The sequence below is a fragment of the Silurus aristotelis genome (assembly GCF_946808225.1).
Source record: "Silurus aristotelis genome assembly, chromosome: 1".
NCBI classification, from domain to species: Eukaryota; Metazoa; Chordata; class Actinopteri; order Siluriformes; family Siluridae; genus Silurus; species Silurus aristotelis.
In genome coordinates, this window is record NC_139574.1 from 15,705,589 (window position 1) to 15,759,780 (window position 54,192).

At 36.8% G+C, this 54,192-nt stretch overlaps 5 protein-coding genes across 5 annotated transcripts; 2 read left to right on the forward strand and 3 right to left on the reverse strand.

The window, feature by feature from the left end:
* The first annotated feature begins 4,524 nt into the window (after nucleotides 1-4,524).
* calb1 (calbindin 1) lies at nucleotides 4,525-16,570 on the forward strand. Its single transcript, XM_083547317.1, has 11 exons — nucleotides 4,525-4,678; nucleotides 4,987-5,063; nucleotides 10,028-10,102; nucleotides 10,714-10,794; nucleotides 11,255-11,311; nucleotides 12,091-12,168; nucleotides 12,249-12,304; nucleotides 12,402-12,441; nucleotides 12,531-12,584; nucleotides 13,571-13,642; nucleotides 15,701-16,570. Exons 1-11 carry the CDS (start codon nucleotides 4,600-4,602, stop codon nucleotides 15,812-15,814), a joined length of 783 nt encoding a protein of 260 aa, XP_083403443.1. The 5' UTR covers nucleotides 4,525-4,599; the 3' UTR covers nucleotides 15,815-16,570.
* Nucleotides 16,571-17,799: 1,229 nt separating this feature from the next.
* Nucleotides 17,800-28,180, reverse strand: decr1 (2,4-dienoyl CoA reductase 1, mitochondrial). Its single transcript, XM_083547424.1, has 10 exons — nucleotides 27,860-28,180; nucleotides 26,351-26,556; nucleotides 23,994-24,051; nucleotides 23,612-23,698; nucleotides 23,328-23,475; nucleotides 21,891-21,990; nucleotides 19,063-19,135; nucleotides 18,674-18,820; nucleotides 18,327-18,389; nucleotides 17,800-18,236 (listed from the first exon to the last, which is right to left on the reverse strand). The coding sequence occupies exons 1-10, from the start codon at nucleotides 27,923-27,925 to the stop codon at nucleotides 18,177-18,179; spliced, it is 1,008 nt and encodes a 335-aa protein (XP_083403550.1). The 5' UTR covers nucleotides 27,926-28,180; the 3' UTR covers nucleotides 17,800-18,176.
* A 2,368-nt stretch (nucleotides 28,181-30,548) lies between these two features.
* On the forward strand, nucleotides 30,549-34,041 carry clec3ba (C-type lectin domain family 3, member Ba). Its single transcript, XM_083549385.1, has 3 exons — nucleotides 30,549-30,780; nucleotides 30,947-31,063; nucleotides 32,619-34,041. Exons 1-3 carry the CDS (start codon nucleotides 30,687-30,689, stop codon nucleotides 33,017-33,019), a joined length of 612 nt encoding a protein of 203 aa, XP_083405511.1. The 5' UTR covers nucleotides 30,549-30,686; the 3' UTR covers nucleotides 33,020-34,041.
* Nucleotides 33,690-41,989, reverse strand: cdcp1a (CUB domain containing protein 1a). The gene is made up of 9 exons (XM_083545748.1): nucleotides 41,782-41,989; nucleotides 39,903-40,100; nucleotides 39,330-39,671; nucleotides 38,806-39,168; nucleotides 36,264-36,461; nucleotides 35,801-36,178; nucleotides 35,038-35,388; nucleotides 34,790-34,874; nucleotides 33,690-34,710 (listed from the first exon to the last, which is right to left on the reverse strand). Exons 1-9 carry the CDS (start codon nucleotides 41,852-41,854, stop codon nucleotides 34,242-34,244), a joined length of 2,457 nt encoding a protein of 818 aa, XP_083401874.1. The 5' UTR covers nucleotides 41,855-41,989; the 3' UTR covers nucleotides 33,690-34,241.
* A 142-nt stretch (nucleotides 41,990-42,131) lies between these two features.
* On the reverse strand, nucleotides 42,132-43,171 carry tmem158 (transmembrane protein 158; the record flags this gene model as incomplete). The annotated part of the gene is made up of 1 exon (XM_083549217.1): nucleotides 42,132-43,171. The coding sequence occupies one exon, from the start codon at nucleotides 43,169-43,171 to the stop codon at nucleotides 42,506-42,508; it is 666 nt and encodes a 221-aa protein (XP_083405343.1). The 3' UTR covers nucleotides 42,132-42,505.
* Nucleotides 43,172-54,192: the final 11,021 nt, after the last annotated feature.

Below are 54,192 nucleotides of genomic sequence, written 5' to 3' on the forward strand. Positions count from 1 at the left end.
AGCACAGGTGGAAATTATACCTTTTATACCCATCATCATTTTTTTGTGTGTTTTTATTTATCTCATGAAAGGCAGAATTCACATCACATGTTTTAAATATAAGAACTATAATATCTTTATAGGCCTTAAAAAATATAGTTAAGTAAATTTTGATGCACTCATTATGAAATTCAGAATAACATAGTCTATTTAATATAAGTAGATACACAGAATCCCCCACAAGACTGCCATGCCTAAACTCTATAAAAGATTGTTGTTCATGATGAGATTGAGATTGCTGAGTTGGCTTGCAATAATAAAAAATAAATACAAAATACAAAAATAAAAAAACAGAGGTAGTGAATTTAATGTATGTAAGGTTCTACAAAAACAATGACCCACATTAGTTTTAGTTAGCCTACTCTCTACTAAATAACTACAGTGAGGAAAATAAGTATTTGAACACCCTGCTATTTTGCAAGTTCTCCCACTTAGAAATCATGGAGGGGTCTGAAATTGTCATCGTAGGTGCATGTCCACTGTGAGAGACATAATCTAAAAAAAAAAATCCAGAAATCACAATGTATGATTTTTAAACTATTTATTTGTATGATACAGCTGCAAATAAGTATTTGAACACCTGAGAAAGTCAATGTTAATATTTGGTACAGTAGCCTTTGTTTGCAATTACAGAGGTCAAACGTTTCCTGTAGTTTTTCACCAGGTTTGCACACACTGCAGGAGGGATTTTAGCCCACTCCTCCACACAGATCTTCTGTAGATCAGTCAGGTTTCTGGCCTGTCGCTGAGAAACACGGAGTTTGAGCTCCCTCCAAAGATTCTCTATTGGGTTTTGGTCTGGAGACTGGCTAGGCCATGCCAGAACCTTGATATCCTGGCTGTGTGCTTCGGGTCATTGTCATGTTGGAAGACCCAGCCTCGACCCATCTTCAATGCTCTAACTGAGGGAAGGAGGCTGTTCCCCAAAATCTCGCAATACATGGCCCCGGTCATCCTCTCCTAAATACAGTGCAGTCGCCCTGTCCCATGTGCAGAAAAACACCCCCAAAGCATGATGCTACCACCCCCATGCTTCACAGTAGGGATGGTGTTCTTGGGATGGTACTCATCATTTTTCTTCCTCCAAACACGTTTAGTGGAATTATGACCCAAAAGTTCTATTTTGGTCTCATCTGACCACATGACTTTCTCCCAAGACTCCTCTGGATCATCCAAATGGTCATTGGCAAACTTAAGACGTGCCTGGACATGTGCTGGTTTAAGCAGGGGAACCTTCCGTGCCATGCATGATTTCAAACCATGACGTCTTAGTGTATTACAAACAGTAACCTTGGAAATGGTGGTCCCAGCTCTTTTCAGGTCATTGACCAGCTCCTTCTGTGTAGTTCTGGGCTGATTTCTCACCTTTCTTAGGATCATTGAGACCCCACGAGGTGAGATCTTGCATGGAGCCCCAGTCCGAGGGAGATTGACAGTCATGTTTAGCTTCTTCCATTTTCTAATGATTGCTCCAACAGTGGACCTTTTTTTACCAAGCTGCTTGGCAATTTAGCTGCTTGGCCCTTACCAGCCTTGTGGAGGTGTACAATTTTGTCTCTAGTGTCTTTGGACAGCTCTTTGGTCTTGGCCATGTTAGTAGTTGGATTCTTACTGATTGTATTGGGTGGACAGGTGTCTTTATGCAGCTAACGACCTCAAACAGGTGCATCTAATTTGGGATAATAAATGTAGTGGAGGTGGACATTTTAAAGGCAGACTAACAGGTCTTTGAGGGTCAGAATTCTAGCTGATAGACAGGTGTTCAAATACTTATTTGCAGCTGTATCATACAAATAAATAGTTTAAAAATCATATACTGTGATTTCTGGATTTTTTTTTTAGATTATGTCTCTCACGGTGGACATGCACCTACGATGACAATTTCAGCACGTATATATACACAGACACAGACACACACACACACACACACACACACACACACACACACACAGACACACACACACACACACACACACACACACACACACACACACACACACACACACGAGTGTAAGAAAAAAATACAATTGATAACTAGATGTATATGTCTAATATGTGGAATTCAAATATTGATAGCATCTGAATAGTAAATGGCATCCACTTTAATTCCTTCTCAAAAGAGGTCCTGCCTTTGTGTTTTAAACTATCATAACTAGTTGATTGTGTGAAACACTTGTTTCTTTGTGTAACTGACTTATTTGCCTAATATGATTCCTAGGAGGCAGCCTCAAGCTTTTTTTAATGATTGGTGATATCTGCTTAGCTTTCTTACCCAGTTGTTGCAAGTGACCCTAAAAAACAAGATCTAGATAAGATATTATTTAAACTGCTTAAGGTAAAATGACTGGAAAAGCAAGAGTTCTCAACATCTGTATATGGCCAAATGTTTGTGGACACCTGGATATAGGATGCTTTTTTAATTTTTACTGACATTAAGAGACCCAAACATGTGCAAGCATAAACGTGCTCTTGGGCACAATGTGAACACTCTGAAGACATTTTGGCAATGCCATTTTGCCAATTTTGGAATATAAAAATCGGGGCTGCACCTAAAACCCACTGAACTGCTGCAGGGTTAAAATCAACTGCTAGCTGCAACCCAGGCCCTCAGCCATGCTTAAAAATCAAATAGAAACCCTAGAAACTAAAATAAAGAAAAAACTATAACATCAAAGAGAGGATTGAATCTGGAATGGGGTGGGTGTGCTTTTCAGACAAACCTTATAGTGTATGTTGTTGTTTTCTTTTATATACTTTTTCTTAATTTCTTAATTGTATTGTATGATTATATACTGCATGCTTATAATCTAATGGTTACTATAATGCTACCCTCCTCCCCCAGGCTCTATTAATCAACCAACCAACCAAGCAAAAAAAAAAAAACAAACAAACAAAAGAACTTCTATCCAGCCATCCACCAATCAATCCATCCACTTAGAAAAACCAACCCTGCCAAATCTCTGTCCTTGAGCTAGCTGTATAGATAATCACTGGCAGAGCACCAGGTTTGGGCATCATTTTTAGACTGAAGCTCATTAGTATTGAAAACAAATTTGAAAGATATTGAAAGAGATTCTGCATTTAATGTTATAATCTGAATAAATGTTCCAATAATAAATGTAATAAGGTAATTCATAATACTCAACAGCCGTGAGGATTACCTTTACTCAAAATATATATCAAAATAAAGTATATTCATATTAAAGATGTATTAAAGATGTACAAAGCATAAAAAAAAAATTTTTAGAAGTCTTTATCAATAAATATATTCTGATGCTGGTTCACTGGGTCAGGGAGTAAATACAAATAAAAAAAAAATAATAATAAAAAAAAAAACTTATTTAGGGGAGCTTAGTGTAGTATGAAAAACAAAACAAGATATTTTTTATTATTATTAAAGATTTATCAGTGCCTAAAGATAGACATAGGGCCTAAATAAAATATTTTGCAGACTTTGGAGATTAAAGGAGAACAGAAGAAAGTGTTTTATGACTGCAAAGCCTGATGGGCCATATTCTGAATGACTAGGCACTTCCCTCACAGGCTTAACAGCTGTGCCTTAGGATGCATGTGAAATTGATGCACATCATTTTTAGATACCAGATGTTTGCTCATAAAAATTTTTCCTTGATAAATGGGATTGTCCTGTGCCTTCTTCTCCATCCACCGCATGAAGAGCAAATCCTAATTTAAATTCCACTCACATCTGTGCACACCAGTGTGTACGCCTCGTCGCTACCTGTGACCACAAGACTGCAGAAGCACAAAGGCATTTGGGCAGAAGCGCATTTAGGATCCTCTCAGCATACAGAGGGGAGGAGGACGGGACGGCACAGCACGGCAGCATGGAATGATGGGTCTTCTGGCACAAAATTTTTTCGCCCTCATCTATAAACGTGAGAATTTGATTCTCTTTGTCCGGTGCTGTAATCTGTATTAAACGAATTTGTATAATGTGCTGGATGGTTTTTAACACCACTGGGAATATGATACAACAATACTAATACTACTATGTAGTCAGATTTTTATCAATATATTATATGAAGTTTGCATGAAATATTAAATAATCAAATGTGGTTTAATTTTTAAATAGTATTAATATATTCAACTTTCCAAAGAAATATGCAGGCATTGAACTTTGTTCGAATTGTATAAAATCAGGGACAACCACCTCGGCACTGTTTGCTTAAATTTTGACAAATTTCTCATGATATCAGGTTGAGGCAAAAAAGAACAGGGGCAGATTATTCTTCAGACTCAGAAATTAGATGTAAAATGTGTGCCTAGACATATGCCATCCCTCTCTCAAATAATTCAGGATCAAGCTTTTTTATTTTATTTTATACAAGCAGGAATAAGCAGAACATTGATAAATGACCTATGGAAGAGCAGTATTCAGATGCTGAGCTGCAGGTGGACAGCAGGAGCAAGGGGAGGGTGAAATTTTGTCCCAGCTGATCCAGCATAGGGCTGTTAGTGTGCTTTATAAAGAGAGAGTGCAGTGATTAGAGTGGCGCTCTCTCGGTGTCAGAGCATCGCAACAGCATCAGTGAAGGAAACATGGCCAACTCTTACCTACAGGGAGTGGAGATTTCTGCCTCTCAGTTCCTGGATATCTTTCATCATTATGACAATGACGGTAATGTGGTCATCATTTCTTGGAAAGAAGACTGTATGAAGTTAAACAAATTTCTCTGGATTAACTGCTTGATTTTTTTTCTGGGCAAATTTATTTTTATTTTTTAAACATGAATTTTACCTTTACCTTAATGTGGCACCAAACAGATTGTAAGCCACATGTTTCAAATTAATTTGCATTCTTTTGTGCAAAAAGAATTGCCCAGTAATTATGTCAAAATATACAATGCGGTCTTTTGTGCACTACACAGCCTAAGTCTAAATTGAGACTCTTTTTAACTGATATTACTACCATCTGAATTCTCTCAGGTAATGGCTATATCGAGGGAAAAGAGTTACAGAACTTTATTAAGGAACTTCAGCAAGCTCGGAAACAAGCAGGCCTGGTAAGTATTCTCTTACTCATAAATTATGATCTTACTTCTGTAACTCCAATAAAAAAAAGTTATACAGGGTATAAATGGTTAAAAATGATTATAGTGTTTAGCAGTCATAATTGGGACTAGATTATATTGGGACTATAGACAATGCTAAATTAATGTGAGGTCAGACTGAATTCTAACATTTACTCCTTACATTTATCAGTTAAGGGTGAGGCTATGAATATAATAGATCAATTTGAATCTTTTAATCGATTGGAATTTTAAAAGTGCTGAATGGAAATTAATTCCTTGCACCACTGATGTGTTGTTTCAAATACTGATCTGTAATAATTGCAGTCTTTTTTAATTTCACTAAGATGTGCCTGCGTTTAATTTGCATCTAGGTTTGACTTTGCACCACTTTTGAAAGGAGAAAAGCCTGTAACATGTGCTTCAGTCTTATTTAGTTTGTTAGACTTCACATATTTGTCGATTGCAATTGTCATTTGCTGTGATGTTTGTTGAGCATGGCTATATTTTTTGCCTTTCTATATCTTTCAATATCAGCTGTGATTCTGTGGCAAATAATGGAATAATTAACTGGCTTTAATTTGTTATATTTCCCACACCGAACACAGAGTATATATCACTGCAATTACACCTCCAAAAGTGGAAATATTTTAAATATAGTCAGCAATCTAGCATTTCCTATTCTAAGATTATTAAACCTATTCTAAAAACTGTTGTTTTTAATATATTTTATGCTTAAATATTTTAGGCATTTATTTATAGATAAAAGCTAATTATCTGAAAAGATTACATACTTTAAGTTCTTTATTGAAATTTTATAATAATCATTTATTATTATAAATATTATAATAATTATTACTATTATCACATTCACCACACACATTTAGCAACTAGAAAGCAGGGCAAGTTTATTCATATAAGCACATGTCTTATATAATGGCAATTCAAACTGCTTTTCATAACACAACTCTAAACAGAACAATATTATAGATGTACAAAATAGTCAAGGTATGAATATGATAGAAGGTTGATCAGAATAGATTTTAAATATTGATTTTAAAATGGCTTCTTTTGGGTGGATCTTTAGTCTTCAGGGTGATGCCTTTACCCATTAAAAAATGTTGAGGTAGAGGTAAGTATTTAACTGAAGAAGAGAAAGAGGTATTTACTCTTTCAGAGGAGATTTTTTTTTACTCAAAACATGACATATTTAATCACAAGACAAGCATTTGACCCTATACTTCTATTAGTATTAGGCTATGCAGACTGGTAATGTTTTTTCCCCTCCAAATCCTTGTTCAGCACTTTAAAGCAGTTGTATATTTTAAATCTTTTTTTAACGAAGAATTAAATTTTGTAAAATGGGTTGTTTTGCATTCAGTAGATGTAAACCTCTAAAAACTCTAGCTACTGTAGCTAGTTAATTTTGTGGTGGAATTTGAGTCATTATTTACAACATAGCCTTGTATAAAATTAAATCGAAAGAATATCACACATGACTTGCTGTTGGCTACTATCAATTCATATTAGAATGACCACATAATAGACCTGACAACATGCAGTCAAGCATATTGTTGTGAGCATTTGTGCAGCTGAGGTAATTTCATTAACCATTTTCAGCTGCATTTCCAAACCAATTCCATCTCAAAATTCACATAAACCACCTGAAAAAAAAAAAAAAAACTAAAATACTGGGACATATTTTCTGGTTAAAATGCTGGTCTATGGATTAGAAAGTGGTGAATAAAAATCCCAGCACCACCACACTGCCAGTGCTGGCCCCTGAGCAAGGCCCTTTTCCCTCAACTGCTAAGTGACTAAAAATGAGATGACTGTAAGTAAATAAGATTAAGTGGATAAGGGAATTTGCCAAATGTCAAAAATGTAATCCACCCCATTATCCCCATTTCCCTCTCCCAATCAGTATAAGATATCTTACAGTAGAAATTGTCCTACAAAGTAGACACATTGTCTGCACTTTTCCCATTTTGTGAAAAGATATTAGATTTATTTCCACTGATTTGCCTTTAAAATTTTGGCATTTTTAAACAAACCAACTCCTTCCAAGCACGAGGCAGCATAACTCCTTCCCCAGTAGACAGCAGTTCCAATTTTGGAATAATATTCGATAATATAGAGGCTAAGTGACAGGGAGCAAACTTTTTCTAGATTTTCTTTTTCCAAATAATTGTGCAACATCTAATAAAGTAAGAAAACCGAAGGACAGTCAGCTCATATCTGTCAAATAGCAAAAAGAAATGTTCAACAATCACTACATGTTTTCATAATTTTCAGTATTTGAAAACAAAAAAATTAAATGTATGGAGTTGAGAAGAAGGACTTTATGAAGATTAATATTTGTAGATAAAACTTATTGTAGACAAGAAACTAGTATGTCTGGTTGCTTTTAGTGTGTATATTTTATTACATGGTTTGTGCTTTTTGTGTGTTTTATTTTCCAATCTGTGTATTTTGGTCTCCAGCCTGTAAAAATGTAATCAATACAAGACTAATCATGATTCGTCCCACTCTCATAATCTTAAGATCTCCATTGATTTAATGTCATTCCTTATCATGTTGTTAAACTTATGTTTATGCTTAAGGTATTATATTATTATGTTTGAGAGATCCAAGATAGCATGTGATGTATTTTCATTTCTTGTTTTTATTTTATTTTTTTTTACAAATTACCTGCCAATTTTTAGTTGACAAAATTGACTTTTAATTGCAAAATTGACTTGGTTATCTAGCTCATGAATACAACTGGAATATTGGAAATAACGGTAATTTATCTAGCATTTACTTTGTGGCAACATGAAAGGCAGAACTATAGAGAAAACAGTAGTTTAAATAAGTTACATTTTATCATTGATTTCTTTTACATTTTGGGAAAAAACAAGCTGACCATTTGAATTTTCTTTTCTCTTTATCTTTGTGAGCATGCCAAAGAAAATAATAGCTATTTCATTTGAAAGCTGGTGTCATTGTGTAGTGTAATGTCTATTAAATTAATTGTTGTGTAAACTGAAGTTTGAAGTACAAAATCTAAAGATTACAGTTGTCATGCTGAGGCTAAATCCACATTTTGAGTGCTGTGGCACTGTCCTGATAGGTGGACTTACAGGTGGAAGACTAAACAAATCTGAAATGAATGCAGATACTGCAGACTAAAGTGTGCAACAGAATAAGAGCAGCAGTGCAAACATTGGAGGTGTCATTTCCCTGTTTTAAATGTTGCCATGTTTTCTTTAGTTTTCTTTATTGTGCAAATGGTTATAAACTAAAATATAACAATTATTTTGGCTCTATTTTAAAGCATGTTAGCATAATATATATTAATACAACAAGGAACTTAATACTTTGTTCCCTGGTGCATTAACAGCATGTAAAGCACCCAAGTCACTCTTTCATTGAAATATTAATACTGATACTGTATGCCAAGTAGCAAATGCAAAAATCATTAATTAATCAAAATATTAGTGTGTAAATTGTGCACATGAGCTATTTAACTGGTGATTAACCAATAATTTACAACATGCAGTAAATCAAGACAAACAAGACAGAATCATTACCATGAACAGCTCACTGTGTAATACTCATTATTACAATAATAATGGAAGATGATAAAAAACAATATATATATATATATATATATATATATATATATATATATATATATATATATATATATATATATATATATATATGAAAAAAAGATTGAAAGATGATAAGTTTGGGACTGTCTAAATAATTTATTTGTGTTTAATCGATTATGTACATTCTGACTGAAAGTCCTAAAAATCTAGTACAGCTTTGATTCATGCAAACATTGCTGGCTCTTATGTAGACCCCTGTTTATAAACAGGGGTCTACATTAGAGTCAGGTAATATTTAAAGATGCATTTCCACATTCTTCAATTAAGTAGAAGTTTTTTGTTTTAAAAGTTGAAATACTGACTACACTTTTTCACTCAAGTATAAGTAAAGAAGTTTTTAACATGTCAGGCTCTGACATGTACTTAAGTAAAAAGTAGCCATTACTACTACCTGTTTAAGTGTCACGCTGGTAAATGGAACTTACGTCATATTAATATATTAATACAAAGTATTTCAAATGTTGTTACCTAATGAATGTATCCAGGCTGAACATCCACTATATAGAAGATATAGAAAAGATGATGATGATCAGGAATGTCTCTGTTCTCAGTCATGTTTACATCACTGACTCCCTTTGTCTCATTAACGTTAACCCCAGACTTCTTGTTGTCTTCTGACTGCTTATTGTTATTTTCGTAAACTAGTCTACATCTGTAGTTTGTGATAACCAGGAAATCATACACCAGTGGTAGATTGGAAAAAAAAACGCACAATGACAAGAAATATGTTGATGAGCCTGGTTTGGAAATGTACAAAGTAGAACGTACAGATATTTGTGTAAAAAATGTAATGACCAAATAATAAATAGTGAAGTAAAGTACTGATACCAGAAAAATCTACTTAGAGGTATTTGTACTTCATTACTTCGCATCTCAATGATTTTACTTTACGCCTGGAAAAACAGAGATTGACAATTTAATCTAAATTAAGTTTGCTTTGTCAGCACGGCCCAATGTGTGTTATTCCTTTTATACCACAATAGTTTGTACATACTACCCTTCATACATTTGACCTGTTTATAGTTCAGGTAAATTTTATAGGCCATCTGCAAAACAAGTTAGTACCACTTACATCACAACAGATTTAAACTGTAATCCCCTCACTAACAGTTTATCTCTGGCAAAAGCATCACTCAGCAACACTGTTCTGTATGAAGTATGGGGTGAACTGTACACCTTACAAACAAACTGAATTACAAAATCCACATACCATTATAATAAAACAATTTAAAGTTATACTTTTTCTTTTTAATACCTAATAAAGGCGGCTGATATCATTTCTTTCTTATGTGTATCTTACAGGAGTTAACAGAACAAATGAGGGCTTTTGTGGAAGAATACGAAAAAAATACTGATGGAAAAATAGACATTATTGAGGTATGGTATAATGGGTCTTTAACTGTAATATGAAAGTAGCAAAAGTTTAGAATGAAAGTTCTTTCTGTTCATTCTTCTTGTATGTGGTCAATTAAGTCTATCTTTCTGGTTCAGTAAAGCTTTGATTCATAATAATTAGATCGTGCCTTGTGGTTAGCTCAGGGTAAGGAAATCTGAACACCTAAATCAGATAACATGTAGACTGAGACCACTTTTTTGGGGTAATTGAATTGCCTGAGAGTTTATTTCTCCAAACCTTTCGAAACATGAACGCAGGAGACAGCCGAAGTGCACAAGCCTGCACTTGACCAATAAATTATAATTCCCAGTCTAGACATCGTCTGGTTAAATTGCCAATTTCAGCCAAAGGCCACAGAGAGCTGTAAAAGCTTTTGGAGTAAAAGCAGTGGACATTGATGCTCTCTCAAGAGCACAAGAACACTTTATTCAGGTGTTGTATGTGAGAGATGACGTCCAACGAATTTTATTCACTTGTTTTCTGTCTCATTAGTTTAATCACAGGATTAAAACTGCTATTATGGTAAATATATTGTAGTGCATTTATTCCAGCTTTTTGTTAACTAATATATATTATTTTATTTTTATTGCAGTTGGTACAAATTCTACCCACAGAGGAAAACTTTTTGCTTTTTTTCCGTCAACAGCTGAGGTCCTGTGCAGAATTTATGGAGGTATTCTTGAACATAATTTATTTTTATGTTTATTGTTCAAGATCCATTGCTTATGAAAATGTCCTAGTAGGCAAGCTTTATTTACAAAGCAGGACTGTTTAATAAGAGTGATAGGCATTGATTAAAAGAATTTAATTAAAATTAAAACAAACATTCTTGTGTTAATGACACACAAATTAAATTAGATAAAACATACTGTAAAATGGAAACAAAACTACTTCACTACTGAGGCTGTTCAAATATTAGGTAGGCTTTAAAACCAGATTTGAAAATGAAAATTGATGTGTATTGACTAATCATTCCACATTGCATATCCACTTTATGACAAAAAGTAAACCAAAGCAATATATTGAAAAATTTATTTATTTATTTATTTATTTATTTTTTTTTATTTTTTTATTTTTTTTTAGTTCATTGCATGCAGACATTTATGCTAACCCATAGCTTCTCTCTCTAACAGGCCTGGAGGAATTATGATGCTGATCATAGTGGCTACATCGAAGCTGATGAGCTTAAGGTAAGAAAAAAATAGTATCCTGATCTGAGAGATACACATTTAATAATCATTCACCTCTGGCAAATAGTGTACCTCAGGGCTTTTTATACTGCAGAATAAAAATATAATTTCTACAGCCTTATATTCCAGCTGAGAGTGTAACTGAAATACAACCCTTCAGGCCAATATTCCAAAAGCTACCTGCCTACTTTCACTCCACAGATTCTGGATTGGATTTGTCACTCAGAAACACTGCTGACCTTTTTCGATTACACATGACAGGGAGTTGTAGATATAAAGCTCTGATTTATGACTAGGTCGGTTATAGCCAAGTGAACCATCACCCCTCTGTCAAGTGCTGGCCTTTTCCATGAACATAACGTGTTGTTGGCAGTCTTAACATTATTAGTAGAGAGGTGCACGAACAGCTTGTGAGATGTTGAAACACTTCAACTGACCTATAGATATACCGCAATAAGGTTATGAAGCAGAGCAAAAGAGCAAGATTTGAATTTGAATCTAGAATTCAGGGTTTTTAAAGTTGTTCCAGTTTATTAGATAGTAATTTATGTCTTTAAAGGTTCATTTCTCTAGAAGAAAATGAAACAGGTCAGTAGGAAATCTGAAGAGTGGAGGCTATACATTTTGAGATTTCGAGCATGATATTCACACAGTGTGAGAGCGATATAAATCTAATGCGGTTGAATGGCTGCTCAATCATCAGTTCACTATAGCCTTTGAGCTAATGCTGATTTTGTTCAGTGAGTCCTAATGAAAATTCATTGTCACTACCATTTTAGAATTTTTTGAGAGATCTGCTTCAGAGAGCAAAGAAACCTTTTGATGAGAAAAAGTTAGAGGAATACACATCAACCACGGTAGGAAAAAACATTCACATCAGTTATTTATTTCAAGGTTCCATAATCTGCTATTGAAATGCTATTTTTTTCCCTTGCAGCTAAAAATATTTGATTTGAATAATGATGGGAAACTGTGTCTGGCAGAAATGGCAAGGTTCGTCTTATAAGTGCTTAACAAACCCTCACAATTTTTTGTCTGCGTATCAGATTGTATTTCCGCATGTATAATAGTATTATCTTTATATTATCAGGCTACTGCCAGACCAAGAAAACTTTCTACTGAAATTTCAGGTTAGATTTTATGATGAATATGTTTTAAAATATTACAAATACTCCATTTAGATTTACATGCACTAATGTTACACTAATTCTTACTACAGGGAGTAAAAATGGCCAGAAAAGACTTCAACAAGATTTTTGAGTTATATGATAAGGTAAGTACTTGCTACCAATTCATCTTGTGTGAACATGTGCGTAATTATATAAAGTAATGGCATACAGGTTCTGCAGTCTGTTTTGCTGCATATATTTTAATCATAAACATTAGTACATGGGTCAGTGAGGCATTCACAAGATGTGAGTCTATTCTTGGGTCCTTAAGGTAGAAGTTATTAGTATGCATAGAGTGTGTCCTGTCTGGATATTACCTCCAGCAGTATTGGAGTTCTTGGCTCTGGCTTCAACACAATGTATTAGTGTGTCTCTGAATAGGACGAATTCTGTGCTACTGATGACAGCACCTCTGATCCTTATTGACTGGCAGCTTTAGGTTGCACACTCACCTCCCTCCTTTCTCCTTTCTCCCCCCCCCCCCCACACACACACACACACACACACAAACACAATCACAATACCCAGAGAGGAGATTTGTTATAAAAAAGACAACACATACTTGTTAGCAAAACTGAGGTGTCTCAGAGCAGGCTGGCATACTGTTGACTCATTTGGCACAAGTCTGTTATGGCCATATACTGTTTGCTGATTAATTTTGCCCCATTAAGCTCTGGAGGTGGCAAAGGGTCACAGGACTGCATTTAGGTTAAAAGTGACAGTGCGTGATAAATGATACCCTCTTCGTAATGCCTACCACAAGCAGTTCCACATCATTAACGTTATCAAGACCAACTTACTGTTTCGGCTTTTCAGAATAGGAACAATGGCATGGTTTTTTTCTGATACTGAAGAATTAATTTTTTAACCAAATATTTATGTTTGCAGCATGAAATGAGCAGCTTAATAGCTAGTGTAGCATTGGACTGACTGTGCAAAACCAATCATCAATGCCTGCTTTATCTCATTCTCAGAGAGCGCCACATGAAATGTTTCTAATGACCGAATAAAGCAGTTGGAACGGTATGAAACAGACTTTACTGTATATCAAAGAAAATATCTGTGGTTATCTGTATTCTTTGTGTTCCAGGACAGGAATGGCTATATGGATGAAAACGAGTTGGATGCCCTGCTCAAAGACCTATGCGAGAAAAACAAAAAGGTGAGAGTCTATTTCACAAGCTGTCTGAAAGGTTTTGGTTAAGCAAATTACATTGAAACTCACATTTTTTTTTTTGTCAGCGCTGAGGTGGGCTTGTACCAACACAATTTCTTGAAGCGGACTCATGAAAGCATGCTAACATCAGTCAAAATCCAATCTCCTGCTATGTGTGTGTGTTCTGCATACAGATGTGTGGCTACAGCAGTACTTGAACATGGCTTACTTTAGCCTCACACTAGGCTGCAAAAACCTTTTATATATACTCACTGAGCACTTTATTTGAAACACCTGTACCTGTGCAATTCTCTAATCAGCCAATTATGTAGCAACAGTCGAAGGCATATCATTATGCAGTTATGAGCGTGTGGTTTTGTGTAATGTTCACATCAACTATCAGAATTTGGAAAATGTGATCTCAGTGATTTAGACCATCACATGATTGTTAGTGCCAAATAGGTTGGTTTAAGTATTTTCAAACCTGCTAATCTGGAACTTTCTTTGGAGTTCACAATGGATGGTGCAACAAAGAAAATTATATAATAAGCTGCAGGCTTGTCGATGAGAAAGATCAACAGAGAAAGCACAGGTGAATTCAGATCACAGATTCACTCTGAACAACTGTAGTGAGCAGAAAAGCAACTCAAAATGCAAAACGTAAAGCGGAAAAGTTACGACAGTCCAAGAACATGTTGCGTTCTAGTTCTGTCAGCAAAAGACAGAAAACTGAAGCTGCAGTGAACACAGACTCACCAAAACTGAACAGCGTATGACAGAAAAAAATATCCTGGTAAATAAAAGCCTGAATTCAGTGTGTCCACAGTTGAGGTTGTAAATGGTGTAATGTTGTGGGGACAACTTTGGGAATTTTCTGGAATAATTTGGGCTGTTAATACCAATCAATCATGACTTGAATACCTCAGATCATTTGAGAATTGTTGCTGAAAATGTGTATAACTTCAAGTCACACTTTACCATCTTCTAATTGATACTTTCAGCATGATTATGTATCAACGCTGGTTTCATTAAGATGAGTTTTGTTTTATTAGTGACGCTTCGGTCAGCAGATCTGAAATCAAGAAAACAGGATATGGCAAAAGGGGTTTCGCATGATGAAAATGCACCTGAACAATTTATAGGAATTGTGGAATACAATTATTTTAACCATAATGTCAGAGGCATTTTTCAAACATCTTATGAATTTTTTGCCACATGGAATTAAGGCTGTTTTGAGAGCAAATAGGTTAAGTTTATTTATTTAGCGCTTTTTACAGAATTTTAAGAGTTAAGAAACCAGACTCAAAAGGGGAACCCATCCTCATTTGGGTGACATCAAGAGTGTGATTATAAATCTTTAAACAATACAGAACACTAAAGAGTGAGAACTAACATGAGCACTGGAATGTTAGATTATAAGTAAATATATAAGGAACTATCCACTATTAGTACAGTCTTCCTAATAAAGTTTTCATTGAGTGTATACATGTCTTTTTAAAATTTTTATGACCTGTAATTGTAGGTATACAATTAATTACTGTAAATCATCTGTTCTAGTTTGCCAGACAACCACAGGATCACAGAAAGACATTATTTTTTTAAAATCATTACATTAGCACATACTGTAATAGCAGTTACTGTGTATATCTTGACTGTGTAGACTCAATAATCGCATTAAGAGATAGCTGTACATTATTGTACAAAGACATAAACACTTATTTTCAGCATACACAGTAAACATTAATCATATCCAAGGTGAATATTTTGAATGTTTTTCAACCACCCAGTGACACTGAGGTGTAAATCCCGGTACAACACCCACTGATATGCCACCATCATATCAATGTCACTTCATCCTTATAATATCTGTGCTACTGTTTCACTAATAGGCCATGTGGAGGAGTGTTGACATATGATGGATTGATGGTGATAATTATTGTACTTTTCAAATAAAGAATTTGAGCAGAGTTGAATGATTTGCAACACTAGGAAGGCATTAGAAATCGTAGTTGTACTGGTGATAAAGAAACTGTCTATTAATGAAAGCCTTTTTATATCTGACAGGTTCTAGAAGTAAGCAAAATCCCTATATATAAGAAGGCCATCATGGCTCTTTCTGATGGAGGAAAACTCTACAGAACGGAGTTGGCGCTGGTGTTGTGTGCTGAAGACATGTGAGATTTGTCCACCAGTTGATGTCTTTTTGATCTACTACATCCTCTCCATCCACATCCCACCGCCAGCAAAGCTGTCTGCTCACTCATCATGTGAACATAGCTAAACACTGGATGTATTTCTGTTCATTTGGGGAGCCGGTCAAGTACATGCCGAGTGTTTGTAGGTACACAGATCAGAGACCGATGCCACATACTTTTCAATCTATCGTTTCTATACCGTTTCTAAATGTACAGATTTTTGTAAAGACAAGATTAGTTCAATACTTCACAGGACAAGAATCTTGGTCGCCACTTTCATGAAATATGTTTTCACACCCAGAAAATGAGACATATCCCAAAACACTGAAGCTTCATGGGTATAACAAAATTCAGATCATAATTCAACATAGGCTCAGCAAATCATTTCATGATTAAAAATTCAATTGATCTACCTTATGATATAGCCAAAGCAATAAAGTGGTAGAGGAATGTGGATGGTACGAAGCTGTAAAATAGGAAAGTACTTGTATGTAAAAAGCAGCAGGCTAAATTTCCGTTCGCAGTGCATGTTTGCGACTGAAGGCACACCTTGCTGTGAGGCATTAGCAATTCCAGCAAGATTCTATAAGCACATACCACATCTATATAAACTGCATTGCCCCTGCCAACTCTTCAGTCTCATATTTCTGTATTTGCACTGTAATGAATGATGTGCTGAACCCCAGTGACACTGTGTATGAGGATATTATACTTAATAAAGTGCTATCTGAACTACTAATAGTGTGTTGTGGTTTGTGTCCATGGACTAGTACGTGTTACTAAAAGACCTGTTTTTCAATTACATATACTGTACATAGTCAATTCTAAACATGTGAACAATTATAGCTAGAGACCCCATATAATAGGTTTATTTGACCTCCTTCAGCACTTGTTCATATGAATAGTATTGAAACAATTCTGAAGTACATTAATGCATCACTTAAAGGTTTACAATAATATTGTCTTTTTATTGGAGCCAGTGTTTTTTTTTTTGTGAACATTCCACCAAAAGACCACATTAAGTTCAAGCTCACATTATTACAAACCTACTTGTTATTAGTTATCAAGTTTTAGATTAATCTTCTAAAAAATATCTATAGAAGACTTAATTATATAATGACTGTGATAACACCGATTTGTGATGTCCACTACAACCCTGTTCCACAGACCCCCAGAGAACTTTAAATAGCTTGGATCTAACAGAATTTGGACAGATTGTAAGATCCACAGTAGGAATTAACTCTAAAGGAAAAAATAAATTAAAACTTACTGCAAGACATGTGCTCAGTTCTACCCAAAACAAAAAAAAAAACACCTCACACATCTATGACAGGACACAGATACTGAAAGCTCAGTTCATCCTTGGGGTATTAATGTGAGGTGATTATAAGGTGAATATGAGATATTCTGAAAAACACTGACAGAGCCATTTAACAGCATTAACAAGACCTGCCTCTCTGCTCCAATACTGCATTTATTGAACAGCTCAAGTCAGAGATTAATGATCTAAAAAAAAATCATGAGTTCCACAAACCCTGTTTCTTGGGTGTTCTAATAATTATGCATTGTCAACAGTTCTCTATTAAGTAAAGCTGCATGAAAATTAAGAAGCATGTAACCATGTGTTAACATGATTTCTTGTGCTAATTTTACTTTAAACTTTTAGGTTTTCTTGTAAGAAATTCAAAGAAATAAATCAATAGCTCACAGCTTTCCTGTGCATCTGAAATGAACGATAAAACAATAAAAAAAAAAAAGAAGTGATTAACATGTTACTACTACCCAACCCTCCCCCCCCTTTTTTTTTTTAACAGTGAATGAACTGGCACTGACAAGCAATTAAAGTACCATATACTGTAGTATTACTAAACCCTAATATTCCATTGCTGAAAAGAAAATTGTATTAAGTTTCAGAATATGTACACATTTATTTGTAAATACTTTTGTAAATAAAAAACAACTAGTGGATTTCTTTTCTAGAAAATGTATTAAGTTGCTTATAGGAACAGTACATTTCAGTGTTTAAACCATCATTTCCAATGATACGATATAAAATTAAATACAATATGAACTACATTAATCTAGAGTGAATTGACATTTTGAAGAAAAAAAAAGGCTCAACAATCTGAGAATAAATTCTGTTTTTTTTTTTATCCCCCAATGACCACTTTTCTGCAAATACTCCAACTCGACCATATTGTTTTAATAAATGGCCATAGTGTATTGCTTATTGATCCTATTAGAATGTTCACATCATTTGTAAATTCTAAGTTAAAGAATTGCTGACCATCTTGATGAATTATATGAATCGCAAAGATGTTAGCAGTGAAATGGGTCATCTGCCATTAAGAACCCTTTGTGCTTCTGATCATGGCCTCCATCATAACCCACTGCTCTGGTGTGACCTGTCAGATCAAAATAAATAAATACACAGAAAGGCAAACACGAGAAAACAACAATTTAGAAATATTTAACAAATCTATTAAAAACCCTACCTTGATTAATGAATTGAACTCTCCAGCCATAAACACATATTCACCACCATCCATTCTGATAATCTAAAAGAAATGTACACACAAGATACAGGATCGCAAGAGTGACCTTCAGGACTGTGGGGTTTTACTATGACACATTGGCAACTGCAATATTGTCTACTTAAAGTGCACCCCTTCTCTGCCTCCCACAACTGTGTTTCCTGTCAGAGGGCACAGAAGATGGTAGTACTATGTATTTGGCTAGCTCATGCTGTAGCTGAAAGGGGAGAAGCCCTGAGGGAAGCTGTTATGTGAGCTGCAGTCTGAAGAGACAGCAGTTCTTTCCCACAAGGTCAGAGCATACTCACCGCACCCGATACCCAACTGGCATAGTCACTGCAGAGGTAGGCAGCCAGATTGGCAATCTCCCCTGGAGTACCAAGCCGACCCACTGGTATCCTTTCAATCATTGACTTCTCAAATATGCCTGTGGGGTCCAGGCGGCTGAAAGCACCCTTCAGAATTCATAAGAAAATATGTTAGCCTAAAATGCCACATCGTTTGGCAATCAAGACAGTTTGCAGATGACGGGAGATATAAAACTCTGCTTTATAAAAGAGCAATACAGAATTTAAAGGGGTACAAACGGTCAGTGAGACCTTCAAGAATCTGTATCAAATAATTTCCATCAGTGGGTGACTAATGGCTCAACTAAAAATTGCACAATTTCACATAAACATATTCTTGCATGCACTACCTTGGTTTTGATTGGCCCTGGCTGAATAACGTTAAATCTCATGCCATATCTTCCCCACTCTGCTGCCAGAGACCTGCAGATGCAAAAGAAAACAGCTTGAATAATCTTCAGCACCTCACATTCAAACAAACATGTTAACGCAACCACACACACACACAGCCATTATCTCCAGAATACCGTTCACTTTTCAAATAGACCATAAAGCAATAGTAGGTACGGAAAACAAATTTTATCAGGCTGCTTTAGGGGGTCAGGCCAAGGTAAACTGATCTATTTGTTTAAGCTGCTTTCTTAGACCGGGGAATCCAATCCACTGGATGTATGATGCTAGACAGGGTCTGAGGAAATAGGAGGCCAGTGCAATATAATTGTAAGATGAGAAAGATAACTGAAGAGTCCATTTGTTTGTTTTTTTTATCTCCTAGCTTTGGGACTATGAAGTTTAAGCAGACCAACAATACATTGGAGGTTTGCTTTCTCACTTGGTTTTAAACTACACTATATGGACAAAAGTTTGACCATAAGATTTGTATGCACTTTTTGAACATCCCATTTGATATTTAGTCCACATTTGCTGACATAATATCCTCCACGCTTATGGAAAAAAGCTCCACTAAAACATGTGGGTTTTGTAAGCGTGTGTTCATTCAGCCAAAAGGGTGTTGGTAAAGTCAGGCACTGATGTAGGGTGAGGACACCAACACTCCAATTCACCCCAAAAGTGTTCAATAAGGTTGAGGTCAGTGCTCTATTGCAGACCACTCAAGATCTACCGTCTCTAACCCATGTAAACCATATGTTAAAGGACTTTGCATTGTGCACAGGAGCACATGGACCATGTTTAAGTCTTGTAGTTCAAGTCAAGGGAGAATGAATTCTAGTATTAGGTGTATCAGTTGTCCTAATACTTTTGTCTATATAATGTGGTTGCATTCAATAATCCATATTATAAAATATGGTTTGAATCCATTTCTGGTTCTGCTCATGTCCAGCTGTCCAACATTTCCCACTCAAAAGAATATTTAGGAACTGGACCCCTGAAGCATTTAATATTCTGCATGGCTGCATGGAGACCACAGATTGGCATGTGGTACACTTGCAGCAGTGTCATCAAAGCAAGAGAGACGTCTAACAAACTGACAAGAAAAGCTGGACAGGTCATTGGGACCAATCTGGACTCCCTGGAATCAGGTTTCCAGGACAGGAAGCTGAGTAAAAGGCTACTCATTATGAACAAAGTCTCTCACTACCTTCATGAATACCTTATCATGCAGAGGAGCACTTTCAGCTCCAGACTAATCCAACCATGGGGCAACATGTCACTGTCAATTGTGTTCACTGTGTGTTGTTTGTCCTCTTGTCATTTTTTTTTTCTGTTTATTGTTTTGCTGCAACAAAATATTTTTTTTTTCTCTCTCACCTCAATCTAAATGTAACTTAAATCTAAAAGGACTGTCAGGCAGAGAAAGCAGATGCAATGATTAAGATCACTATTAATCACAGTGATATCCGCTCTGCCGCCAGTACACACGGGGTGGGGAAAATACCACAGCCATCAAAACAAGCACAGAATTCAACATTGGAGTGAAGGAGACTTTTTTTATAACGATAAAGTAATCCGAAAAGGGCTGATCATCATATTCTCTCTGGAAATGAAAATCTGAATAATCTATTACAGCATATATGACAAAGATAGTTTAAATATCTTTACATAATAAAGGCTGTTTAGCAAACTACAAGAGAACTGGATGTACTACTGAAAATGCATACATATGTGAATGTTCTCAGTAAGCCTTCAATTCATGATGTATTTGTATTCCATGGACACGAACTCAAAGAATCTTATTCAAGTAATTCAGCATTATCTTTTAGTTATGCACATGCTTTCTGAAGACAACCCGATTCAAAATTTCTAATAAAAAAAACCTACAAATTTTGTGTCTGATTATCCTAATAAACATATTGTGGCATTGTGACACATACTTAAAATGATACCAAATCAGGAAATGCTCGCTGGTTACTTTACCTACACAAATAATCTAGTTCCTGTGCTCATAGGTGTGAGCCATTCTCAACAGTTCATAGGTAAATATTAACCGCAATCGAGCCAATAAAAAGCCAACTACTCATTCTATGAATGTGCTGCTGTTTGGAAAATGACCCAGTCTTTCACAGGTCTTTAGATTTTTACAACACTATAAATAAATATACTGATGAAAAATTATCATTTGTTTGGTAGCATTCAATACCCAACTGTGTCATTTTTATACACAATTAAATGGGCATGACTATTTAAAGACCATTTGTAGCCTTTGATTTTAATTCTGAGACTCTATTCTCTTTTTTCACACATGCTGAATTACAATGTTAAAAATAGCAGTTCTCGCTATCAGACCCTACAGGGCACCACAATAAAAGGAACTAATAACTAACGACGGTGTGTGTACAGTGATAACATGACTTAATGAATAAGCTTTAAATACAACATAAGCTGCAAGTGATTTTATGGTTTAGATAAACCATAGAACATTGGATAGAATGGGAACTTATAAGCCTTCATTGCTGCATATTTAGTGCCAATGTATATAGGAAATGAGGGCATTCAATTAAAAGCTGGATGCAGACAAAAAGTGGATTGTAATGATAGAGTTTGTATGAAGGTTTAAACCGACACATTTTTAAGAGGTCTACACACACCAATACACTGTTTTGTTTATTCTTATGAATTATTTTGTACTACTTGTTGTTTACTACATTCTTATGCTATTTGGTTGTTAATGAAAGTATAAGGAAAAAGACATCAACATTACTTGAGATGGTTTACCTACTTGAACAGTGCCTCCACTCCTGCTTTAGCAGACGCACTGGGCACAACAAATCCAGATCCACTCTCAGCATAGATGGTAGTGATGGCCAGAAAAGCAGCACCTGAAAACACCAAATTCGCAAACACAAATTAAACAAAAGAAAGAAAAAAAAAAAAAAAGGATTGGATCAAAAGCAACAAATCAAATCCAAAGTATGCATCACTGGAACATGTTCCAGTATTCAAAAGCTGACCAGCAGAACAAACAAGTAACAGAGATTAGCAATTATTTTTAATAAGAAAATTGCATTTTCTATAATTCCAAGAAAGGAAAAGGTCAGAATAATCACACAGGGCTGTACCACTTTACCTGTACAAAAGATTTTAATCAAAATGTTCTGATCTGTTTTATTCTTGGATACTGAACTGATACACCTCTATCAACAACAAACAAAAAATTAAAGTGTATGATTATGGTGGCCTGTACTTATAGCAATAATTCTCACTATGCATCATACTGTAGGTAACCACAAACACAAGCAAGCTGTGTATTAAAATTAAAGTGATCTACATGTCCAGTTAGCCAAATTTCACTATTCCTGAATCCATGCAGTACCTATATACAAACATTTTCATGATAAAGCATATGTGTAATATGAAGTAGAATAATCACATATGGAACAGAACTGAGTAGGAACTGGTTGGCTGACAGCTGTTGATGCTACGCTGCTGGTGTCACTTATGTCTCCCTTTCAGTGCAATTTCTGTGTAATTAAAACAATTCTGCATAACTGCTCCCCTCACTGCCTTTCATAAGATTTGTTTTTCCTCATTTATTTAACATTTTTAATTACTGTTCCATGGGAGTCACTAGTGTGAATGCTGGTAGCAGAGATAATTGAGTTCTATTAACTTTTTTACTACTTTCTGCAATTTTTCAGCAATATCACAAGCTGCATTTGTTTTATTATATATTTCAATTACAATTTAAAGTAAATTAAACTGTTTTATGGACATGAAATATGTTTGTTTTCTTACATATGGTAAATATACAGTTAATTTGCTAATCTGTTAAGTAATAATAACATATGATCATAAAATGCATCTGTGAAGTGATAATAAAGATAAAAATTTTATCTTACACTGTAAGGGAATCACTGGCAGTGGAAATTAAGAATCTTTCATAAAATACTTTAAATCCCATAGCAGTATTTGTTATGTTTCATATTAATCATGGTTCTGCAAGAGCTTATAATAGTGGGGCCCTGATTATTTACTGCCATCTTGTGGTTGGATATTGCAATAAAAACAATTTTCAGAACGTTATAAATAGTGAAAAACTAGGTTGTGAATAATTAAAGTCCAGAGCAAGCTATAAACTTTGAGGAAGCAAACTAATTTGCATACACTATCAAGTTTGGCAACAACTTAATTATCTTAATGCAACAATAATTCTAACCTTTCTCAGCTTTGATTAAACGTTTCCCAATGTCCAGCGTGATGTAGGCTGTGCCATTCAGAACTATGTCTGTTATGGTTCTCCACGCGTTGGCAGAGAGCTTTTCAGAAGGAGAAATGAAATTCCCCGCAGCGTTGTTGATCACCACCTGAGTATGAAAGAGCATATGGTTCATAGGATTTTAAAACTTGTGTTCAACACTATTCACATTTTTGTTATAAAACTATTTTAAGTCTAAAACACAAAATTGATTGTCAGGCAAGGGACAAACTTTACAGACGTACATCTGGAAGCCCAACATCGTTGACCAGCTGGTCTACAGCAGCTTTTACAGAGCCCGGGTCCCTCACATCACACTGGACTGCATGAACCTGAAACATGCAGCATATTGTTTAGCATTACAGGTGCACAAATTCACTGATAAAAACTGTCCTTTTTTTTTTTTTACACAATTTAAAATAAAGCAGAAACAATGCAAATCACATAAAGTGCATGATTTTGAATGCAGAACAGGCTTATAAGACGAGAATCCGGGAAGGAAAAATACCCACTTCTAATCAGCACTGACACCCTCTGAGCAGGCCAATTACGGAAGTAAAAAATAATTAGCAACAAATGTAGATGAGGTCAATTCCTGTGTGTACTGCATTAATCTCAAGTTATTACCTTATTACCAGTCTGACGTGAGATTTCCTCAGCGGTTTGCTTCAGAACATCCAGTTTTCTACAATAAGAAAACGTTTCATTACATCAAGAAAAAAAACATATACATTGGGAATGTATGCCAAAAAGACATTATTTGGGTTAAAAGAGAATGGAAGTAAAATGGGCTGGTCAGCAAATTTACAATTCACTTTAATGAGATGGTTTTGTCAGCATTTTATAATAAAGTCATACATTAAATCGAGACAAAGGTTTGGATTTTGTAGTGAAGCTCTTAATTTAAATCGTAAATGTATAAAATGTACAACATTTTCTCCCCCTTCCTTATTATTATTCCCCCCCCAAAGATTGTTATCCAAAATGAGTAAAGATTATTATCCAAAATGTATCATTAAACGGGGGTTTTCCATATTTATTTTAATGCAACACTACTGTTAAGCTGGCCAGTTTATAAAAATCTGTATTATAATTGATGTTCTGAATCAAATGAAAGATTTTAGACAGTTCTGAAGATATATTTATGTCACATTGCCCATCATTCTTCACAACGAAATATAGTTCACACCCCCATGATTAAACTATACTACACACTAAATCTTGTAGATGTAGTGATATTTGGTATCATAGACAAGTTTCTCCCCATACAGTGATTTGACTGGTGATACTCTTCTGGGTGGTGGTTGTTAAGAATGCCCATCTGACCTGTTGATGTAGTAAAGCCTGGTGGCGAAATATGACTGATCAGCTGCCACCAGTGCTTAATTAGTAGCGTGTGTTTAGTGTGGGCAACATAGCGTTTGAATAGATGCCCTTTTCCTCTCCTGTGGATGAGAGATTTCCACAAAGTTGTTACATGCTTAAACTGGTACATTTATTATTTGGGCTGTTATGTTTTTTTTTATATATATATTGTTAGTTTCTCAAGCTTATGTTGCTTTGCAGATTAAAAACGTATCTTTTTAGCAAAGCCTACACATAACTTACATCTCACATCATCATCCAGAACATATGATCAAATGCACATTATTAACTTGTGCTGTTAATATCATAACAGCAGCTACGCTAATTTCTCTCCACTGCTTCTCTTTTTCTCCCCATCCCGAGGCATCCTGAGCTTTGGCCAGCCCCAGTTACGTCCCACCTCATGAAGATTATGGACCTTTAAAGAAGTAGATGCCGAACTCCCAAACATCCTGAACCATCTAGAGACGTACCAGTGCCAATTGGATCCCGCTACATGTGTGAAGTTTTGACATTGGTTTGACATTGGACCTCCTGGAGGGTTTAAAGGCTCTGGCATGGAGAAGCTGATGCTGGATCTGTGATGATCACAAATGTTGAGCTCAGAAGCTCCTAGTTTTATAACCATAAAGACTGTACAAGACTGTAGAAAGAACATTTACTTATATTCTTATACTCCAGTACTCATGTTAGTTCTCACTCTCCAGTGTTCTGTATTGTTGAAAGATTTATGATCACACTCTTGATGTCACCCAAATAAGGGTAGGTTCCCCTTTTGAGTCTGGTTCCTCTCAAGGTTTCTTCCTCATAACATCTAAAGGGAGTTTTTCCTTGCCACAGTCGCCACGGCTGCTCATCAGGGATAAATACACACCATTCAACTTAACTGTTGATTTCTGTAAAGCTGCTTTGAGACAATGTCTGTTGTGAAAAGCGCTATAGAAATAAACTTGACTGGATGTTTGCTATAAATGTCTAGGTTTATTAGACCTGTGATGTACTGTGATGTGTGCATATATAATTGGGATTATTCAAACATCATTTAATATGAATTTGTTACATTTAGCTAATTGTAATCTATTATGTGATGGTTTATGATTTTAACTGTTATTGATTTATAAAAATCTCTTTGTGCTTTCTTGTTTAATTGTTTACCTACCATGCAGCTCTATGGTTTGGCACCAAAAGCTGCTATTAAGAAATGATCATGGAATAAGAACAGGATATAATCATGTGTTTTAAAAGACACAACATTATAGTGCCACCTTTTGATAAGCAGCTTGATAAATATAATACTTGTACTGGTGGAGGATCAGTGGTTCTGGGTTTATGATCAGAAGGTTAGGTGCTCAAGCCCTAATACTTCCAAGGTGCAATTGTTGGTTGTGCGTTTGAGTAAGACCCTTTCTGCTTCAGGGGCACTATGTGACAAATAAACGCTTCTTTTTCTTTATTGCTGAAACACAATCCTGTAGAACATAGTGATACATCTTGATAGTACTTTCAGGTTATGCACTAAACAAGACATACACCAGCCCCTATGGCTTCCTGTGAAGCTAAAACATGCTGTAGATTGACAGAAATATGTCAAGAAACTGGTGAATAAGTGCATCACTGACCTGCTGGCTATCACACACTGTGCCCCGAGGGCAGATAGAGTAGTGGCCATGCCTTTACCCAGACCTGTACCTCCTCCTGTGATGAAGGCCACTTTGTTTTGAAAAGTCCCAGGTGGAAGCATCACCCCTTCCGTTTGAGGAAAGAATCCTGCCTGAGGCAAAGAAGGGCTGTTTTGCCACAAAGCCTTCGTCCCATTTCCAAAGAACTGTTAGAAAGAAAGTAAAATGCCATATCCATATCAAGCAGCAGTAGAAATTAAATTTTACCTAGTTTGCAACTGTTTGAAGCTATATAAAAGTTCATCTTTATTTACTTTAAATAAAAAAATGCATATATTCCCTTTGAAAAGAGAAGCCCAAACTAGGGCACATGGCCAACGTTTTTGTCAGTTATGACATATATGAGAAAAGTACAAAACAAACAAACAAACCAAAAATAAATAAATAAAGGGGGCGCTATTGGCACAGATCTTTATTTGTAACATAACATTTTAATATTTTTCGTTTTGTTTTTTAGCTGCAAAACCGTTGCCAGTACCTCCCATTGCGAGCAGACCTTCAGTCTGATCAACCTGAAGTAGTGGAAACTGACTTGTAATAACTTACATAATATCCTGACTTTGTCAAAAAGTCTGCTTCAGCCAATTTAAAAAAAACTTTTGAAAACTAAGGAGCGGCTTCATTGGCGATCAGTGAATAGCTGAAATATCCTGTTCCTTTCTTCTTTCTGGACATGCTTGATTCATCCTGACACCCTACCTCTGGATGGAGTTCTGTTCAACTGAAGACTGCTCGCTGCTGCTGAAGAGAGTTCCCCATGAACAGTCTAAAGATCCTTGAGGTTACTGTGGAGCATTAATCTCAAGAACCTTGTAGATGGATTTGGTCTGTAATTTATATAAACAGTCTTCTACAATGGCTTAGGACTACAATCACCATAGATTTAGCGTTCAAGTCGCAATCAGTGAACAGTTAAATGGACATTTCTTGCTACCCAGATGAGGATGGGTTCTATTTTACATCTGGTTCCATTCAAGGTTTCTTTCTAGTCCCATCTCAGGAAGTTTTTCCCTTGTCACTGTCACAACCGGCTCGCTCATTAGGTACAAACTCATAAGTGATAAGCTTTTATAAAAATGTAATTCAGCTGTATTTGGCAACTTTATTGTACTATAAATTGAATTGTTTCTTAATGCTTAATGTTTATTAGAATAGAACTTTTAAAATGCATTAGTTAAGCAGAGAACAGTAATGTTTTCTATTTATTTCTAAATATTATCATATCACACATGAAGGGAACTATAGCCACTTTAATTGTAATATAATGTTTATATAATGCAACAGTTAATTACAGCCCACAAACAAGCTTCATTTATTGCCCTTCATTTGAGAAAGTTTGGGCGCCTCTGCTTCAGAGAAGTTCAGTGTCATGATTATCGACAGCAAGCCTTTAAATCTATTATGTTACAATAAATAAATAAATACAATCTGTCAGAATGCTCCTCTTACCCGGGTGGAAGATAAACATGTCCATAGAGATTTCTGTGCATATGAAAACCTCGAGCACAGCGCCATATTCTCCAACCCAAACAACTTCAAGTGTACCAGTTCATATAGAGAATAAAACCAAAATTCAACCTCTTTATATTATTTCACATAAAGACGGTGACAAATTCTTTAAAACAGAACACGATTTAAAAGAAAACTATAATCATAACTATTCTTAAACATAGTTGTATGTTTATAATCGTGATGTATATATATATATATATTTTTTTTTTTTCCTGCTACATATATGCGCAAATCTTGCACTATGTTGATGCACTAAAACACTGTAAAGGGGCGTGGAATGATATAAGTAAGCACCACTGACATTGAGCAAGCGGCGCTGTTTTTACGCAAACACCTTCTAGAAACGTGCAGTGCACTATACAGGGTAAAAATAAGAGTCCCCATGTGCACAAGTCACATTCTGCTGTCTGTGATTCAGCTGCTTTTTCTTGATAAAAGCTACAGCGCGGCAGTTAACATTAATTTTATATAAGTATAAAATATATATCTAAAAAAAAAAAAAAAAAAAAAAAAAATTATATATATATATATATATATATATATATATATATATATATATATATATATATATATATATATATATATATATATATATATATATATATATATATATCTGTCTGTCTGTATACCTAAATCTGCCATGTATATGTGGCTCTTCCGAAAAAAAAATGGTTACCACAAAGTTAGAAGCGCATGCATTTTAAACAACATTAAGTAAATATTTCATTACATATGTATCTTTACATAATTACTCACACAGAAGATTTGAAATTAATGTATCTCTTAGTGATGTGGGGAATATAAATCTATGTTTTTATTTGGCTAATGTACACTGAACAATATTATAAATGCAACACTTTTGTTTTTGCCCCAATTTTTCATGAGCTGAACTCGAAGATCTAAGACTTTTTCTATGTACACAAAAGGCCTATTTCTCTCAAATATTGTTCACAAATCTATCAGAATCTGTGTTAGTGAGCACTTCTTCTTTGCCGAGATAATCCATCCACCTCACAGGTGTGGCATATCAAGCATGATTATTGCACAGGTGTGCCTCAGGCTGGCCACAATAAAAGGCCACTCTAAAATGTGGAGTTTTATCACACAGCACAATGTCACAAATGTCGCAAGTTTGAGGGAGCGTGCGATCGGCATGCTGACTGCAGGAATGTCCACCAGAAAGGGTGCCCGTGAATTAAAAGGTTATTTCTCTACCATAAGCCATCTCCAAAGGCGTTTCAGAGAATTTGGCAGTACATCCAACCGGCCTCATAACCTGAGACTACGTGTAACCACACAAGCCCAGGACCTGCACATCCAGCATCTTCACCTCCAAGATTGTCTGAGACCAACCACCCGAACAGCTGCTGCAACAATCGGTTTCCATAACCAAAGAATTTCTGCTCAAACTGTCAGAACCCTTCTCAGAAAAGCTCATCTGCATGCTTGTCCTCCTCATCGGTCTCGGCCTGACTGCAGTTTGTCGTCGTAACCGACTTGAGTGGGCAAATGCTCACATTCAATGTCGTCTGGCACTTTTAAGAGGTGTTCTCTTCACGGATATCTCCCGGTTTTCACTGTACAGGGCAGATGGCAGACAGCGTGTATGGCATTGTGTGGGTTGTGACAACGAACACAGGTGCCTTTATTTTTTTTACAGTGCCTTTACAGAGATACCGTGACGAGATCCCGAGGCCCATTGTTGTGCCATTCTACGACCATCACCTCCTGTTGCAGCATGATAATACACGGCCCCATGTTGCAAGGATCTATACACAATTCCTGGAAGCTGAAAACATTCAGTTTTTGCATGGCCAGCATACTCAAAAGGATATGTCACCCAATGAGCAGGTTTGGAATGCTCTGGATCGGCGTATACAACAGCGTGTTCCAGTTCCTGCCAATATCCAGCAACTTCACACAGCCATTGAAGAGGAGTGGACCAACATTCCACAGGCCACTATCAACAAACTGATCAACTCTATGCGAAGGATATGTGTTGCACTGCGTGAGGCAAATGGTGGTCACACCAGATACTGACTGGTTTTCAGACCCCCAATTCAGTAAAACTGCACATTTTTGAGTGGACTTTTATAGTGGCCAGCCTAAGGCACACCTGGGCAATGATCATGCTGTCTAATCAACATCTATGCCACACCTGTGAGGTGGATGGATTATCTCGGCAAAGGAGAAGTGCTCACTAACACCGATTTAGACAGATTTGTGAGAGAAATAGGCCTTTTGTGTACAAAGAAAGTCCTAGATCTTTGAGTTCAGCTCATAAAAGATGAGGCCAAAAACAAAAGTTTTATTTATATTATTGTTCAGTGTATCTACGTTAGTGAAATGTTTACTGTGGCTGTTATATTGGTTCGGTGTCTATTTTTTTTCTATTTCTTTCTGTTTGTCCACAACATAGCATAATCGTCAGTACAACGGTTTTTGTTTGCTTGTTTGTTTTTGTTTTTTATTATGTTGTGCAGTATTAAACTAAAGTTGAGAAAAGCATATGGTGAGTAAATTGCATACAGCTGGTTAGATATGGGTGTGGGGATGTGGAATGAAAGTTGGAGCTCTGCAGTGTTTACAGGGAACAGGGGGAATAGTACAGCAAAGGTTCCCTCCTGTAGGCGTTTCATTTAAGTCTCACACAGCTCTGACACTGGGCATGTTTCACATCGCACAGGCTGACACAGAGCAGAGTTACTTCAGCTATTAGATCTCTCTGTTCACATACAATTTAAGAATCCAGATTAAAGTAAACATGGTATTAAGGGGTATTGCCTTGTTCCTGTGTATAATATGTCCTGCTCATGGCCTGCTGGAACAGAGCATACAGACACAAAATGAAACAAAAGGCAAGTATACTAAGAAAATTTTATTTCTTTTTTCTAATTCTATTAGTGTACTCATTAAGGTTAGACAAATGAGTGTTTATTGAAATGTAAAAAATGGTAAATAGTATAAGAATGTATAATTAAGTGTATGCTTTGCTGAGTTGTTTGCTTCATGAATGTTTAATAGATGTGCTGCTGGAATCAAAAGATGCTCACAGCACTGCCATTGAAGAGCTGAGGAAAAAGATCGATGAGATTGTGAAGGATTTGAATATCCTGAAGCAAGTGCATGCTCTGCAAATAGGTACTGAATAAAACTGGCATGATACAATTAATCTACCTGTAGAGGGCAGTATAAATTTATTATTAATAATAATTGTGCATTTATAGTGGCCTCTTAATGTTGTGCATTTACTGTATATTGAACTTGTCATTCTGCTGAATTAGGTGTGTGAGAAAGCATTTTGAGTTGGGGACACTGAAATTAATGCATTTACATTATTTTTCAACAAACTAAATACAGCACTACATTTAGTGGCCCCATTCTAATGTTATTAGAATAAACTATGCATTTACATACACATTTTTGTCAGCATAGACTGTAACATGTTTAGTACTGCTGGAATCTAATAAATATCTAAAAACTTTATTTAATGTAGTCTGCAGTCTAGTTTTCAGTGCAAAACATTTCCCATTTGCAGTTTTAAACTTGGATCTGAAATGCACTTTTGGGATTATATTTCATAAATTGATTAGCAAAGTATTTATAGTCTGTTTTCCTTTGTCTAACCATGCTAATAAAATCTAAGAAGAATAACAGCTACAATTACTGTTGGTTACAAATCTAAACTTGCAAAACCATTCCAACAACCTTCTTACAAAACAATTTATTTTATTTATTTTTTATGACAACTCAGGCCATGTGTGTGTTTAACAAATTTCCAACATGGAATTCCCAGTTGAATCATTATTCCATTCCCCCTTTTTTTTTTTATTGGAGGTCAGTTTTTTCCAAATGCTGAGTATAAAGGATTACAGCATTCACCACAGTGCTCTGAAACACCTGTGTACAATAAAAGTGTCATAAGTCCTTAGTATAATGTTACCTGTTCCTGGAACAACCCAGGATCTGTTAGAACATGAATGTTAGTCACAATTAGATTAGTTTCCTTTCCACAAAATATGGAAATGTTTAAGGCAGTGATTACTTGTGCAATGGGAATACTTTACTGTTTCTTGTTACTCTTTAAGTATACCATATTGAATGGATGGGATGATGTGGCACTGCTGTCATTTGCCTCCTCACTGATTTAAATTATAACTCTTGCACTGTATATAACACTCTATTCCCTGAGCCACAATATTTCATCACACTATCAAACATCTGTATGGACAGATGGTAGTCAACCCTGTTAAAGTTGTAGCTGTGTATACATATCTTCTTGTAGATGATAAGAATACAGTACAGGGGCTTTTTCTATGTACATTATCACTACTTATGGGAGATTAATCTTTACACATTATCAAACAAAATGATCTTATTTGGGTGCCAATGTTGAAATAAACAGTACTGCTGGTTTGAGAATTAATCCGCACTACGATGTGAACACTTGAATAGATATAACATGTTGATTGTTTACTACCTAAACAGTTTTTCAAAGCTAATCTAACTTTGTTCTTTATAACATTTTAAAATGTATACTATTTATTAGTAATTGGCTGCTTTAGATTACTTTTTTTTTTTTTTTTACTTTGCACCAAATCAATTGGAATTGACATTCCTCTTGCCATACATTTTAGCATCTGCTGGTTGTCTTTTGAAACTTTAACATAGCCTTGTGTCATCCTTTCTATTCCAGTTTGTCTGAAAGGCATTAAGGTTCCAGGCAAGTGTTTCCTGGCCAGCCCAGTAAAGAAGAACTTCCATGCCGCTACTGATGATTGCATATTACAGGGTGGCAGCCTGAGCACTCCTGTTACAGGCAATGAAAATTACCAACTTTATGTCTATGTGCATGAGACGATTGGACCCATGGAACAAATTTGGCTTGGCATCAATGACCTTCTGAAAGAGGGAGAGTGGGTTGACATAACAGGGTCCAGGATACGTTTTCAAAACTGGGAGACCGAAGTCACCCGTCAGCCAGTAGGTGGCCGCAGCCAGAATTGCGCCTTCATGTCTATTATAGACAGTGGGAAATGGTTTGATGCAAACTGCCGTGCTGAGAAGGCCTTTGTCTGTGAGTTCAATATTGTCTGAGCTCCTGTTGCTCCTTTTTATCTTTAACCATGTCCTTTAGACATGAAAGTAACAGCTTTGTATAGTGCATTTGGTTTCAAAGGCTGAAACCTGGCTAATAAGTAAGAAACAAGCTGAACTCAAAGCCAACAGTGGTGATGAGGATGCCTTTGCTAACAAGCCAAGCCTTTCGTATTACTTTTTGTTACGCAAGTAGACATTCATCCACTCGTTTTCAACACATCTCTTACTAATGAGAAACAGATGCAGAGTCAGCTGAATTTTACAGAATCTAGTCCAAAAACATAATCAAAATGTGATTGATCTGTTCAAAAAAGAACAAAACCTGATTTTAAATAACAGAAATACAGGCATATTTGCGATTTGTGTTCCATACTGATTTTTATTCAAACTTATTAATGGCTTGTTATAAAAACTGATCAGAAAGGATTAATTTACAGTAAGAGGCACTTACTTCTGAAAGTCCATGCAGGATGCATAGTTTTTCATAACAGATACTGCAGCTCTAATATACCCATTCATATTTGCAGTTTGCCACATTTCTGTACACTGCCTAATAAATCAAACTACATTTCTTTTGGAATTGCACTCAGTGCACAGATTCTGAACAGTTCTTATTGTAATAAGTGATGTATTCCAGTTAAACAGATTACTGCACTCCACAATAATGTCCAATAAAACAGGTTTTATTAAGAGTTACATAATATGGCTCTTGTTGCTTCCAAATAACATTACAACACACTTGCGCCAGATGTGTAAATTATCTGGCGTAATACTGACATCATCTGAATTTAAAAATAAATATTCTTATTTATGTAACTTACTTGAATGGAGCATTTTGGGCTCTAAAAAACCCTTTACACATATAAGCTAATTTAGCACCTAGGGTGCACTTTATATGCGTCATATGTGACAAAAAATTTTTTTTCATCTGTAAAAAAAGGTGGTAGTAACACTACCGCATTCAACACAACACTTCTATTATGTCGCACAAAATAAATTGTTAAATGTGATAAATTTTTCATCAGTGTCTTTACATGTGTTTTAAATTAATTCAGCATTTTGTGGTATTAACAGGAAGATATGATTCAAGGCACATAGTCAAACGGGCTACACAGTACACAAAGAGACAAAGTAGTTAAAAAATAGACATGGTCCTCTCTATGTTTGCTTCCAGTGCATTACAAGATTTACAGTAATTAAAACTCTCCAGAAGTTCTTATTAATCCTGTTCTTCCTCTGTTTTCACTACTTTCTGAATGTTTGGCACAGTTTCCTGTTGCTGAATGGCGTCACCTCCTATGATTTCCTCATCTGCTTTTTGCTTGTCTTTACATGCCAGATTCTCTTCTGAAGTTACAGGTCTATCAGGCATATCTGAAAATCTCTGATGCCCAATGAAAGGCCTGTAGACCCCTACTTCTGGCTCCTCACATCCTCCATTCTCTGTTAAAGGCTGCTGTTCTATAGGTCCAGTGAAGCTCCGGTACACACCTACAGCTGACTTTCCAACCTCATTCATTTCCACTGAGTCTTTCAAAAGATGCCCATATACCATGTGGTCATCTATGTAATTATAAATGTGAAAATCTTCATCCTCTGTTTCCTGTGGAATCCTGTTAGTGCCTGGTAGGAAGGAATGGCCATTGGGATTGTACACTGCGACCTCAGGAGCCCTCTGCTTCTTTTTTCTGTTTAGTGTAAGAGAATACATTCACGACCAGACTTTCATGCAGATTAAAAGTGATGTTATTCTGGACATAGACTCACCTTCTTATACAAAACACAGCTAAAGTGATTGCAATCAGCAGCAAAACAACACTGACAACACTCAGGATGATGCTCAGAAGCACACCTGAAACAAGGTAAAACTTATTTTTATCATGGCATCAAAGTATACTACATAATGCACTTTTGTAAATGTAAGACTGTGGCCATCCTTTACTGTGTGAATCAACAACACCAAAAGAGAATGATGTGAATAGAAAAATATCAGAGATCAATAAAGAAATTTGTACTTTTGCCTGTGTGCAAGGTGACCTGGCTGACCACGCTAAAGCCTCCTTTCAATGGCAAGCAGTTGGACATGTTGAGGTAAAAACTTTCTGACAGAACCACATCCTTAGGATTTTGATCTTGCCAGCTGTACATCTTGTCTTGTGATTGTTGCCTGTGCAATTTAATGTACGCGGGGCGATTCTTACATGTGAGCTGGCTAACATTGGGAAATCTCACATTAGCCTCAAGCTGTGCAGGGAATGAGACAAACCAAGAGACAGTGGCATAATCCTTCATTCCCAATGGCCATGCTGGAGTTGCTAAGAGCACTGGTATATCCTTTTTTGGCAAGACAGTGAAAATGTAGTGCTCTGAAACAAAAGAGATAGAAATACGTGACCACTTTACAAAGATATCTGTTTAAAAAGGAGAGTGATCATTAAAAAATTAGTTCAGCCAAAAATAAAATACAATTTATCCTAAAAGTAATCAATCAGACTAGACAATTTGGGAGTTTAAGGTTTGATTAATTAGTTATACACTGGATTCCAATTAATGGAAGTCTATGCCATTTAAAAAGCCTTACATTCTGTCTTAAATATTTGTCTATAACACCTTTACATCAGCTATAGAATTTAACTAAAGACATAAACAGGCTAGTTCAAAAACATTAAATACTCTATTCTCTATACTCTAAAGAGTTGTCTATTCAGAATGTGATGATTCAAATCTAAAACAGCCTTATACATAAGTTGAAAAAACGAGTGTCTTCTGAGTGTTTACCTTTTATAGATTTAATAAATGAAACTTGTAAGAGGGAGTCTGTGATCCGCCTTAAACTCTTGCCTCCTGCGGGAGAAGCACTCACTGTAATGTTTGCAACATTGATTTGGATCTTGTGAATAGCTCCCTGAGGACAAAACTGTCCGACAGTGACGCCTTGGGGCTCATATTCTGACACAGTCAGAAGTACAGTGTTGTTGCATCTGTGGCCAGGCACAGCCTGCTGCAGGCTGCCCGCTGATGACAACAGCTCCACTGCGCCATGCTGTGGGCCATACAGGTGCCATTGGACCTCTTGCACAACTCCCATGATGCATTTCTCTAGTGAAGGCACCCGTAGAGATCCAGGGGATGGGCAGTCTCTTAGCTGCTGACATTCTGGTAATAAAACGATAAATGGAGAATTATTGTCTCGTGGAAAATGGTCATGATTAGCATTTAAAAAAAAAAATTAAGGTCTTACTTATAGTTTTGTTAATAGTGATAATCAGGTCCTCCTCCTTGCAGTCGATAAAAGATACAAAAGAGATCTTTTCTGAAGTAATGGTAGCTGTCTGCTGTGCCAATGAATTCAGTTTTAAAATACAATCCGATTTGGGGTTTTTTTTCTTTATGAGTATCTGTAGCGCCTTTTCCCTCTTCAGATCCACAGTACAGCGCACTGAAACAGTGAGAATCACCAAAGCCAAAAGCTTTTTATAGCTTGAAAAACACAGGAGCTATTAAATTTATAAAAATTTAAAGAACTAGTGTAAAATGGACATAAAATTTGCAGGCGTGAGATTAAATTCCTTGAAGAAATAAATAGGGTTTTTGGTTTCTCTATAAAAGTTGACTAATGAAATGGGACTTTCCAAATGAAGAACTGACAGGAACTGGAGTCATCCAAATGACTCATTATTACACATCAACAATACAACAATCATATAACTATTACTGTACAGGTAACCTTAATATTAATTAGAAACCTGTTTCTTACTGAGCTTTTGTTTGAATTTTTGTTTAAATCAACTTGTGAGATGATTAAAACATAGACCTTAGTGCTCTTTCTGAGTCTCTCTTTAGTAGTAGCCAATCAAGACAGGCATTTAGGCATTTGTGAGCGTGTAAGCACAGCAAACAATAAAAAAGTTAAATAAACAGTGGACATCTGGTGAAAGCAAAAAAACCCGGGACATCACATTTTAATGGGATTTAAAATAATTATAATACACTGCACAGTCCATGAAATATGGTCAGATGTTCAAGCCTTCATCTTAATCATCATTATCTGATACCTTTTTCAGTGTGAACTTGTTAACTGCGTCAAAACAAGCCATCTCTATTTGTACACGCATTTAAAATGCCAGAATAGAAGGGTAAAATAATGAATAACTCATAATTACACAGGGATGAACACAATTAAAACATAAAACAGAATCAAGTATACTGCATAGCCAAAAAGCAGTGATAGTAAAGACCTGTTCTTCCTTATGCATTAAATGTCAAGTCAAGTTTATTTCTCTTATATATTTTCTAAATTCATTAAATGATAGTAACAGCTAAACATAAATTACTAGAGAATAACTGAGAATTGAGATATATTGTAAGCTGTTTAAAAATTAGGCATAATTAGGGCCAGTTCCCTTTCAGGAACTCGAGCTGCTTCAACAACGCTTCGCAAACCTCTCTGCATTGTCCACGCTCTAAATGATGTGTGTAATCCTGTGTTTTCTATGTCAATTGTTTGTCCAAAAATTAAGGCTGCAAAAAAGATTAAGCACACCTACCGACTGTGTGTTCCTCCCTGCTCCGCTATATTGGGGGGGATACACACAGGCTTTGTGTGGCTAGTCTGGGAGCGAAGCATGCGAAGTCAGTTCTTGAGGGAGCCCACTGTGCACATCGTGCTTGCATGTCCACCCTGGTGGAACCTGAGCAGGCTGTGCTCATGGAACAAGAAGTAGACACTCTTCTGAGAAAGGAGGCCATAGAGGTGATCCCTCCATCACTGTCAAGCAGTTACTGAGACTGCTTGGGCTTATAGCAGCAGCATCTAATGTGATTCCACAGGGTTTAAGACCCTGGGAATGGCGGATCCACCTTAAGGTGGTGGAGCAGACTTCGGAGAGATTCAGCAGGGCTCAAGTAGACCTGTTTGGGACTCAAGAGACCCCTCTTGGGCTGGACGCCATGGCTCGCCGTGACCGAGGCTATGCCTGTATGCTTTTCCTGCCATCGCGCTGCTCCTGGGAGTTCTGGAGAGAGTTCGCTGGGATGGAGTCTGTCTCCTCCTGGTGGCCCCGCAGTGGTTGGGCAGACCATGGTTCGTAAACCTGGTAGCCCTTCTTGAGTACCCTCCCTGAAAGATTCTTCTCAGGAGGGATCTCTTCTCTCAAGCAGGGGCACAATAATTCACCCCCACACAGAATTGTGGAGGCTGTGGCTGTGGCCCCTGAGGGGGGAGCTCTTCATTCCAGAGCTCCCTCTATGAGGAGGTCGTATGCTGCGAGATGGCGTTTGTTTAGTGTATGTGCAACCTGCACCAATTGGATCCAGTGAACTGCCCAGTTGGTTAAGTGCTGGATTTCCTTCACAAACAGTTTACCAAAGGGTTGGCTCTGTTAGTCCTTAGAGAGCCATGGTTACATACGTAACTTGGAGATGTTTCCTAACTAGCCCTTTTTTTCTTTAATCTAGAATGTTATGATGTTTTGTGCATTAACTCCTGCTCTGGACAGCTTCGTTTCCCCATAAAGCATCAGCTATAAACTACTACCATATTTAGCACTCTACAAATCTTTAATAACCTTTAATATTCTTCTATAGTCTTTATTGATTTATTATATTTCTTTAATCACTTGACCCTGCTCAGAATAGTTCTAGAGCATATCTGTATAATTCCTAAAAGCAACTGTGATTAAACAGTTGCCTTGTTCCATGCTTTTGCTGGGGCACAGTGAAATGCTTTTTTATAAACACATTATAAAATTTTATTTTAAAAAGGAGCATTAAACCACACTAACCTTCACTGCCTCTCCGGACGGCAGATATTTTGAAATGCAGAGTGAGACTAGTGGAGGAGGATTGTGTGTCTACATTACAGTTTTGCAGTGAAAGATTGAACGAGCCCTGGTGCTCAGATAGCTGTGCCTCACTCAGTTTTTTCACAAAGGTCTTGCTATGTAGCTGGTACTCCATTCGTGTATCCTTTGTATCACATATGGGCTCAGTGTAGTTCAGTATGTGCACTGATGAATAGACCTTGTTTGAAACTTGGAAGGCCCATGTGATTAGACCATCATCAGGAAAGCTCCCTGGGTAGTTTGGTGAAAAGAATTCCTGGGACGATGGCTCCTCTGGCAGGGTGACGTTGATAATCGCAGGTGCTGTTGAAGAGTAACCATAATGATTATACTGCGGCAGTACAGGCCAGGTGAAACATTAACTACACTTTTATATGTATAACCATCATATGAATATTTCTGCTGGCTGATCATCTGTACTACTTTTTCAACAAAGACCACTGTGTTCATTAAAGCTTATTTACATGTTATTTGCGATCCTATCGATACACCATAGTTTGCTGCGTTCAGCTGTTGTTTTCCAGGAACCTGCAAAGACACGCTGCCTTCCCGAAGCACCTGCATGCTTTTGATTGTGCCCAGACGACAAAACTTCCCAACTGTGGCTGTGGCTGTAGACACTGTGTAGATGTGTTTGTCTTGACATTGCTCTGTAGGTTGGATCTGTCTTAAACCTGCTTTGGTGAAGTCCAAGCCAAAAGCCTTGTGTCCCTGGACTTTCACGTTCCAGGTAAAGGTGCGGTTAAAGTTTTGGAGAGAAGGGTAGTCCTCTGCTATGATTGTACCATTACACGTACTGGCACATACTGCAAAAAGAGATAAGGTCAGTGATGGCCAACTGAACAGTTTAAATATTTTAGCGAAGGAATAATGCTTAATAAGCGTATGCAGCACTAGAACCCAAATATAAACCTGTATCCTTATAAATGTGCAATAGAAATGTGTGTAAAAAAAAAATCTGAATAATCATTGACATAAAATATTTGTAATTCAAAATTGTTGGTATGTGTAGTAAAAGAAGGAAAGACATGGTCTACCAATGTGCTGAACAATCTCCACCATGAAGGCTTTTTCTGGTTGTGGACAGTTGAAGACCACCTCCATGCTTTTACTGAGCGTCAGAGAGGACTTGCACGACTTTCCGATACACACTTCACATTTTATTGGCGAAATAGTTGTCTTATTTATATGTATGGTTGAATTGCTGTAAAGAAGTATGGAAAGTGCTTGACCTCCTGAGAAAAAAATAAAAGATTTTAATAGTGTGATGTCAATCAAAACCAAAATAGAAGTCAATGAGTACCTCTAATCCACTATATACAGTAGATCTTATCCTTAATACCATTTAAGGTGTTTTATTTAAAGACATGGGTGATAAGTAAAGTTCTTCTACACAAATATTCAATACAATTCATTGTGTGTTTTAATATCATTGAGTCATACTTGTCATAACCACAGCTCTTCCCAGCTTCCTTAAATTCAAAATGGGGTTTGAGCAATTGGATTGCATGAAGATGCAATCGGAACTTAAGGTCAAAATACAGTTAAGTTGTCTATATGCTTTTAGCCTTAGCTCTCATAATAATTATTTTCCACAACTGTGTAATGCGTTTACAACTGTTTCTTTGCAACATATTTAATGGCTGTGAAAGGAATAGAGTTTAATTTTAGTGATGCCAAACAGCAACTTTTTTTGTCACAATGATTTAATCAGCATCTGTAATACTATGGTTTAAATTTGTCTAAACAATTAAACAGGATAAATGAACAGTCTCATCTGATTGTCACATATTATATCTTACCAATCAAGTATTTACACTCCAGTAGTAACTATGTGTTTGATAACAATGATAATGGCATGTCAAGCTCAAAATCAGCTCACACCCAATGTAACACATAAATTAATTACTATGTCATTTTAGTTTCGCAATGAATTTCATGTTAATACACATAAGCATTATGTTCTCTTCCCTTTTCTAACATAGACACCATTTCTAATCACAGTACAGCAGCTGAGTGGAGCAAAAAGTTTTACACTAAACATTAAATTTTTCATAGATCTACAAGGTTAAATTAAGTTAAAGATTAATTATGTTCAACATATAATTGATAAAAAATTGTGTTTTGATATACTCCAATTTTACATCCTTTGAATAGAAGGTACACTTAACAGCAAAAGGGTCATATCACATAATGTGCATCTAAGAAAAACAGATATTGTCAAACTTCAACTAATCAATTTAACATAATTATTTAAAACATAAAATTTTTTTCAAACTTTACACATTTATTTCAGGCTTGGCAAATTCTGGTAATAGACACGTTTACAGGCCTACCTGTTTTTTAAATAAATCACATTTCTGGACATTTTTGGGGTGGAAATAATTTGTTTTTTGGACATTTTAATTCTAAGTAAGGCTATTTAGGAAATCACAACTATAGCAATCGTACAATAATGGAAAGAAATTAATATATCAAATCACACATACATACATACTGTACATACATACACAATATATTACACTTTACTTGTGTGTGTGTGTGTGTGTGTGTGTGTGTATATATATATATATATATATATATATATATATATATATATATATATATATATATATATATATATTTTTTTTTTTTTTATTATTATTATTATTATTATTATTATTATTATTATTATTATTATTATTATACTAGAACAAAACCGGATGAAACACTACCCCAATCTCAGTGCAGTCTAATAAACCCAGACTTTCTGGTTTGACAAATCCTTCTTACATTATAACTTGCTTTGTAAAATAAGTTTTCTAAAATATAAATATATCATTTCAACGCCTCCTGATAGACTTTATACAGCGTGTTCAGGTGGCAGGATCCGGTGCTGACGTTAAGTGCGTAGGGCATGAATGAAGTTGAATTTACCTGAGATTGAGATGATCCACAGCGGCCAGTGAACCAGTCCAAAAAGAACCAGCATGTCACCAAACAGCCTCATGACTTTCCTCCTCCGTATGGGTTAGAACGACTGAGTGTAAACCTTCTTCGCCATACACAACCAGATCGATTAAAAAAAAATGCGGCCAACTTCCGGGAATAGAGCCGCTTCCACGGTGTAGTTTCTCAGGTGGGCAGAAAGGGATCCGCCCTGTAGCTACACTGAGGAGCATGCGGGAACAGTAGACGGCCACAGGGCAGGGATTTCAGTAAGGTGTTTTAAAAGCAGTGTGTGGGTCGGTCAGGTTTAGATCTATTGTTACTCAATTTCCACAAAATGGACTTCCACATTTTATTAGCTTTTACAAATATAAATACAGTAAAGCCAACAAGGACATTTTTTGTGCGTCTTAAAAAATCCCCATAACAAATAAACCGTTTCTACAGTCTTCTCAATAATATGAAGAACGTTTAAGATTAAAAACAAACATTATTTAAGAGACAGCTGAATAAATATAGGCTAATACTCAGGCCTACTCTCTATTCATAGACCCATTAAAAAAACACATGAAATCTATTTTGCACGTTTTACAGATTCTATAAAGACGTTTTAAACATGATAATATTACTATCTGACCAGAATATCCTATATGCCAATTAACGACATTGGCGCACGGTGAAGGAGGTAAAGCCAGTTTGGTTATAAAAGGGTTTATCTGGGTCTCCGTTGCTCCATTCCGTTGGGTAGGAAGCCCGCGATGATGGGCACCGGCCATATGAGGGCAGCCACGCTCCATATGATAATAACCAGAGTCATGAAGCAGGCGACGAGCGTGGACTCGATGGGTTTCCGATTCAGCCTCCAGCTCCGGTCTCCTTTGAGTTCGTCTAAGGCGAAGTCAAGGCAGCAGAAGTGCACGCTGTCCGCGGTGTCCGGTCTGGATCGGCCGAAGCGCCTGAACCGGGAGAGACCGCATCCAATGCACAGCCTGAACTCCTGCTGCGCGCCCGCGACGCCCACGTGCTCGATGAAAACCGGCGACGCGGCGCGGTTAAAGGCGGCCGAGAAGAACGCCTTTCCGTGGCTGTTGGTGGTGTACACGAGCACGTCGCAGCGCAAGCCCAGGTCTCCGTCCCAGCGCGCCACCAGCTTGGCCGGCAGCCTCTCCACGCTCACGTTGCACCTGGACGACGCGTCGTCATCCTCGCTTGCTGCCACCGACCTTTTCGAGTAGCCCACCTCCAGGCTGGCCAGAAAGCCGCTGGTGGAGTTGATGGGCGCTGCCACCAGCTTGTCATCGCTCCAGGCCCCCGAACGCGGTGCGAGACCCGCCACGGCGCTCAGGGTGAGCACGAGAGCGGCCGAGCGGCTCAGCATGATGCGGCGCGCCGTGTATCCGAGGGCATGGCGCTCCGGTACCGGGTGCCAAGGCACACTATTCAACTTGTACACTTGCAAAAAAGACGTCAGGTGCGCACGAGCGCGGGGACGTCACATCTCAGCCACATCTCACAGGGGGTTAGTTTTGCGCTTGGGTTGTGCGACTGTCAGGTTTGCAAAACCAACACAATGATCTGTAGCGGAGCCATTTGAGCGCGCCTCCGGGTTCCTCCAGCCTCCAAAGACAACTCCAGCACCGTGGACTCTCTGTCTGTGTGTGTGTGTGGATGATGAATCAGATAACACATCCTATAAAGGGTGGAGGGAGGCGGAGGAATATAGAAGTCCTCATCCACACACGCCACAATTCACCAACTGACGAGTTCTGTCTCATTCTATACGAGTTCTGTCTCATTCTATACGAGTTCTGTCTCAATTCATAACAGCGTAAAGACATGGCACGAACACTAACATCATAAATCTTTTCCACAGCCACATTTCCAAGCAGATTTCAACACAAAAAGCAAATAAGCACGATTAAAAGGTGTTGAATAAACAACCACAGGAATGGATTAGCTCTAACAATGTTGGATAATTTCCAGATGGAGTGGAAATAAAGTGAATCCAATCCTATAAGTGCCAATCCATCCTATATGTGTTGAATGAAAAATGTGACCTTAGTGATTCTAAAAAAAAAAAGCTACTAGTGATTCCCCTTTGTTGGATTTTTACAGGAAAACAAATCAACAATCACATAATAATCAATAGTTTAAACTAAGTTTAAAATGTCACAGCCGAGTCACAGATTGTTTAGTTGATCTGGTATATGTGCAAATATGTGCACTAATAAATGTATTTGTCCAATTTCCTGCAGCAACATGAAAAGAACAGAACATAGTTTTGTCCTATGCTTTAAAAGTACTACATTCACTGGCTCCAAGGTTCAAAATGTCTGCATTTCTTGCATTCTTTTACTTTTACTTAATTACCATAGATTTTTTTTCCTCCCCCAGAATAATGGATTAATCTTAGATACTCTGGTGCAGGTATTAATGCTGATTTTTTAAGAAGACCTCATAAATGCACTTGTCTTTATTCCCGTTTATTGCAGAAAAACCTTTAATAATATCTCGCAGACCATCCAGCATAAAAACTAATTTGTTTGTGCAGATGTCAGGTCGGATGACCTCAATTTGTAAGCAAATTTGGTCTAAGTGTTCTCTGCATCACCATAAGCAGGCTCTCTGTGCCAAAACTCAATGAGTCTGGAGCAGGTGGCCACTTTAAACACTTTCACATCAACTGCCTTTCAAAATTCCAGATCAGATACATCTGTAGTGTGTCAAAATCTTATATTTCAAAGCAGAATGAGGCTAAACCATAATTCAAATCTAAACACCTGGAAGGAAGACCTTATTTCTGAGCTGGAGGGTGTTGAACCACAGAGGAGATATCTTGGTCTGGACAGATTGCATCATTTCCTCAATGTTCTTTTTGTCTCAAGGTGAACTGACTCCTGGGATCCCTATGTCTGGCTCAATATCCGGAATATATCTCTTAAAAACTTCTAACCACCATCTGTGGAGAACTATATTATGAACTGAAAGACACAGTCTTATAAAAGAGCCACAAATAAACAATATCAAATCATAGCTCCTTATACAGTGAGGAAAATAAGTATTTGAACACCCTGCTATTTTGCAAGTTCTCCCACTTAGAAATCATGGAGGGGTCTGAAATTGTCATCGTAGGTGCATGTCCACTGTGAGAGACATAAAAAAAAAAAAAAAAATCCAGAAATCACAATGTATGATTTTTAAACTATTTATTTGTATGATACAGCTGCAAATAAGTATTTGAACACCTGTCTATCAGCTAGAATTCTGACCCTCAAAGACCTGTTAGTCTGCCTTTAAAATGTCCACCTCCACTACATTTATTATCCTAAATTAGATGCACCTGTTTGAGGTTGTTAAATGCCAAGACCAAAGAGCTGTCCAAAAAGACACCAGAGACAAAATTGTACACCTCCACAAGGCTGGAAAGGGCTACGGGGAAATTGCCAAGCAGCTTGGTGAAAAAAGGTCCACTGTTGGAGCAATCATTAGAAAATGGAAGAAGCTAAACATGACTGTCAATCTCCCTCGGACTGGGGCTCCATGCAAGATCTCACCTTGTGGGGTCTCAATGATCCCAAGGAAGGTGAGAAATCAGCCCAGAACTACACGGGAGGAGCTGGTCAATGACCTGAAAAGAGCTGGGACCACCGTTTCCAAGGTTGCTGTTGGTAATACACTAAGACGTCATGGTTTGAAATCATGCATGGCATGGAAGGTTCCCCTGCTTAAACCAGCACATGTCCAGGCACGTCTTAAGTTTGCCAATGACCATTTGGATGATCCAGAGGAGTCATGGGAGAAAGTCATGTGGTCAGATGAGACCAAAATAGAACTTTTGGGTCATAATTCCACTAAAAGTGTTTGGAGGAAGAAGAATGTTGAGTACCATCCCAAGAACACCATCCCTACTGTGAAGCATGGGGGTGGTAGCATCATGCTTTGGGGGTGTTTTTCTGCACATGGGACAGGGCGACTGCACTGTATTAAGGAGAGGATGACCGGGGCCATGTATTGCGAGATTTCGGGGAACAACCTCCTTCCCTCAGTTAGAGCATTGAAGATGGGTCGAGGCTGGGTCTTCCAACATGACAATGACCCGAAGCACATAGCCAGGATAACCAAGGAGTGGCTCTGTAAGAAGCATATCAAGGTTCTGGCGTGGCCTAGCCAGTCTCCAGACCTAAACCCAATAGAGAATCTTTGGAGGGAGCTCAAACTCTGTGTTTCTCAGCGACAGGCCAGAAACCTGACTGATCTAGAGAAGATCTGTGTGGAGGAGTGGGCCAACATCCCTCCTGCAGTGTGTGCAAACCTGGTGAAAAACTACAGGAAATGTTTGACCTCTGTAATTGCAAACAAAGGCTACTGTACCAAATATTATCATTGACTTTCTCAGGTGTTCAAATACTTATTTGCAGCTGTATCATACAAATAAATGGTAAAAAATCCTACATTGTGATTTCTGGATTTTTTTTTTTAGATTATGTCTCTCACAGTGGACATGCACCTACGATGACAATTTCAGACCCCTCCATGATTTCTAAGTGGGAGAACTTGCAAAATAGCAGGGTGTTCAAATACTTATTTTCCTCACTGTAGATATTTTGATATACTTCTGATATGGACAATAGTCGAATTGGGGGTTTTATCGTAGTTCCGGTGTATAGCGTGTACATGCTGGAAATAAATGTTTCTTTAGGGCTATGGCGATATTATTCATCATGTAACATGGTAGCGTAATACATGGGACAAAATGGGTCAATCCCCAAAATGGTAAAATAGTAAACTTTTATTGGTTTTAAAAACAAATATCACTGGTCCAAAAATTACAAATGCACTCCTGAGAGCTCATGTACCACCATTTGCATGTTAAACTTGTGCTACAGTGAACATGTTTGGAAAAATCTAGAAACAGGATCATTCACTCTTTATGTGTGTTGAAGTAGAACCATGATAGTGATTCACATGTTTGATATCAAATCCAACGTGTGTGTTTACACCGACTATTTATGAAAAGTTTACCCACACAGCTTAAACATTCAGCAATATCAAAAGAAAAAGCTTCCCATACAAATTACTTTATCCATTTGTTTAATTCTTGCTAATTACCTAATCAATTATTTTTTCAATAAGACCGGTAAAAGCTATATAATTCATAATTTCAGGCTTGGCCCATATATTTTGTCCAGGAGTGTACATAAATTGCATATACATGAGACGGGTGCAATATACAATAAATACACTGGAAATGATCAGTTTATGCAAAAGTAAGAACAGTAAGCCCTAGCTTTCATGTTGCCTGAGGAATATGTATGACATCTGAATGAATTGTTTTTCTCAGTGCTGCTTAAACGGCTTAATTTGTGCTAGAGTCCTGCCTCCTATCGTTTGATGTTTAGGCCAACTGATGTGAAAGACATGGGTCACATTAGCCTTCCATTTACACCTGAATGAAACTCGTTTCTATTTATCTCTGTTGTTTATCAAATTGCTATTCATTATTCCTTATCTTTAGCTCTTTACTCTCTGCCACCTCAACCTCTCCACTAAAAACTCACACCCATTGTTCAAATGTTCAGTTTCTGATGGACTCAGACACTCAGGCAGCCAGCAGAAGCAAAATGTAAATGACTTTTCTTGTTCATTAATTATGCTATAAAAATGTAAATTGGTTCAGTGCCAAAAATGCTAATGGAACAGAGATAAAAAGTCTCTTGTGCCAAGAGAATATAAAAGATTCATTTTCCTAAATGTAGTTCTGCTTTCAAGAAAAAAAAAAGACCTTGTGGCTTCTGTGGGTTTCCAGTGACTTTTAGAGCAAGGCCACCTCATTTTTTAGCATGGCACATGCAGACACCTGTCTTTATTCGATTCGGGAAACTGGATGACTAAAAGCTTTTTGCTCCAGTGTAAATGAAACTTTAGAAGGTTATTGATTTTCTTTTAGAATTTGTTTTGCAGTAAGAAACACTTTGCAGTCTCTGTCACAGACAATTGTACCTTAAATACACATATGTACTTAACCATTAACATATTTATTGTTGTTTTACAACGTCATGAGAATTCGATGTGTATTTGTAAGACTTGTTGTTTCATACATCTTTATGAAATGGTGTGTAAATGTCTACTCAATGCTATACTAGAGACAACAGGCTTGAGACTGTGAAGCTCAGCTGGGGCATGGCCTCTGGAGCACAGTCTCGGTTTATGCACTCTTCCAACACCGTCTTGTAGGTAGTCAAAGGATCCGAACACTAATTAGTAACGTTAATTAGTGAAGGGGCCCTGTTGAGGCAGACCTCCAGAAAGGATAGGGCAGGAAGAGAACAGGAAGAATTCAGAGCACTGGGGAGGTGTTTATCTCTCTCAGGAGTCCTGTCGAGCTGTCAGCCGGATGAGTCATCAAAGAACACACAAGTGACAAGTGGCATCAGAAATATGATTACGAACAAACTACACTGACAAATGGTATGCTTTAGTCATGTAGGGATCAGTGAGATAAGAAAAAATGTTCCAAATTAGTGTTTGAGAGCAACAAAATTTTTAACAATTTTTATTAGATGGAAATAAAGTTTTTGAGGCATCTAAAGTTAGAAAAACGTATATAAAGGTAGAAAACAACTTTTTACATTGAATTTCCAAGCTGAAAATCAAAGTACAAGCATTTGCGCACTTTATGTAAGAGGTGCTCTGACGACTTCTCACTTCTGTCTCAAAAAACATCATTTCCAAATCAAAGTTTGATTGCACTGAAGTGTTTATTTTTCCTTGCACTTCCTCAAATCATGCTTAGTCACTCTAAATTACAGTCTTAACGCATCGATTCTATGCCCAGTGCTCCTTGGATGGGATCTGGATCTCTTGCAACACTGGTCACGATAAATGGTTATAACTAAAGCTGACTGAATAAATAAATATTTTTCATTTTTTTCTTTGATTTTTATTGTAATGCATGATGCCTGTCAGGCTTTAATCAACTGGAAAATAGTCTCATATATCCTGCCCTCCGTGGTTCTGTCTGTAAAAGAGAGGACAGTGTACAATACTGGACATGACAGGTCAGGTCATGTCCATTTTCACAAACATCCCATTTCTTGCTCTCTCCCCAACACTTTAGGGTCCCATGTGACTCTTCAAACCAGGTTTGTACCAGCCTTTAAAAAGAAATAAAGGCTGTTTAGAGTACGTGCCCAAACAGATTTCAGGTCTATGTTGCTCATAAAATGATTTCAGAAAACATGCCTCAGCACAGATATTGGAAGAATAGTGTTTGAACAAGAAGAAGTGATGGCAGACTGCAGCTCATTAAGAAGTCATCATAGCAATGAAAAAGAAATGTTTATTTGCAGAGGATGCTCATCAGAGGGAGTCTAATCATTAAGACACGCATTGTAAAATGTTATTATTAAAAATAAAATTTTGAAGATGCTTAACTGGGTTAAGGGCCTGTCACTGTACCAATCTAAGCCAATAGTATGCCTCATTACAGCACAAGATTGATGATTTTTCCTTTATTTCCTAATGAGGAATTAGGAATTGGTTTTGTCCTCTTTTTTTATTGATTGACATCATCTGGAGACATAAAACTTAGTATGTCAACTCACTGTGTGCGTTTGCCTCAGATCATGTGATGTGTTTTATTGTTGATCTGGACGAGTCAGAAAAGGATTACGTAATTTTTATTTATTTATTTATTTTTTGTTGTGCCACAACCTGATAAAACTACAGTACAGTAGTTTCCTAGTGATTCATGTGATTCAGGCACATATCGACCTTGAATTTAATATTGACTCAACACTGTCCCACACCATCGAACCTCTTTCTATTTATAACCCAGTGGTGAACAGTCATTATTTAAAATTGATACCAGAATTAGATCTTTGTTACGTTTGAATGCATGATGTGCAAAATGCTGTAAGCTATATATATATATATATATATATATATATGCAGGTTGATGATTTTATATTTTATGCAGGTTGATGATATGTATATATATAATTTCTGAAATAAACTAAATCAATAACGAATGTATTCTGACATGTATTGAAATGAGGTTAGTATATTATACTATAGTATACTATGGTACATTTCAGCCTGTGGTTGTGAGTTGTGAGTTGTCAGTTAGGATTGTAAATTTTGCAATAATAAAGGTTGTTGCACTGACACGAGGGGCTATTTGAGGGGGCTATAATTTTTTTTAGAGATATAATTTCTTTCCTCTTAGTCTTTTCAGTGGCATTTCATATTGTGCTTTTGTGTGCTTTTTACTCTGTTGTATGATGTGTGAGTTGTACTGCAAGTTCAGTAGGCTGATGTGAAAGCTGTTACTGTATTTTAGCGCTTTCATCTCATCTTAATCTTTTCTCCTCTGCTAGTTTTTCTGGTTTAAATGTACCGTGTGTTGCAGTTAGATGAAGATGGCAGGGATGGCCTTTTATTCACATGAAAACAGGCAAAGAAAGATTTTCTACTGAATTCACTGAGCAAGCAATGGGGAAGCAGACACATAATCATAATTGCAAGGAAAAGCACAGATAGAAATTAAACATTTCTGTTCATATCCATAGCCTACTAAACATTTTTCTGGTGTTTTCAGTTGACTTTAGTTGTTGAAAACATCAGGCAAAAAAAACAAGACGATAAATATAAATCCAAAATATTTTATAAATAACCATGTAGACCGCAGTGTAATTATAACCGACAATCAGTTACAAAGTTTTTCCCCTATTTAAGAGAATGACTTAATTTCATTTATTTCCTCTTCAAAATCATCAACCTGCATTCTCGATCCCTTGCCTAAAAGTTTATTCGAACAGATAATTCCAGAAGTAATTGAACCTGTTTTAAAATTAATAAAACCTTCCATCAGCACTGTTTATGTACCTAAATCCTGCAAACAGGCAGTTATCAACCCCCTAATTAAGAAACCTGACTTGACCCATGTCAGCTGTCCAATATCAAACCTCCCCTTTATCTCAGAGATTTTCAAAAAGGTTGTTGCACAGCAGTTATGGTCACATCTACCATACTTAGGAATAAATTTTTTTAAGTGTATCAGTCAGGATTTAGGCCTCATCATAGCACAGAGACAGTGAACTTTACTAGAGAACTATACTAGAACTTTAGAACTAAAACTAGAACTTTGCTGGAATAAAGGGAACAGCTCTCTCTTTTGGCATACGTCTCATTTGACTGATTGCTATCAGTTTGTTGATGTAAATGGTGAGTTCTCCACACTCTCTGAGGTAAAGTTTGGTGTTCTGCAAGGATCTGTCTTAGGCCCAGTGCTTTTCACATGCAGCTAGATGTAAACTTTCCAATTACGTAGCATCTCTGGATGGTGTTTCTGTCTCAGTGTGTACAGCAGTCAAAGACCTAGGTGTGATTATTGACCCTAGTCTGTCTGAGTGTTCAAGTAAGTGCATAAATAAGCTTTAGTTTTTATCACAATGCAGCAGCAAGAGTTCTTACTCGATCTATAAAATATGATTACATTACCCCTGTTTTAATCAGTGGCTCCCAATTAAATCTTGCATTGATTATAAAATGCTACTACTGACGTATAAAGCATTTAACGGTCTCTTGCCGCAGTATCTGAGTGAACTTTTGTACCAATATGATCCCCCACACCTACTTAGATCAAAAGGTGCAGGCTATTTGTTGGTACGTCAAATAACAAAGATTACAGCAGGGGGAAGATCTTTCTCTTATAAAGCCCCACAGTTATGGAACAGCCTTCCAATCAGTGTTCGGGACTCAAACACAGTCTCAGTGTTTAATTCAATTCAATTATTTTTTATTTGTATAGCGCTTTTAACAATAAACATTGTCTCAAATAAGCTTTACACAGATAATGTGGTGATTTAAAGTGAATATGTTCTTTATAAGTAAGTTTGTCCCTGATGAGCAAGCCAATGGTGACTGTGGCAAGGAAAAACTCCCCGAGATGGCATAAGGAAAAAACCTTAAAAGGAACCAGACTCAAGAGGGAACCCATCCTCATCTGGATTGCACCGAATGTCCATTTATAGCAGATATACAATGTTGCAGGGTACAGTGATGATGATCAGAAGTGAAAAGTAGACCTGAGTCAGTGTAGCAGACTGTTGACATTAGCTACAAAATAATAATAGAGAATAATACAGTTTAATAAACATATTTATTTAGTCAAGACTTTTATCAGTAGATTTTTCTTAGGTAAAGGAGCAAATCTGGAGGGATCATGGATATAAAGTGTTCGGTGAACTGGGATTTTTGTATGCTGTCGTCCTCTCACTCTCACAAGTTCACTCAGGTTTGTTGACGGTGGTGTGGTGGGTCGTCTCTTATCCCAGAGATCCCTTATGTCTGTGTTACCTTCTGGCTCTCTCTTTTAGTTATGCTGCCATAGCGAGTCTTGCCCAAGTCCCCAACTGCACAGTGAGATTAACTTTCATACAAAAATAAGGACATAAGGACACATAATAATACAAATCCTTCTCTTCCTGTCACCCCCTTCCCCCCCCCCCTCTCTCTCTCTCATTAAACATGCTCCTGAGGTTCCAGTGACCACTGTTCCTGCCCCTTTCTTCTCCTCAGATCTACCCAGTTTGTCCAGGTCTGCCTCTGGATGGTGCCCTGGGGATCCATAAAATTACGGAGTAAGAACAGGAGCTTTGAAGATGGATTTGGATTGTAGTTAATGTCAACAGTCTGCTACACTGACTCAGGACTACAGTTTGCATCTGATCACCATCACTACACACCTCAACATTGCTTATCTGTAATAAATGGACATTCAGACAATGGACACAAAGAATACTGGCTTATCTCTAATAGAGACATTTCTCTCAAAAGAAAATGTTTAGATTTGTGTTTAGATTTGCCTTATTGCTGTGACATGCTGAATGTCCCTAGCTTTTTGCTCTAATGTGTTTGCTTCTCTTCAGCTTCACAAATCTAAACCCTTCAACTGAAAACAGTCTGGTGTTGTACAGATAAAAGGGTTGCTAAGGTAACAGGCCAAATTGTCCAGTGTTGGATTTTCATGGCTGACAGATATTACACTAAACTGAACATAAAATAAACCTGACAAACTTCACATGAAAGTATTTTATGTGCTGTCAATCATACATGCCTCACTGTAAGCACAATAACCATGATGTATATTTGGATTCAATTGTTACATGTGGTCTATTGATTGTTACTGTAATCTCTGCCAATTCTGCACATAAAGCACTATTTACTTCTGGGCCATTTTTTTATTAGGTGTACATTAAACATATTAGAGAACGATCCCATATATTCTTAATATTGGGTTGCAAACAAAAACATTAGCCGGAAAAGTCAGAAATATTCAGTATGTAATATTAATTTTTTATTTATCAAATTCAATGCTCACCTTCTCAAATAAAGTACAGATTTATTTACAGGCAAATGAAAAGTAGTATATAAGTCTCCTACTCTTCTGAAAACCTCTCACAGCTTTTTCCAGCTGTTTGGAGCATTTCTTGTATCATCCTTAATATTTGCAAAGCAGTAAGTGGATTCCTCAAAACAATGTGTACAAACAGCACAAATCATTGGATTTCTTGCAAAAGCCTATACTTTTCTTAAGATCCTTAGTTCATCTCTTAAAGTATTTGTGTCAATGAGCATCTTATTCCCATCAGAATAAAGTCCCTTTGTCATTGTTCACAAAAAAGATTATCAAAATGTTTAATCATGATGTCAGTATGACGGTGCACAATTTCAAGATTTCTTGATATAAACTACGGTTTGCATCACAACAACTGAAAATGCACAGCATTTAAATTCCTTCTGTTTGGCATCTGTGAATTTCAGCAGCACAAATCCATTCACAGCTTTTCTCAGTTGCTTTTGAGCGTTTCTGAGATCAGAAATGAAATTCTCAAAACCATTTGTTCAACCTCCACATCATTTAGTCATTTGTGCTCATCATAAGAACATTTCTTGTTGCTTAGATCAAATTGCGAATGCTTTTGTACATTCATTTTTTATTTGATTATCTACAATTGCCTGCTGTTTCCCTCATTATCAGTTGTTTATGTTTTTTTTTTTTTTTTCATTTTCATCTTCTCGCGCTTATCCGTAATTCGGGTCGCAGAGGCAGCAGTCTAAGCAGATTCCCCAGACACTTCTCCGTGTCCAGGGATCGGGCTGTCAAGGCCCCCGCCTTCGACTGCTGCCCAATCCTCTCAGCACCGGTCCCTTACGGTCCCTCCTGCAGGTGGTGAGCCCACGGGAAGGAATGTTGTTTATGTTATGTTGATAAAATGTGAATTGAATTGATGAATTATGCAGATGAATTTGGAATGTCACTAATGAAGGCGAGTGAACGGCATCAAATCAACTAATATTTTGAAAGATTTTAGATGACAGATGATAACAATTGGT

Bases quoted from the DNA above. Each gene is read 5' to 3' on its own strand.
- decr1 (XM_083547424.1), bottom strand. From the start codon at position 27,925: ATGGCGCTGTGCTCGAGGTTTTCATATGCACAGAAATCTCTATGGACA. The intron at 24,052-26,350 runs GTCAGTGATGCA...TTCTTATTGTAG, and splicing joins CAGTGTGTGATAGCCAGCAG to AAAACTGGATGTTCTGAAGC. The intron at 18,237-18,326 runs GTAGGGTTTTTA...TTGATCTGACAG, and splicing joins AGTTCAATTCATTAATCAAG to GTCACACCAGAGCAGTGGGT.
- cdcp1a (XM_083545748.1), bottom strand. From the start codon at position 41,854: ATGAGGCTGTTTGGTGACATGCTGGTTCTTTTTGGACTGGTTCACTGG. The intron at 36,462-38,805 runs GTTAGTGTGGTT...TCACTGTTTCAG, and splicing joins CGTCCGGAGAGGCAGTGAAG to TGCGCTGTACTGTGGATCTG. The intron at 34,875-35,037 runs GTACAAATTTCT...ACCTTGTTTCAG, and splicing joins CACCTTGCACACAGGCAAAA to GTGTGCTTCTGAGCATCATC.
- calb1 (XM_083547317.1), top strand. From the start codon at position 4,600: ATGGCCAACTCTTACCTACAGGGAGTGGAGATTTCTGCCTCTCAGTTC. The intron at 12,305-12,401 runs GTTCGTCTTATA...TTATATTATCAG, and splicing joins TGTCTGGCAGAAATGGCAAG to GCTACTGCCAGACCAAGAAA. The intron at 12,585-13,570 runs GTAAGTACTTGC...TTTGTGTTCCAG, and splicing joins TTTTTGAGTTATATGATAAG to GACAGGAATGGCTATATGGA.
- clec3ba (XM_083549385.1), top strand. From the start codon at position 30,687: ATGGTATTAAGGGGTATTGCCTTGTTCCTGTGTATAATATGTCCTGCT. The intron at 30,781-30,946 runs GCAAGTATACTA...AATGTTTAATAG, and splicing joins GACACAAAATGAAACAAAAG to ATGTGCTGCTGGAATCAAAA. The intron at 31,064-32,618 runs GTACTGAATAAA...TTTCTATTCCAG, and splicing joins AGTGCATGCTCTGCAAATAG to TTTGTCTGAAAGGCATTAAG.